This window comes from Ascaphus truei, chromosome 5, assembly GCF_040206685.1.
Source record: "Ascaphus truei isolate aAscTru1 chromosome 5, aAscTru1.hap1, whole genome shotgun sequence".
In the NCBI taxonomy this organism is placed as follows: Eukaryota; Metazoa; Chordata; class Amphibia; order Anura; family Ascaphidae; genus Ascaphus; species Ascaphus truei.
In genome coordinates, this window is record NC_134487.1 from 147,867,162 (window position 1) to 147,939,250 (window position 72,089).

Below are 72,089 nucleotides of genomic sequence, written 5' to 3' on the forward strand. Positions count from 1 at the left end.
TGAAGGGTGTAAGGAGAGAAAAATATGCTGGGGGAGAGGAGAGAGAAAGATATGCTGGGGGAGAGGAGAGAGAAAGATATGCTGGGGGAGAGGAGAGAGAAAGATACACTACCGACACACTTTATTGAAGTGTGGTCGGTACCGCAAGCCGGGAAATCTCCCGGCTTGCTAGTGGCCGCCCCTCGGCGTGCCGCGCGTCATAGACGCGCGGTCACGCGTCATCGGGAGCGTGCGCCCGCTGCACGCGTGTCCAGGGGCTCCCCGAGGGAGCCCTGGTGTCCCGCGATCGCGGGACAGCGGCAGGGGGTTCCGGGGGACCCGGCGGACCCGGCAGCGGTAGGGAGAGCGCCCCGATCGGAGGGCGCTCTTCCGCTGCTTCGGCGTGCGCCCGTCACACTCGGGCGCGCGCCAGGCTACTGCTGCGGCACAGAACGGGCAAATGCTCGAATAAACTGTGCCGCAGCAGTATGCTGGGGGAGAGGAGAGAGAAAGATATGCTGGGGGAGAGGAGAGAGAAAGACGTCAGGTTAAGTGACAACAGAGCTTTGTGGGGCTGGGCCTATGGGCATATGGTCATTCTCTCTTAGAACTCCCTACCTATGGAATTTCCTATCAAAAACAATTAACCATACACCAACATTTTCAATATTCAAACTTGGACTAAAACAATTGACGCCTTCACATAGTTCTTTCACCAACACTACTGCATCCCTCACATATGCTGCGCTGCATGTGCTGCACTTTCTATTGCCTGTTTCACTCTTACTTATGAACCCACTCTTTTCTTATTTACAGTTATATGTCTAGAGTCAGTAGTAGACAATAATAATAATTATCATTATTATTATTATTACTATGTTGGTCTAATAAAAAAGCATAACCACTTGCATATAAAATCCCTGCAGATTGCGATAGCTCAGCACCACAAAAGTCAACCCTAATTTTATTTGCGGTGTGGTCAATACATGCCTTGGCTGTTTTATTGCATTACATTCATGAAATAATAAGCTCTTGTATTGACAAAGTAATGTAATATGTGTGAGAGTGATTCAAGCCAATACTTTATGATGTAATGCATTTTTACACATTCTCATATGTTGTATTATTAAAGAAGAAAATAACTTAATACAATAAGAGGGCCAAAGGTGCGGCCATCATACCCCTTGAGGATGTGTATGCCATCTATTAGAGTCACAAGCCAAAGTTAGGTTTCAAAGTAAAATGTGAGCCTTATAATATTAGATTATAGAAACCTAAAAAAAAAAAAATACCAAAGAAATATATTAAGAGTAATGCAATAAGTATAACAAAAGTTTAAAGGGTTATATATTGATCCTTTGGAGGCTGCATGCAGGTCACCACATGCTTAATCACTACGTCCCTATAGGTTAATATATTATATCAAATATGCAGTTACACCAGTAATTAAAATAAAAGGTATTGGTCTCAATGATGAGTGCAACAGATTGCAGTGGCCAGTGTGTGTATCTCCAGGTTTTGTGCAGCAACATCATAAATTAAAAAAAATGATTTCCCAAAAAGTGAAAATTTGAAGGTTTTTTCCCCCCCACTGTCCTATGCAGCAAAAAATAAAAAAGATGGATGAAAATATGTATTTATAATTTCCAGATTTCAAGAGTAGCTTCCCCTACTGTGCTTATTTATTTATTTATTTTTAAAGGACAGCTACACTTCATAGTTTGTGGCTTTTCAAAAGAAGAATCAGCTTCTTACAATGCACAATAACATTTTTGGCCAACTGTTTTGTCAGCCAGCTTGGGTTTGGAAAATTGATACACTCGCCACCATTTTGAAGAAAGACAAACAGCATCTGTTGTGGCTTAGCACCCACTGGCTAGCAAAGGGGTGGGCAGCTCCAAACACCAAGGGTCACCTTGAGGTCAGGTTTTCAGGATATCCCTGCTTCAGCACAGGTGGCTCAATCAAAGACTGAGACATCTGTGCTGAAGCAGGGATCTCCTGAAAACCGAACCTGTTGGTGGCTCTTGAGGACTGGTTTAATAACAGACATATGGAATCATAGAGAAGAAAATGCAGTTGCTCAGGGGACATTTGTAATCCTTTTGAAGTAGCCGTGCTTTTAGGTTGAGGTGCAAGACTGATATTATCAGCAGCGAGTAGGAGGTAAAGGCCCCACTTCATAGGTCATTAGCACAACCTCACACATCTCAAGTGTTTTCGTTGTCCAAAACAGGGGAGCGCAATGTAGTAACCGGAAAGTACAAGAAAAAAACAGAATACTGTATAGTGCAATATGTTCTCAAAATGTTGGAATTCTGGGAGTATGGCGGGTTGGAGTGGTACTCACATATTTCCCAATTTCAAAGGCAAATCCAAAATACTGTGGCAAATCGTAATGCTTTTAGTCTGGTGACGGATGAACCCTCCAGGAAAAGCAAAGAAATAGACGACAGTGCAGACAATAGAACAATCTATTGGCACAATACAAATGGCACTCTGTAAAAATACACACTCACATGGTGTTAGTTCTTTAAAACATAATATAAAATCATGAAAGCTGCCGGTAGGATGGATAGCTCTGCTCCCACCGCCTCTCCGTCTCTCTCTCGAATGCCAGCATAGCTCGGCACATCCAGATCGGATACCCGGATGTTCGCTCACAGCTACAGACACGTCTCTCTCGGCTCCCTGGATACGGTTGGATGAAACCCCACGCGGTTCCCCGCTAAAACAGCTTCCTCAGGAGTATTCATCACAAAGCCCATACATTTAAATACCCCTACAACTCCTCTAATTGCTCGTAAGGTACTTTTATCCAAAAAGTATCTTTGCAAATATTCACAAATAGATGATAACATAATAACGTAACAAAAATCTCTATTCCAAACAGTCTAGGGAAGACAAAACAACTAAGAGTATGGAAATTAATAAAATAGTATCTAAAGTGGAATATTGGAAACATTAAGGGGCCTATGCACTAAAGGTTCATTAAAAAAATCGCCGGGCCATTTAAATCACCATTTTTATGAGCGTTGCTATCACGGTATTCAGAAAGCCTTGATTACCTGTCATAGCAAAATTAACAAAACGGGCGATTAGCCGGTGATCTGATGAACAACCCTCTGAAAAGGCCTTACCCGGCGAGTTGTATCTGCTGCAGAGAGAGCTGCTCTGAGAGAGCCATCTCTCCCTGTGCATATAGTGCCTGAAATGTTTGTGTATAAATTTTAATTTTGTTAATAGTTTAGCTGAACCGCATTGGTTTCAGCCTTGGGGACCCCCTACTTCCCGAGATGCAGGTCCGTTATGGGTGCCAGTATTTTCTATGCATTTTATTCCCATGGTCACGTGACGCAGACATTTAAATGCATAGGAGATACCAGCACCCCATAATGGGGCCTGTATTTCAGGAAGTAGGGGATCCCTGAGGCTATCCACTATGGTAATGAAGTTTACTGTAAATGCATTTTTATTGCATAGGATTCATGCCAGGGGTCTCTGGTGCTAATATTAATGGATATCAGTTCCAGAGATTCCCGGCATCAATCCTATGCAGGAAAATGCATTTTTTTTTCTTAGTCCCATCTTGCCGCTTCTCTGCAGTTTTCCAACACCTTCACGCCAACTTTTTCTGGCGTGAGGATTTTGTGATAAAATCCCCATTCTAGAGCGGCGATAGGCGTTCATAGCCTAATCACTGCTACTAGAATTGCGCGAGTTTATGAACATGCCGAAAAGCATCGATAAGTGGCTTATCACCACAGCCTCTGTGATTTTTTTATAAACAATTTTTGGGGGGCGATTCAGTCTTTTATCATCCACTTATCACCGCTTACTGAATAGCAGTAGGCATTTTGGGCGATAAGTGCTTGATAAATGGCTTATGAACGCTTACTGCATAGGCCCCTAAATGTGCAATATGTCTAAAGAACATATGTATTGTCACTGATGGAAATAGTGAAAGCTATAAGAACCTTATAATAACAGCATTATTCTATAACAACATGTATATGAACTTTTTACACAAAAGAAATCTCAAAAATAAAGATATAGAGATTATAAGTACAGTATCTGCAAATGGGAGATAATATATCATAAAATGTATACAGACAAGCTGAAGTAATATAATCACAAGATGTGGAAAGAAATGACTAACTTAATGGCTGTAATAAATGAACAGTCTATTTACACGCCATACAGAGTCACAGTTACTACAAGGACTGATTTTATCAGCAGAAAGGAGTAGGTAAATGCGAGCACTTCATAGATCATTGGCAAAACCTCACAAAAACTGTGTTCAATTATGAAGGCCACATGTCCTAAAGCAAATCAACAAAATAGAGCTCTACGGTTTAAATCAAATAACATCAGAAAAGACTAAATGATTTCAACATTTACACTGTGGAGGAAAGGAAGAATTACTGTGAAAAGGAGGAGGGATATTGGGTACATACTAAAGAGTTTTAAATACATGGAGAGTCCCAATAAGGTAGAAAAAAAGTCAATATCTCCAATTACTGTAACGTAAGTTTAAAGTGGGCTGTTAAAGCAATAAAGTTCACCTTTCCTGTCTTGCCTTCAAATAATTTCTGGGAGAGCTACCCACCTATCTGAACAAGCTCCTCACCCCTACCACATGCAGCACTTATCATCTGAGATCTGACTCCAAAAGACTGTTCATGATCCCAAGGCTCAACAAAGTATCCGGCCGCTCCTCCTTCTCTTACCGTGCACCCAAAACTGGAACAACCTACCGGAGACTCTCACATCCACCACCAGTTTAAGTTCTTTCAAAACTAAGGCTGTCTCACATTTTAATCTGGTCTGTAACTGTTACATAAGCCTATAATATACATCTTCTCTAACTGTGCATGCAATGTATTGTATATAATGTATACCCTGTTCATTTATGTAACTGTATTTGTAACGATGTATTATTTGTCATATTAACTATGTCCAGGACATACTTGAAAACGAGAGGTAACTCTCAATGTATTACTTCCTGGTAAAACATTTTTATAAATAAATAAAATAATCCCACAATGGCATTTTAATATTATGATTTATGATCATATACCTCATTGTGAAATGCTCGAGTACTTTGTTTCTGGAGAAATGTTCATGTTAGAACATTTTTGCAGGTAATCTAAAATTGTGATAAGTCTAAAAACTGCTTTTTGACTCAGCACTGATCACTTCAGTGGAATTGCTACTGCATTATTTCGTGGAGTATAAACCTCCAGCAAAAGCAATAGACCCTTTACATTCCATTATAATTCCTTGTTATTCTTTTCAATGTGACAACAATGGGCCTCAGAGAACTACTGTGCTAGAGAAGGTGATACTAGTCTGCATTTGTTTACTTACTGCAAGTTCAAAATATGTTAAGTGGGACTGAGGCTTTAACTCTCATTTTGACCTACAGTAGTACCTATCTTTAACAAAATGTGGTCAGGCTGAAAATATGTAATATGTTCAGAACACCAGTTTAAGCTCCTCTCCTCTTCACTAGCTTGTTAACATCACATGTAAAGCCAGGGACATATGTATTCTGCTATAAACTCGATTCATATGTGCAAGTAAAATTAATTAGCATCATATCAGAATATTGAATGCACAAGTCCTTTATTTGTCTTGCTTTAATTATTATATACTTTTGGTAGAAAAGTTTCCTTTATCCAAGAGAAGTAAAAAATGGTATATAAAAAACAGCAATTTCCAAAAACTGTGCATTTTTATTTATAAAGCACAACATCTGATTTAGGCAATGGTGATTTTTGCATCATCTGATTTACACAGGTGATGCAAACCACCCCCCCCTTCCCCACCTTGATCAACATCAGAAAGGTCAATAAAAAATAAACGGTAACTATCATATGCACAATTTGGAATCGCTCACCATGTGCGTCCATATGAACTTCATAAGAAATACCCCATGCATTGGTTTTTAATAATTGCCCTAATTTATCAGTTTTATATCCGTGCCCTTGTCCTGAGTAATTAATTAATTCTTCAGGTTAATCTACAAAGTTTTGAATAAATATAAATCAGTCCATTTGAAAGCAAAGGGCAAAAGGAATACCAGTACCTAGCACCAAAACTCAAATGTTTATTAGAGGCCACAGGGAAAATAATATCATGGATTTACCATGCACTGCCTCATGTGAGGAGAATTTCTATATTTGGACACTAGTTTTCCTTGACTTCTTTCTGCACAATTGCATGAATTAGTTCCCTTGTAGTATGTTGATAATCTGATACAAATCCTTTGCTCATCCTTGAATATGTTCTACTTGAATGTCCCATTCTTCCTAATAGACAGAAAAGCTGATGGGCTGAAACAATTTTATAGATTGCCTCGGAGTGCTGAACAACCAGCTGTTCTGATCTGGGTTTGTTTTTCCCCCCTACTGCCTTCTGTAGACTTGCAATATCTCACAGTGATGTTATTTCAATACGATGTGCTTTTGTCTGGAAACTAAATTATACTAAATATATGAATATGTCCTTTCTGGGAAGAAACCCACCCACCCTAGACTTGGCTTAGAAGTGCCTGGAGTCTTAAAGGAAATCGAATGTTAAGTCCATTAAAGATGAAAGTTAGCATATGATATCCACGTGAATAACAGCATAATAACCCACCATCCAACAACTTTTTAACATAAAGATATAGACACTTAGCTTCTAGTTTATTTTCATTGATCCTGTGTGAATAAAGTAAAGTGATGCTGCCACCTCTAGTAGCAAAGAGGTTAAATATAAATAATGCTGTCCTAATCATAAAATACATCTTCTTGACGAGAAATCAAAAAAATCCTATATATGGAAAAAGGTGACTGTGCAGAGGTCTCAGCAAACGAATTAGTAGTAGAATCACTTCCCCTCTTGCAGCTCTCATGTAACAGGGTGCTCCATGCTCACGAAAAACTCCTCGAAGGGGTAATCTCAAAAAGAAACCCACACAGACAAGGTGTAACAGCCTCCATGGATCGCTGGCGTCCCCAGACTGGAGCAAAAACCATGTGACCTCGATGCATTTCGTACTGAACATACTTCCTCAGGGGATGACAATGTCATGCCCAAAGGTTCAATATATACCCAGCATTATTAATCAATTAACAAAACACACCATACTGTATCTCATTGGGAACATGATTGTGACTGAAGAAAGTTAAGTGATAACGTGCATTAATTGCACTGAAGAAACAAAAGTGAAAAAACGAAAGTTTATATTGACTAATATATATTGAATGGTTATGTATAATACATAATATATATAATATAATTATGTATATATGAATAGAATATATAATATAGTGTAAAATAAATAATATATCAAGTGAATTCTGAATTAATGTTCCGAAATTAATACAACCACGATAAAATTCCCAAATGGTTTACAAATGAACAATAAAGTGCACAACTAACAGAAAAAATACATTATCTCGAAAAGGGAGTAATATTGATGGACTTTATAAATTTAATGGACATCGAATTTGTAATTTAAAAGTCCAAAATGTTTCTCTTTGTAATTAAAGAGCTCTATTGCCTGATCAAATAGTGGTGGAAACAAATTCAATAGACATAAATTTCATGAACTGTGGATCATTATTATGTCTCTCCAAGAAATGAGAGCATAAAGGGGTCAGAGGTTTCTTTATTTGAGCAATTAAGTTGGGGATATTTTTAATATTTCTATAATGCTCAAGTATCCTAATATTATATTTTCTGTTGTTTTTTTCTATATATTGCAATCCGCTGTTGCATTGCACTATATGAACTACATAACAAGTGTTACAATTGATACAATTATTCATTTTGTAATCCAATTTAGTGACATGAGACTTAAAATTTGGAGCATTCACCAAATGTTCACACATTTTACAATGGGAACATTTATCACCTTCAACACATTCCAATGTTTCATCAAGATCTTAAAAATCTCTCCATATATATATAAAATAAAATAAAAAATGAATAGACGATACCGTTCTGTGGCAACCAAAATAAATGCTTTTATTTGTGCGAACTTTCCAGATACACTGATCTCTTCTTCCGGCGATATTACAATGAATAAAGCAGGCAAGGGTTTAACTTAAAAACAGTGCATCTTGGAATGTGACTAGAGCTCATCCCTCCCCATGTGTAGTATGTGATTTATGACCAGAGGTGTTAAATAGTCCCTGAATGTGAGGAATGTAAGAGTGAGTGTGTGTGTGTGTGTGTGTGTGTGTGTGTGTGTGTGTGTGTGTATGTATGAAAATATAAATAAATAAAGAGCCCACAGTGTATACAGCGCTTTACAAAAGGTGTGTGTGGAGTGGGAGTGTATATCAATGATGTGGGTGTGTGTGGAAATGTGAGAGGGTGTTGCATTACTAAAAGTGTGTGTAGATACTATGTGGTCCCTATTGGTATATAGGGATGGAATTACACAGAGTATTTGTATGTGTAAAAGACAGCTGTGTGTGCATATATATAGCGCAGTATGTATAGACATGGTCTTTAGCACTCATGGTAAGAGAGTTCTCTTGTGTCAGTAGTAACCCCTTGCCTGCTTTATTCAATGTAACATCGCCTCTCGAAAAGTTCGCACAAATAAAAGCATTTAGTTTGCCACAGAACGGTATTGTCTATTCATTTTTGATTATTGAAGCTTGGCTAACATGGTACTGATACCTCTACATATCGCGCTCGCTCTCTCTCTCTCTCTCTCTCTCTCTCTCTCTCTCTCTCTCTCTCTCTCTCTCTCTCTCTCTCTCTCTCTCTGTATATATATATATATATATATATATATATTCATGGAGAGATTAAGATCTTGATGAAACATTGGAATGTGTTGAAGATGGATAAGTTACTAGGCACTACTATACTCAATAACCCTAAAGTGGTGTTTAGGAAAGCGAGGAACTTAAAGGGTATAGTGGACCCTACTTTTCTAAAACATAAGACTGGTTCTGATAGTGTGATACATGATGTTCTGAAATTGAAGGTGTGGACTGTTTGGTCAGGATGTTACCCAAGTTGTTTTTTGTTTGTTCAATATATATACATATGGAACACGAAAAGTAGCCTGCAACAGACCCTGAAATAACAAGTATCTAAATCAGAGAATTAAGTGTATATAGTGCAATACTGCTGACGGTGCTGTGGATAATGGATATGTGTAAACAAAAAAAGAAAGAAAAAGTATCCCACCTAGAGCACTCAGGTATACAAAAGTATCACATTTATTGGTAACATCACAAAAACCACTCATGAATTAAAACAATCCGCAGTATACCTAAATAAAAGCGAGTAAGGCTAACACCTAAATAATACACTGTAAATGACCCTCTAATAACATTCAGGTGAACAATAAAGCAGCAGCTGAGAGGTGTAGAGGCATCTAATAAGCCTCCGACCACTCTGACCGGCCGGTCTGATACAAGAACCTAGTGGAACAATGTAACTCCCTACGTAAAGCAGAGTATCAATACACAATAAATCCACATAGGAGACATGCACAAAATAAACAAACTGATGATGCATATATAACTGAGAGACTAATGAGTCCTGCAAGGAGAGTATACGGACTCCTATAGAATGCTGTGGTAACAAGATAGTAGCATAAGAATCACAAGTAAGATTGTGCCCGGCAGAGGCAAAATAAGAGTGGGAATCAAAGCAAATACTTAGCCACAGCCAAGCATGATAGTCAAGGACAGCCAGATCACACAGGTATAGCCGATGGGTGTGTGTGTGTGTGTGTGTACGTTTTATTTTACAATGTTCTCACATGTCTGCTAGACATTTTATACCGTTATACATGTATTAGAATACTTGTGGGCTAAATGCAGCTGCAATCTGAAATGTAAATACACAAGCTTAAAAAAACAAAGTTGGTTTAAAGTAGCACATAATAAAAGGGAGCAAATTATACATATTCACTTATGTTGGCATCTTAAAGGGTAGCACTGTCAAAACTATACATTATTTATAAGAAAAGTGATTAATTAATCCGTGGGCTGATTTACTGCTCATTTTACTTGCTAATATGAGGCGTCCAATGTGCTCTGACTGGAAACTGTCAATCAAGGGAGTTGTATGTATAGGTCTTGTGACTGGCTCTGAAATGCCTGTGTTGTGGCCAGTCCCTGCCCTGTTTTTGTTGTAGGAAGCTTACACTAGTCACATTTTACTCAGACCTGTCACACGCTCTTAGGAAACGGAGATGGAGAAGCAGCAAGCCAACTTCAGCACCATGAACAGCTCCATCCCGCAGCAGCCACTTTACGCAGGGGGCTTCCAGACCTTGGATGCCAAGGAATGGACTTTCCTTATACCCACTTTACTGGTTGTGATTTGCTTGACCGGGATTGCTGGCAACTTGTGTGTGATCGCAATTCTTCTCCACAGCGCAAGAAAAGCCAAGCCGTCCTTGATCCATTCCCTCATCCTGAACCTCAGTGTCTCGGATCTTCTTCTCTTGGTGTTCTCGGTGCCGTTCAGAGCTGCAGCATACTCCAGGTCCACATTAAGCTTCGGGTGGTTTGTGTGCAGAACGGCTGACTGGTTCACACATGCCTGTATGTCCGCCAAAAGCATCACGATCGCAGTGGTGGCCAAAGCTTGCTTTATGTATGCGAGCAACCCAGCAAAACAAGTCAACATCAAGCAATACACTGTATGTGCTGTTCTGCTGTCTATTTGGATGGTGGCCGCTATATTGCCTCTTCCCGAGTGGGTCTTCACGGCGACAAAACAAGTAGATGGCTCTGCTGTATGCATCATGGACATACCAGTCCAGGCACAGGAGCCGATGGCAATTTTCGTGAAGCTTTATCCTATCTTCGTCTACTGTATCCCTTTTACTCTGGCTTTCTTCTATTTTTGGAGAGCTTATGGCCAGTGTCAGCGTAGAGGGACTAAAACACAAAATTTAAGAAACCAGATAAGATCAAGAAGGCTCACTGTGATGTTATTAAGTGTCACAGTAACCTTTTCCATCATGTGGATTCCAGAGTGGGTATCATGGCTGTGGCTTTGGCACCAGCCGCAAAAAGGTCCATCCCCACCACCAGCTTTCACCACTTTGGCGCAAATTTTCATGTTCTCTCTCTCTTCAATAAATCCTCTGATCTTTTTGGTAATGTCTGAGGAGTTTAAAGAAGCCTTCAAGGGTCTCTGGAAACGATTGACAGCGAAAAAATCGCTATCTGTGCAGAGTAATCAAGAACAGACAGCAGTGAACTCTGACGTTCTCCCAGATGCTAATCCTTCTCCTGAGCAACATTCCACGAATGGGTGTGTAGAGCACTCCTGCTCCCAGCAAAATTTTGGAAGCCAAGAGAGTAAAGAAAACCCCGTCTTGCCGGATGTAGAGCAGTTTTGGCATGAAAGAGAAGCCCACTCCACGGATCAGGACAATGACCCTATTCCATGGGAACACCAGGAGCAGGAGACAGTAGGTTCCAATAAATCAGGCTCGAAAAACTAAAACTTTAAAATGAAAACACAAAGTGATGTAAGGTAGTCTTAATTCTGCCCCTCTTAAGATTACTGCTACTCTTCAGTTTCTGTTTTGACTACTCACAAGACTTGAACCAAATGCTGCTGTACATAAAAGAGATTCGTGTGCTTCTCAATAGTGTCATTTACTGACTTGTTTAAATATTTCAATTGTGCAATTGTGTAAGAGGTTTGACCCTGCAGTGATTAGTATTTTTATTTTTAAAAATTGTATTCAATAGGATGCTACTGCAGTGTTTTTTGTGTTCATACTTTCTACTTGTAAAGTAACTTGAGTAAACCCACAATATTTGTACTTCTTTGAAAATTGTAATTTCGGTACATACTGTAAAATCAATTGAAGCATCAAATAAGTAGTTCATGGTGTGTTTTAAATGTACAGTACACTTGCCCCATGTTAAGTACAAGTGGGAAACACTATAGTGTCATGAATGCATTATATTAAGGGGTTCTCACACTGGTCCCCTGGACCACCAATGGTTGGCTAAGGCTATTCTTCTAGTCCACATAAATCCTTTTAGTTTTCACCCTTTGCTTGAGATTTTATAGCACTGTCAGCAGATCAGTCCTGAAAGTTTGTTTGTGAACAGCTGCTTTTCAGCATTTGGCTTATTTAAGTACAGTAGAGTCCTGATTAACCGACCTTTCATTTTATCCGTCATTTCGCTTACCGGCAGCAGAGACTGCAGACCACAGGAGCGACACCGAGGGAAGACAGCTGGCGGTCTGAGAAAAGGACCATGTCAGCGGAGGAATGGAGTTACGACAGCGGGTGGCATCAGAAGACCATGTTCATAGGTTGAAAAAAGACATGCATCCATCATCTATGTAACTATACATGTAACTATCAAATCCTGTGTGCTGAGCAGGAGCAGAGCGGCATAGAACGGCTGGGGAGGAGCGCTCTGTAACACCGGAAGTTGACTGGTGCCTGACTTCTGGTGTTACAGCGTGCTCCTCCCCCAACTCTGCTCCTGCTCCGCACACAGTGTCTGATGGTCTTCTCCTGCCTGCTGCCGCCCACTGTCTTAACTCCATTCCTCCGCTGACATGGTCCTCTTCTCCGGCCGCCAGCTGTCTTCCTCTGGTGCCGCTCCTGTGGTCTGCAATCCTCCTCTTCTTCTGCCGCCAGTACGCTTGAAGTGGGGGGGATAATTCTTTCCGTATTATCCGACATTTACAGTTATCCACCACTGTCTCTGTCCCATTTAGGTCAGATAACTGAGACATTGATTATTTCCATTTATTAATATATTGATGAGCAGATCTAAGTATGCTGGTCACCCACAGTTATTAACATCCAAGCAGTCCATGATGAGGAAAAGTTTCAAAGCAACGTTTTTTTTTTTTCCTCACAATGTGACAATTCCTCTGAACAAGTTTGTTTCAAGATTTTAAAATTGCGCACAACTGATACAGTACTATTGCATGACATTTGATTTTAGGTATTATAGTTTCTCTTTCATGTCTGTACAGCTTAATTGGATATGTTTACTTTCAAATCAACTACTGATTTATAATCAATAAAGACATTTTAATCATGGATATCTCATTGTCACACTGATGTTCTAATAAAAGTACAGGATGGTGAGGGGAAAACCCCCGAAAGAGTGTGATTCCCTTACACATATGTTTATAATTAAGTATATTGTGTAGTATTTGAAAACGCATATGTTTGGACATAGTAAAACTAGTGTTGAGGCAGACATTCATTTGTCATATTCCATATGGGCTAAGGTTTAGAAGGTGCGTTTAACAAAGTTTCACTGGGTGGAATGAATACATTAAACCAAGCATTTACAATCCACATATATAAAAAGGGTTTATTGTAGTTCAAATACATAAACTGAACAAATCCAACGTTTCAAAATTAAACTTTAGAAAACAGAAGTTTAACATTCAAACTGGAGCATAGTTTTACAAGAATTACCCTCATGAGTAATTCACCCCTCTATTTCCAAAATGTATGAAGATCACTTCATGGCAAATAAAAAAACAAACAAAAAAACAAAAAACATGTATACAACTGAATTTACGACCAGATCTGTCTGGTAGCGATGGAACAAAGGCCTCATTCTAATATCTTCATTGACACATTTTCGGGAGCAAAGCAATCTGACATATCTAGTATTATTAAGCTACAGAAAGTAGGCTTATGAACAAACTAGATATGATCGATTGCTTGGGTTCCTGCAATACATTAAAGAGCAATGTCATACCCAACCCTCCAGCAGTGAAAAAATTCACCAAATACTTTCATATCCTACTAGAAACTTAAACAGGGATACATCCCATGATTAATTAAAATTGACAAACCACTTGTCTCATTGTGAAACCATAAAGCACTAGAATACTTTGTGATTGCAGTGCTAAGGACATGAAATTCCAGGACAAAATGTGAAGCCAGACTTTTGTTAAATGACAAGACATATTTGGTGGATCAAGCATTTATGACAGCTGTGATACACAAACACTAGGTTACAATTCAAGAGTGTTGGACAGATAACCATTTTCTGTTCATAAATGCCGCTACTGCTGTTGCTCTTCTTTGCTCCTCAGGTTTCTTTAATTGATTTTGTAGTTAGTTTCAGTAGAATTAACTGGTAAAAACCTGGCAGGGCGGCTCATGCAATTGGTATGAATTGACATATATCCTTCTGTTTTAGAGTATTCTGGTGTCACTTTGTGGATCTTCTCGCAGGTTCTGAGGCTGTGGGTGGTGGAGGTGGGCCACGTCTATCGAGATCATCTACATAGGACACAATAAGTTTGCGCCTCTCCTCTGGAACGCAGTCAAGTACTAGATACCGTTTGTCATTTTGCAGAATCTTCTCAACGTCTTTCAGGTGCTGGTCAGATTCTTGGACAAACTTTTTTGATCTGTAATGGAATAGCAGTTGGTTCAATTTCAAAGACAACATGGACAGATTACATTTTATATAGGACAAGACATTGGTTTTCTAAATCCTTTAGCACATTCCCTATTAAATAGGTACGGACATTATTTGTTTTGTTTAGCGACCTTCCTGCAGTACACAGAAAGTTAAGTATGTATACCAAAAATAGCAGTGAAAGCTCTATCTTGAATCACAGCTCATCAGAAAAACACATGTGTTGACATCCATAGCAAAAGCAGCACCGCTGAATCAGCAAGTGTCCCAAAACCTGTGTATTATAACTGGGCTAAACTCTTATGCCAACTACAAATGTCCAGATCAGCACTAGTTAATGCAGCTAACTTACTATAGCACAGCCATTGGTAATTTGAGAAATAGTTGTGATATCAGCAGGTAGTCTTTACAATGGTCCCAGAAAAAAAAAAAAAAACCATTGCAGGAGAGTGGAAATAGCACCACCCCCCGTAAATGTCTTCACACGCTGGGAAAACTATGTAGTACTAGAAAGGGCATATGCCTAACTTTCAGCGTGCTCTGTATTATTTAAATGCACAAGCCTAAAATCAGTACATTTTATTTATTTGTAAAAGGTTTTACCAGGGAATACTACATTGAGAGTTACCTCTTGTTTTGATGTATCTCCTGGGCATATGATGCCTGAGTTATGATGACAATACATGGTTACATTAAATGAACAGAGGTTATACATTCAATTTACAGACATTACATGGACCTTTACAGACATTACATGGACCGTTACAGATAACACGCAATTATGGGCGTATGAAACCGTTACAGACCAGATTAAAATGTGTGACCCAGGTTGAGGAGCTTGTTCAGATAGGCAGGTAGCTTGCCCAGAATGTATCTGAAGGCAAGACAGGAAAAATGTACTTTGCGTCTGGACTCAAGGGATAGCTAATCAAGGGGCCTATGCAGAGAGCAGCGGTAGAAATAATTGGAGAGTTTAAGAAAAAGTAGATTTAATGGAGAGTTTTTTTCTCCATATGCAGAAATGGGCGAAATTCGCAATTTCTGGCATGTATGCGTGTGGCGAGTTGAAAAGGGAGAGATGCGCGCTGCTGAAAGGGAAGAAAAAAAAAATCGCGCATTTTTTTTTCTTCCTATGGCCGGCGAGCTCCTGCTTCTTGCCAACTTTAGTTGGCGGAGCAAATTGTAGAAAATCGCGCCAACAGGCGCTAGATGGTGTTCGCGTCTTTCTGAATTTGGATATTTTTAAAGCTGGCGAGATGTAGGATCTCGCCAGCCGCGCGGCGAGATTTATAAATAGGAAAAAAAAATGGCGCGTTTTTCGTACCTCGCCATTTTCTGCTGTTTTTTGCGCGATTTTCTCCAAAAAATGGCGAAATTTAATATAGCGCTGCTCTCTGCATGAGGCCCCAAGTCCTTTGAGCATCTCCCAGTGGTGTTTGTTGTAGTTACATTGTAGGACAATGCGGCATATTGAGTTGTAGAGGGTGTCTAATTTGCTATGGTGAGCATGGGGTGCTGTAACATATACTATGTCCCCATAGTCTATAATTGGCATCTGTTGTGCGATGCGATTTCTGACCAGCAGGCTTAGGGAGGATTTGTTAATAAAAAGTACACCTAGTTTGGCATAGGTTTTAGATGTCAGAGTATCAATATGCAGCCTGAATGTTAAATGGGAGTCAAAACATATGCCCAGATATTTAAAACTAGTGACAGGGGCTAGAATGGTGTTAAGAGTTCGTTCTAATCTACAAAAGGTAGTTCCTCTACTAAATATGCATCCCACTTAGTGAAACATCACTGGTTATGCAGCACTGGAAAGCCTGCAATGTGTTGCCTTGTAATATTTCCAGGCTCTGCTGACATAAAAAAAACATAAAATGTCCCATTTATCCCAGCATTAGTTCAGAAGATTACTGGGCAAAGCCGTTAAAGCTCATCACTTTAGGATATACTTGTGTGAGCATTTCTAGATAATCTGCAAAATGTTGGTATTTCATAGATGGAAAAATATGGCAAATACATAACCACAACCACGATCTAGGACTGTGCAAGTTTTTCAGTGTAACCGTGCAGCTTGAGAAAAGAAACACACACAAGCTGTAAATCCCCACTATAAATAATTAACTAACCTGTATGTGATGAATTTTGTCTCCTTCAAAAGTGTCCTAAAATCAGCTTTAGCGGTGATGTATTTGTCTCTGATGTATTCTTCAAACTCCCTTTGTCTTTTCTGAGAAAAAAGAAAAATGCTGTTAGGTTTGAAGAATAACCTTAATTTTTGTGTGTGTGTGTGTGTGTGTGTGTGTGTGTGTGTGTGTGTGTGTGTGTGTGTGTGTGTGTGTGTGTGTGTGTGTGTGTGTGTGTGTGTGTGTGTGTGTGTGTGTGTGTGTGTGTGTGTGTGTGCGTGCGTGTGTGTGTCAAATGCCAATTAGCTTGATTTGTTTTATGCAAAGTGTAGAATATAATTAAATCTCTTTATTAAATGAGATACCATAGCATTAAACACATGATATTCTTAAATACACAGAGCTCTCTTACCCGGTCACTGGAAGAAAACTTAATGCACCGAGGATCTTCCTTAATTATCTTCTTTACCTCTTTCCAAGTCGATGTTAACGTGATCTAAAAACCAAGAAGTTAAAGTGAGCACAAATAGTGAATGACCGCTACACTAAGGAGTGGAGAAAAGTGTACATAGTGACAGAGCAGATTACACACTAACTAATGGATATTCTAGGCTCTAATGCAGGAGTGGCCAACACCAGTCCTCAAGGGCCACAAACAGGTCAGGTTTTAAGGATATCCCTGCTTCAGCACAGGTGGCTCAATCATTGGCTGAGCCAACGATTGAGCCACCTGTGCTGAAGCAGGGATATCCTTAAAAAAATCATGACCTGTTGGTGGCCCTTGAGGACTGGAGATGGCCACCCCTGCTCTAATGACTTACCGCATATGTTTCATCCAAGAGCTGCCTGAAGTGTTCACGCTTCTTTTTAGTAAGCGCATCAATGTGTTCATTGAAAAGTTTTTCCTTCTCTTCCCTTTCTAGCAGTGAGCCGGATTCCCACCGGTGATCTTTTCTCAGTGTTCTCCTTGTATCAGACCATGACACATCTGAAGATCGTACCTACAGGTAAAAGAAAAATCAAGGTGCATTAAAATGTACCTATAGAACTTTTTCAATGATGGAAAAATTTAGCATATTAAAACATGAAAGTTCAAATGAATAAGAATCAATGCCGATTTGGAAGGAGAAGGTTTCACTCAGTCCAACTTGAGTGCTTCGATTAGTGCTCATTTCAGAAGTTTTATTACACCGAATCAGACATGCAGACACTAATCCAATTACAATTCTGACTTCTGACAAAGTACATAAGTGGCTTATGGGGGAAACAAACATTGGTTCTTTAAATGGTTGGGAGTTTTGATTTGTTTTGCTTGGGAGGAAACATTAAGACTAGCATTGTATAACAAAAGGTTATGAATTTGCTGATTTTACTGGGTGCCTTTCATGTACTCTGAATAATGCATCTATGCTACATAAATAACCAGAAATCACTGCATACATTTGCATTCAAATTAGATTTGTTTCGGCAGCATTAACAACCCAAAGATAGAAATTTAATCATTACCATATCAGACAGAAGAGCTTTGAAACTCTGGATGGCTTCCTCTCGCTTATGTTGCTCTCTCTCCCGGTCAATCTCCTTGGTCTGCTCAGAACGTGCTTTCTGTACCTCCCGCTCCCTTTCACGTAAACTCGCCTCAATACGGGCTTGTCTTTCCAGCTCCTTCTCTTTTTCAGTATCTAGATTCTGGGATTAAAAATGTATATCAATTTAATGCTTTACAGTGATGAAGGGGATCACTACACATGGTTAAAGGAAACAATCACAAACGTTCAGCGTTCAACCTACTGTTCCAAAACATGTAGAAAATGTCTCCACATTGAATCCTGAGCATACACTTTGTTATAGGATCCTACACTTCTATTTTAGAGGGGGGTGGGGGGGAGATTAAATTCACACAGCTATTAGACAGATCTTCCATTTTGACAATTGTTAAAAGCAAAATTTTCTCTTGCTTAATTTTTTGTTATTTTGTTTTAATAAATGCAGTACTTTCTTGCCTTTACAGCAATGTAATTATCCAAACTGCAGATCGATTTGTTCTCCCCTGATCGATAAGTGAAGATCATGCTTCTCAGGGCATACAGTATGGCTGCCTATTTCAAGAGAAATAGTGGCTTTTTAAATAGCTGCTACAGCAAACCAACGAATCTTAATGCATCATTAAAAGGGGCATAGAGTGGGGGAAGGGGAATTAGTATTATCGAATACACACAACTGATTTATATTAAAAAAACAAAAACCCACAGGATTTTTAATTAAATACCCTTTTAGATAAAGTGTGTTGCATAAGAATGCTCAATGCAATTCCACAATGTTTCTACATCAATATGATGCCACCAGTTTGCAGCAACAAGGGACAGCACCTTTTTGTTACAAATGTTATTTATATTAGTTGTCCATCACGGTTACCTGCATCACAATATGTTCCAGAGACTTGTTTTGAGAAGGAAGAATGCACGAGTAAAGGCTTATGTGCACAGACAGGAGCCATGAGACAAGTAAGACCATGAAGTAAATGTTACAACTGGCCCATCATGTACCAGGCAGCACACTCGCGTATTGTGTTTATTGGTATATTAACCAAACGTTTATTCCTTAAAGGTTTGTCGCCATAACCAGCTTCAGAGTTAGGACACAAGATAAGGATAGAGCAAATTTAAAGGTAGTAACAATCACTTAATTGATACTCATAAAAGAGGAGGTATGGTTAAATTGTCTTCACTTATTGTGGGAGACTAAACACGATTAACAAATCAAAATTACAGTCCCTGTTGCAAATGAAAACAAAGGAAAATGTACAGACTTTTAAAAAGGATCGAAAACATTTCGCTATTAATGCAAACTGATCCTATATGGGATTGCCCCTTAGATAAACAAACTATTGTTTGCGCTACATAAATAATTATGCATAAATAATTATACATAAATAATTATACACAGACTATGATAAGGTACCTTTGCTAGTTTTTCAATATATTGTTTAAAAAGCTCTTCCCTCGTCGACGAGCTCTCCACTGCTTTGTAACGGGGGTCGCTTTCTATTTTGTCTTTTACTTTGCTCCAGCGAGACTGCCCTTCCAAATGGTGGCTGGACAACAGGTCAAAGAAGTCAATTCTGACCTGGATTTAAGACACGTTGAAGAAAAAGTACATTGGAGTGAAACATTTAAAGTGCTCTCTCAACAAAGCGAATGTTAACAATGCATTACAATCCCCCCCGCACCCATTTAATACATGATTGTTTTTCTTCAATTATTAATTGTAATGCTCAGATATCATGTTAACAAAAGTAATGTTCTTGCTCCTACAGTTAGAAACACACACACAACTACCTCCCCTCCCCCCCCCACCCCCCAGAGACTTCCTTTCTTTGCTGCCAGGGAACGCCGTGGGCCCTGTGCAGCAGCATTTCCCAGAAGCAGGGAGAAAAGCCCATAAGAAAACAGCTTTCACCTTCCCCAAAGCTGCTGCACCCCCCCCCCCCCCCCCCCGGAGGCTCCAGGGAAAGGGAGTGTGTGGAGCAGGATACAGGCACGCATAGGACTTTTCAAATCCAAGAGAGAATTTATTGAAACCGATATTTCAGTCCATCATGGGACCTTTATTAGCTCGTGGTGGACTTAAATGTCTTACAGTAAGGTCTCTCTTGCATTTGAAATCAAATAAGCCAGAATATCATTAATATTGGTAAATCCACATTTGAAACAAAGGAAAATATTTATTTATTTTATAAAATATTTTACCAGGCAGTAATACATTGAGAGTTACCCCTCAATTTCAAGTATGTCCTGGAGTATGTTAACTGAAATGCAGTTAAGAGTACAACATGCTCATTTTAGATTTATTAACATCATTCTTTTAAGTGTGACAAGCGATTCCCTCAGATTTCATAGTGACTGATGAGCCTATGGTAAGGCAACGTGTACTACTGTACAGAACCCACTGGAATAGGCTTACAACTTTATTTTCAGTGGTCTGCAGAGCAATGATTAGAAATAGATTATACATAATAAAATGTTACAATCATGATCTATTCCTGTTTTTTCTATTTTAAAATCACAATTTACATCTGTTATTGCCTTAGCAGCTTTTATGTTTTTTTCCAACTATATAAAAAGAATGGGGGGAATGCACTGACCAACAAAGACAATAAGGACTGAGAGATGCCATGTCTGCGTCTCTCGGTATTTTCATTCAAACTCGTTAAAGGTGAAATCAATTAAAATTGACAAGTGCAGAATCGAGGCTTACAGGCCAAAATTGTTACATGGTTAAAAGTCTATCACACTTTAAAACAGTAGCCTACTGGTGCATGCTATACAATACCTCATCCCCCAATTATGTTAGTCTCCCTTGAAGGGCAGAACAAGAGCATTATAGTTTTGTAGGTTTAACACTGATATGAATGTGGGGGAAGGTGAAATATGGCTGGCTGTATCCTGTGTGGCTTATGACTGACACATTTTAGTTGAGCAATCTCAATATGCAGAGTTTTTCATCTAGATGTATATACATATATTGGAGGTTATTTCTTAAGGTCCAGTACAGGTTAACACACAAACCGTTGTTCTCTCCCACTGAAATCAATGGCAGTTAATGCCCATAAGGGTGTGTTATCCTGCAACAGACTTTACTGAATCTGCCCAATAATAGTTACAAATATTATGTTTCAGTTACTCATCACTTTAATGAAAGGAAAACGAAAAATAAAGTGAAAGTCTGAGAATTGAAGTAGTCTAAAGGCATGACAAAGAATAATAATTTATTTCCACTCTAGGTACATGCAAGTGACTAACAGCTCTTAAACGTAACTGATTGTAAGGCAGCACAAAGCCGTAAAGTAGTTATTCCCAACAAGGGTTCGTCCAAAATAATATGTAATGGTGGATCCCATGCAGTTTAGTGGGTTCCTGAGGCAGTGAGTGAACTGCACAAGTAGTAAGGTCCCAAAGTGCACCGGATAGCATGGATGGAATAGCCATCAATTACAGCACGAGCTTCCGAAGTCGCTCCCCTGTATGTTTGGCATCCACAGTGGCGAGGCATTGTGGGGTGTGACTTTGGAAGCTCCAGCAATAACCAACAGTTTTACCACCCGTGCTGTCTGCACACACTGAGGTGCAGTTTGAGGCATTATTAAGCCTGTGTACTCCCCTGAGCTCAGTGTACTCAAATGATTTGAATAGGCGCCACAAATTCCATAAATATCTCAAATGATTTGAATAGGCGCCACAAATTCCATAAATATCTTGGGATGGGAAGGGAGCAATCAGGTCAGTAACACATCATGTGAATAAAAAACATAAAAACAATAATTGTGCAGTATGTTAGTGCAGTGAGTTGGGATGGGAAGGGAGCTCCCCTGAGCTCAGGACACAATGTGTCCTGGGATTGGTCAAACCGTGTCAGCAGTAGTCTGATGAGCAGGTAATAAGATTTTATCTAGGGGTTCCAAGAACAAATATTTTCTAGCAGGGGGTGCACAATGGAAAAAAAGGTTGGGAATTGCTGGCGTAAAGTATATCAATTTCTCGCAACACTGAAAATAGTTACAAAATCTTCACAAAAAAATATATTTGTTTCAAACACAGAAATCAAACATCTGCAATGTTTATTTCACTAATGTACAGCAGGTATTATGAAAGCATTAACTAGTTTTTGTACCAAAGCACACCAAGTGTCAGACTAATGATTGTATATACAGTAGCATATACATTATGGTAAAACAGTTTAAGGGAATTACATGTCATCTGGTGAAGCATAATCCTGTTTCAGAAAGTACTAAAATAGCCAAGTGGGAAAATTAAAGAGGCAACAGGTGAACTATTCAATGGTTAACTACGGTCTCGTGTAATTGTAATCTGTAAAGACTTCTGGTTTAATATTATGCTTTTGGTAAAACATAAAAGGTCTCCACAACTACTAAATGAGGCTATCGTATCGTTATCTTGACTACGAGGAATAAATATTTGTGATTCTCAAATGTCACAAATATTTAGGTTTGGGGAGGTAATTCCCTTCCCTTATAATTGCACATTTAGGGACCCGGTTAGTGGTTGCAATTTGACAGTAGCTTCTGTCTCCAGCCTCTCCAGTGAAGAACTGTGTGCTTCATTCAAGTGACATTTGGACTTCATTCATTTTTAATACCTGACCTTTCGTTCTGATGAGCAGTAATTTATACCAAATGATATGTTTACTAAAAGATCAGAAAAATGCCTAAAATGCTACCTACAAAATTTTATCGCATCTAGTCTACAAAAAGAATTTTTGAGCTTAATGCTGCAACTGACACAGCAGGTGCTCACCGTTACTGCATAATTTTTGGGCTCAGCACAGTGAGGTCAGAAGATAATGGCATAGTGCAAAAAAACATTACCACGGCTCGCTTATGTATTTCCAGATAAGTTAAGGTGTTCTATATCAAATTAAATTTCATTCACACTTGCATGTTTATCAATTTGATTGTTTACCTTGGCACAATTTCCTGTTATGTTATTTGAGTACAGCCTTATGATAGAAATCACAGGATACACTGTAAATAAGAGCAAAAGCAGTCACATTTTTCAATACATTATTGTGACTGGGATGGTAATGTGATTCTTACTCAATCTCCTAGTGGGGGGTAAAAAAAAGGTTGGAGAACTAAACATAATTGGCTTAGAATATCAACCTCCAGACAGACCCTCTGTGCAATGTGTCAGCTTCAGCCATGGAATTATGGTCAACTGCTTCTAATGGTATTGAGTTGATCGAAACCAGAGATTGCCCATTTTAGAAAATGTTTGGCCAATCAGGTGCATTATTTGATTCGTCTTTTTGCCACGGGTACCAACATTTCACATACCTTCTCTCCTTTTGACTTGGAGTCTTCTTTTTCTTTCTTCCTTGCTGCGATCATAAATTCAGAGAACAAGGATTCCCGATCTTTCATTTTTTCAATGGCTTTGAACCGTGCATCTTTGGCATGTTTAGCTGCAAATTCACTAAAAGTAGCTCTGTAATAAATTAAAGCAGATAGGTAGCCCTATTACGATCCCAGAAGAGCACAAAAGAATGCTTTGATCTCCTGTTATACTGATACATGTGCTCTCATAACCATGTTAGAGCAGCAAGGTCAACCCCCACTTTTTTTTTTTTTTTTTTTGCATGGGGACTTGGGGGACCCTTAAGAGCGGAAACGTGATAATTTCAGCTCCACGTCCTCCCCAGTTCCTGGTATACTTACCAATGAACTGGTATTACGTCATTGTTATTTTAAAGTGTTTAAATGACCATCCAATAGGTGACATCAACTAATGACCGTGGCTTCCTATTGGTCTGCAGTACCCGTGAGATTTGGTGGCCTCCGGAGATGGAAAAGAAGCAGTAGGATATTTCAAAGTCAGCATTAACACAGACATACTGCTGTCTGTACTCACGTAAGCAGTAATACACATCAGTTCTAAAATTGATAGCCAAAATGGCACAAGAGGTCTGTACTGATTTTGCACCAAAGGAGCTAATTTCAGAAGTCATGAAACCGGATTTACAGGAGTGGAATTTTAAAAGAATTCATGACTATTTTCCAGCTTTAAGTACAATTGCAGACAAAATAGTGCTTGAGAACATTTGGGGAAACAGTGATCATAACATGGTTTCATTTGAAATAAATGAGCAAAAACCATATTACATGGGTTCAAATAAAGACTTTAATAAACTGAGGAATAATATACAAGGAATAAATTGGGGTGATGTTTTTGCAGGGAAAAATGTGGAAGATAAATGGGCAGGTCTTTAAAACATTGTTAGAAAAGCACACTGCAGTGTATACCCTTGGGTAATAATTATAAAAGAAACAAGTCTAAATCAAATGTGGCAAAATAAACAGGTAGGGGGGGAAATGAAAAAGAAGAGGCAAGCATTTAGATTCTCAAAATTTACCAGGGAAGAATCAATTGCACTAATAGTGCCACAGGAGGAAGCCACAACCTCTATATAAACGAATTGGTTAACTGAGGAAGAAATTCATAGGCGGCTTGATAAAATTAAAGTAAATAAGGCACCTGGCCCCGATGGTATAAATCCATGACTTCCTAAGGAGCCAAGTTCAGTAATAGCCAAACCATTACATTTCATATTCAAGGACTTTATTTCCACAGCCTCGGTAGCACAAGATTGGTGTAAAGTAGACATGGTGTATATATTTAAAAAGGGAGCTAGATCACAACCGGGGAATTACAGACCTGTAAGCCTAATATCAATAGTGGTTAAGGTACTTGAAGGTTTAGTACAGGATAATATTCAGGAATACCTGATGAAAAACAAAATGAGTAATAGTCAGCATGGATTTATGAAGGATAGGTCGTGCCAAACTAACTATATTAGTTTATTTGAGGTGGTAAGTAGGAATTTAGACTAGGTTAATACAATTGATGTGGTCTACTTAGATTTTTCAAAGGCTTTTGGTACGGTTCCACACATGAGGCTAGTGTACAAAATAAAGTAAATTGGACACAGTAAAAAAAAATATTTGCACATGGATTGAAAACTGGTTGAAGAGTAGACAAGAGAGTTGGCATAAAATTAACTGTTTCACTTTGGGCTAAAGTTGTGAGTGGAGTACCTCAAGGATTGGTAGTGGGACCCCTGCTTTTTAACTTGTTTATTAATGACCTTGAGATTGGCATACAGCGGAAAGTCTCCATCTTTGTTGATGATACTAAAATGTGTAACGTAGTAGAATCAGAGCAGGATTTAAGTTCTCTCCAGAAGGACTTGGATAGTCTGGAAACTTGGGCAGGTAAATGGTAGATGAGGTTTAATACAGATACATGTAAAGTTATGCATTTGGGAAATAAGAATAAGCAGGCAACTAAAATTAAATGGGGATAAATTAGGGGAATCCTTGATGGAGAAGGATTTAGGAGTGCTTATAGACAGCAGGCTTGGCAATAATGCCCAATGTCATTCAGTAGCTGCAAATGCAGACAAGATCTTCTCTTGCAATAAACAAGCAATGAATGGAAGGGGAGTAAACATAATTATGCCCCTCTATAAAACATTATTAAGATCACACCTTGAATTGGGCACCACGCTATATATATATATATATATATATATATATATATATATATATATATATATATATATATATATATATAGCTCTTCTATGCACTTTTTCTAGTTCCATAGTGTGTGTTTATATATATATATATATATATGTATATTATATATATATATATATATATATATATATATATATAAACACACACTATGGAACTAGAAAAAGTGCATAGAAGAGCCACCACATTAATTAAGGGAATGGATTATCCGATTTATGACGAGAGGCTAGCTACATTAGATTTGTTTACATTAGAAAAAAGGTGTCTAAGGGATATGGTAACTATATACAAATATATCCAGGGACAATATAAGGAGCTTTCAAAAGAACTATTCCATAAGTCATCCCTTAAGGTTGGAGCAAAGGAGATATCACCAGCAACAAAGAACAAAGGTTATTTACAGCAAGGGCAGTTAAAATATGAAATTCATTACCCATGGAGACCGATGGCAGATACAATAGATATCGTCAAAAAAAGGTTGGAGATCTTTTTAGTAAGGAAAGGTATACAGGATATACCAAGTAAACAAACATGGGAACGATGTTGATCCAGGGAGTAATCCGATGGCTAATATTTGGAGTCAGGAAGGAATTTATTTTCCCCCTTATGGAGATCACTGGATGATAGTTCACTGGGGTTTTCCTTTTGCCTTCCTCTGGATCAATATGCCGTAAACACAAATATATATAAGTATCTGTCGTCTAAATTTAGCATACGTTGAACTTTATGGACGCATGACTTTTTTCAACTTATCTACTATGTAACTTTAAAGAAAAAGATCAACCAATTCTGAAATGATGCAACGGAAATCACTAAAAAGAGTGGACCAACCTTGAGTTAATCTTTGCTTCTTCCATCATTTTTTTGAACTCCTCCTTTGCCTGCATAATCTTGTTTTTCTTTTCCCTGCGCTCCTCTTCTGCCCTCGTTTTCACATACTGGTCAAATACCTACAGAGATATCAAACGGTTTTATTTTGAAATGATTTAATAGCAGGAAAAGTAGAGCAACCTTAAAGAACATCAATTACTGTAAAAGCTTGCAAACAGGAAAAGTAATTACTTTTTATTTGTATGGTGCTGCAAAACCTAAGATCAGTAATTACTTCATGTAATCGTTTACAAGAAAACAATCTACTTCGGTATCTTAAGTCTGAGATTTAACCAAGAAAAAGTTCATGAAACCTGACAAATTAAATAAAGAATTTTGACCAATAAAAAAGTACAGTTCACAGAACATAGGTTAAAAGAGGTTATTAAAGGTCTGAAACCTTCAAAAGCCCCAGGCCCGGACAGTTTTTCAAATCTATATTATAACAAATATTGGGGCATTTTAGCACCATATCTCTTCAACAGGTTTTTTTTAATTTTATCGAGTTTCCAGATTCCCTCACAAATTTCAAAAGCAAATTTAGTAGTAATACCCAAGGAAGGAAAAGATCCAATGAGTTGCGCAAGTTACAGGCCAATTTCACTTCTTAATACAGATTTTAAAATATATAGTAACATTTTTGCTAATAGATTAGACCCAATCCTGTCCCGACTAATTCATAACGATTAGGTAGATCATCAACATAATAGATTATGTACAGTTTTCTAAACCGAAAGCGATGTTATTGAGTTTAGATGCCGAAAAAGCATTCAACAGAATTAAAATGGAGGAGTTTGTTTTTTTTGGTCCATTTTTAAAGGGGGTCCAAGCCCTACATGATGCCTTTGAAAATGCATATTGAAAAGGGGGGTGGGGGGGGAGAGAGACTTCAACCAAACTAAAATTAGTAATGGTACCAGGCAGGGTTGCCCATTTCCTCCCCTGGCTTTTTACGTTAACAATTGAGCCAGATATTGAGGTAAAACTAATCAAATTACATTTCAATTACCACTGGAATAATGTAAGATTGAAATATTTAGGAATCTTTCTCACAAAAAAAACTCTCTCTTTATAAATATAATTAACCAGAGCTTTTCACTAGAATTAAACGGGATCTTTTACTTTGGAGGGGTCACCAAATCTCCTGGTTGGGCCGTATTATTTCATTCAAGATGAATGTCCTCCCGAAACTGCTTTACTGTTTTCGGACACTGCCTGTCGCTATCCCGATAAAATATTTAAGGGATTTCAGAATAAAAATGCAGTTTATATGGGGTAACAAAAGACCAAGAGTACCGAGATAAGTCATGCTGCACCTAGAGAAAGAGGGCATCTGGCAGCCCCTGATATTAGGAAATATTATTTAGCCTCCCATTTGAAACAGATAATTTTTGGGCATTCTCAGGAAAACCAATATCGGCGGGCAGATTTAGGAAATATATTTAATAGCTCCGCGGCACTCCCGGCCCTTCTGTGGAATAATAAGCCAACAAAATGTTCTAGAATAGATTTTTTCGATTCGGCAGTAATAAAATTCTCTTAAAATTTGACATAGGGTCAAAATCTATTATCAACTATTTTCAGCTCTCTCGACATGTACCCCTATTTTTTGACAACCCTGACTTTGGTCCGGATTGGGTTATTGGTACTTTTGATTTATGGAAGGCTAAAAATAGAGATGTGGGGGATATGCTTTTGAATGGTAAATTGTTAAATTTCTGCGATTTCTGCCAGAGTTACTCCTTCACGGGCGCAGGTGTGTTCAGATTTCTGCAAGTTTCTCATTATCTTAGGCAGCTATCCCCCCAGGTGGGTCTTTCCCAGAGTGTTCTGTATTCAAAGAACGATTTAGAAAAAGAAACTATCAGTGGGGTCTTATCTCAACATTGTACAATGTTCTTATTGCTCAGGAATTTAAGGCTCCCTGCACACACCGTTATATGGATCAATGGGCCCATGATTTTCAAGTAGAGATTTCTTAGGAAGATTGGCAAGAAATTTGGGTCAATGCAACGAATACATCACTTTGCACAATATCTAAAGAGAATATTTATAAAGTTATGTTCAGATGGTATCGGACACCTCAGAGGTTGAGGCAGATTTATCCAGAGGCCACGAATCTTTGCTGGAGGGGTTGCGATGGTGTCGGTGATATGGCTCATATCTGGTGGTTCTGCAGAATTTGTTGCGAGAAACTATTGGGATAAGAATCCCTTAGACCCGCTAATAATGGTCCTGGGTAAGCCGCTAGATCATAGACGAAAATATATCTAAATTATTTTTACAAATTCTGACCGCGGCGAGACGTGCAATCTCAGGTGCCTGGAAAAAGCCCCAACCCCCCTCCAGGAGAGAGATTATCTCGAGGGTAAATGAGGTGTGATCTATGGAAAGAGTTACAGCTTATGTGAGACATAACAAGAACATTTCATAAAGTTTGGGAGCCCTGGTACTCTAGGGGGAAATATGTGAATTTTTCAGTTACTGTGGACCGAGGGCTGTAGTTTCTCTCAGAGTTGGTTACTCTGTGTAATGTTTGGAGTTGTGGTGGTCTGGCGTTATTTTTAATTATTTTGTTTGATAAAATTTGTGGTACCTATCGCCCCTCCCCCTTTTTCTCTTTCTGTATCCCTTTCCCGATGTGTTTCTAAAAATGTAAATAAAAAATACGTTACCAAAAAAAATAACAAATTATGCAACACGATTTCCACGGCTATAGCCAATATCAAAAAAAGTTAGCCCACCAAAAGGAAAACAAATGGCACTCCAAAGATCAGGATTGGCTAACTTTTTTTAAATTGGAGATTCATAAAGAACACCTTTAATTTCAAAGCCTTTTTCTCCTACTAAAACAATTAGCAATAACTCTACAAAGCAGAGTTCTAGAAGTGGTGCGTGGAAAGGAAACCAACCTGAAATGATGGCCATACAAGGCAGAATGCTACAGCTAATTGTAGAGATAAAACTACAAGGAGTTGCCTTAATTTAGAGAGAAAAAATCTGAATTAGGCACTAACTGTGAATGATAAAATATATATTCCAACAGTGAAGAGGGAAGCAATGTGGTGCTAGAACTGGATGGAAGTCTGGGATAAAGGAACAGCCAAAGTCAGTTAATTGTCACAGTCAGTGAGGACACCATCAGCTTACAACAAACTCGAATGATGCTTTGCAGTTTTCAATCTTCCTTGTTACAGGATATGGTCTTAACATTAGAAGTATGGGATCTGCTGCGTTTGCGACCTTCAACATGTCAGTTTCAGTGTAAGCTCTTATGTTTAATAACAAATCACATTGTAAGGCAGTTAAACATGTTGCTTATTTGCTTAGTATCACAGAGAAAAGGAAACCTAGTATACAAGCACTCAATCACAGCTGAATGTATTGTGAATGTGTTAAAATACTTTATTTGTACCAATAAATAAAAAAGGGGGGTTAAAATAAAACATATGTCAAACAGTACGTGACTGTACTTGGTAACTTAACTCAGGTGTGTTAAGTTGATGAAACGTATGGAGATCCCTAATAGATGTTCGGGATCTATTGCTATGGATATAGCTACCTATAAATATAGGAATGGGGCCGTCAAGGGGCCACTGTTTAGATACCGTCCGGTCCCCTTAGGGACTGGGTCAGAACATATGTATGTAGCTTGCAATAATGCGTTAGTGATCTGTGGCAAAAATGCGGTGGTAGTGACAATCACTGTGACCACCCAGTGTTAGTACATAGTTAGTTTATACCCATACTCCTTGGTAGTTGATAGGTATATACTGATAGCGCTGTGGGCAGACCCGTGTAAGGGTTAATCCCACATCCCCCTCTTAGCCTGTAAGGTATTATAATGTGTGCTTAGAGATAGATAAGTCTCCCTCTCACAGTATTCCGTAGTAAGGCTCAGATGGTGGATAAAACTGTGAAGACATATATCTCCTATATGCTGGATGTTGCTTATTTGCTTACCATAGCCGTTTACGTCAGCAATGAAAAGATATCATACAAATAAATAAAAGTATGGCAATTGTCAAAGGGGTTTATTTACCATGACAAGCACATTTGCTTTATTCATTCTTCCGTTAACCCAAACGGATATATATCTGGTCTCCACCATGGACGACGGAAACTGGGGAAGGGGAAATAGAAAGTGGCAGAAGTTGTTTTTACCTGTTTCCTTTCTTTAGGATTTAGAAGTAAATAACGAGGGTCAAACACAATCTTGTGGAGCTCCTTTTCCCAAGTTGAAAAAGCCGAAACCTTTAGAAAAACAAAACAAAAAAACAGGAGAAAAAGTCCATAGAATAAGGATTGATTTCTATGGTAATTAAACGGTGTTGAACTAAGGACTGCAATTTGGTTTCAAATCTACGGGACATCTGCTAAAAGGATGACATAACAGAAACCTCTGCTGAAGTTCTCATCATTAATAAATGACGAGCAGTGGGAGGTTAGGATGGCACATTTTCCACACTAATTGGCTCTGAAGAATTCCCCATAATTACACAGAAGTAACATACAACTAATAACTCATTAAAAGAGCCACTACTGAGCGACATTTAGAAACCACATCAGAGGAAATCCTTGAAGTTTAAATAATGCGCCTGTAGTGAGTCAACAGATATATAACCCATTCGCTGCCCGAGAATCTCGCACTGCAAATTTATTCTTTGCAAGTGTGACTGCATAGCAGCTAAAAGGTATCTTTGTATTACATATACTGTATACGCCACAATGTACTTTCACAAAGTTCTTCCCAGCCTAACAAATTCATCTTTCCTTTCCTTTAAATATCTGCACATTCTAATCTTATCCTATTAAAATATTAATTACTGTGAAATATAAAATAATCAATCGCATAGAAAGGACATTAAGTCATAATATAAAAAGACAAAGCATACATTTGATAATGAACTTATAAATAGGTGACTAACGCAGTTAGGATTCTACAACAAAGATTATAATTCCTCTTTGCACAGATACCGGTTCCTCCGAAAATCATACTGAGTCGCTAAGCGACCTGTTACCTTGGAAGCAAAAACCTGTTGTGATGGAGCAGTGCGTGATTTAGTGACTCGTGTGTGCAAAAATCAGAAAAGATTTATATACATCTCAAAAGATCGTTTTCTAACCCCTCTCTCCAGCAACATGTCTTTAAACTGTTTCATTCGAGCGTCCAGGGGAACAATAGCACGTTCACGGGCAGCTTTAATTTCGGCCTCCATGGCAGTCTCCTTATCAGAATCCAGGTCGTCTTTCCTGTTGTACAAGAGAGTCAAGAGAATAAACAAAAAGTAACAAAGTGTGTACGTTCCAAAATGCTTACCCCATCGATCTAAATATGTTTATTCAAAGTAAAATTCAATGTTTTAGAGACGCTAGATGACAAAGGGAAGCTGAACTGTTACTAAAAAGGTGGGATACCACATACCTGGATTGTCACAAACTCTACACGTTTATTATTAAAGTCTTTGTGAATGTTTTGCAAGAGATGTGGCAAAAATTCAGGCTCTCAATAAGCCAAATACAAAATAAGCAAAGGTGTCTACATTTTTAGTATACACAAAATTGCGCCCCTCTTTTTCTTTAGGTTTGCTTTGGAGGCTTGATTATCCTAACACTGGGGCAGCAACCAAAGGAAACCAATTGGACTGGACTATTTCTAGAACTGTGCTATACTGCAATACTATAAATTTGAACTGTTAGAGCTATTCCCATCACTGAGGGACTGGCCGATATCACCTGTTAGCACCAGGGAGGTTCAGCATGATATAACATACCATATTTTGACACAGGTGACACCCTACATCACACTTAACATCTGTGTGGTTCATGTAATTATTTACACACTTTGTACAGCAGGTCTGTCACCCACACACTTGCTGTTTACACTATCATAGTGGTTTATATCGCACATAAGATTTAACACTTTAAGTTACCCACATCCCACTCCTCCATTCACTCCCCCCTTAGCCATTCCTCCCCCCCTAACCCTCTGGTCACACACCAACAGTTAGGCACCCTGTCATACACCCCGCCACCTGCTCATCCACTTCTACACAAGAGAATAGTGGCCGAGCGCACAACATTTCTTTGCGCTTGCAACACAGTAAGCCACAATATCATGACTCACAGCTTTTTATTTGTTAAGACAACTTACTTCCTCTTTTTTGCTTTTATGGGTTCATCGTCATTAGCATCTTCTGCAGAATCATGGTCTTCTTTGACTAATGATAAAAAAATATGTATATATAAAAAATAAAAACAATGTTGGTGCAAGACAAGGTAAGACCACTACTAAGAATGTGTGCTGTGGGAGTAAAAATAAGTTAAAAAGAAACATAGTATTCACACTAAAGCTATTTAGTTAAATTGTATATTCCCAATTCAAGCTAGAGAGGCCATTGTGGTGATACGGTTATGTTATGGTAGTAAAAGACTGCAGAGCAGTACAGTGAATACTACTTATTATATCAGACTTAAACAGCTACTGTAGTTCTTGAACAGTCTCAACAACAATTTACAGGTTGAACTCGATGGACATGTCTTTTTTGAACCTCATGTACTATGTAACAACCCATAAAATGCAACAAATTCTCCTTCGTACCGGTTTCTACATTCACTTTTCATACTGCATGGATAATTCATAAAAAGTTAGCAACCTTATCCTCCCTGTGTTTGTCACCTTAGTATTGTAAATATCCATATTAGTTAGTTTAGCACTGGTTAGTGCTCTGAATGACTTGCACATTCAAGAGAAGTGTTCTTGTTTACACAACGATATCTTTAAAATGACTCACAATATTTCTTGCCGTCCTCCATTCCTCTTTTATGTGGGGGCTCCTGAATGATTTTGTCGACATCAGCTCTTCCAATGAGGTCTTCTGGTCGGTCCCACATGGAGAGACGTGTAGTGGGATTGTAGAAAAACACACGCTCATCACCAGTCCACACAACACACCTAGGAGTAAAAGAATCACCTTTAAAAGCTATAGTAAGAAAAGGCTTGTGTCGATTTGGCAGAAAAAGTATGGACACATCAATACATTGACTAACCTTACCGGCTAAAATACCCATTATCAGGAAGAATCTGTGTGTGCCCTTTCTAAATGATAACACCTACATTAAGTGTCAAAATATGTGGAACGCGCATCTAACTTTTGATGAATCCAATATTTACAGCATCTCACGAGTAAAAACAATCCGTACTCAAAATATCACTATTCACGCAATACAAGACATGGCAGATTCCACATATGCATGTATATTTGAGAACACGTAACCGGTAAAACGCCTTACCCAACAAAAGCAAAGTAATTAATAAAGTTAAAGCTCTTGCCTGTAATAAGATGCAAAATCCAGGACTAACACAAAAGTTTCTGCAAACATTGGCAAGAAAACAGTCTTTGGGATCATAAGTACCATGGAGTGCCAGGAATGGGAGTCGTAGCCACTGGCCTGGCTTTTTGGGCAGCTTTTTCTTCCTCAGTCATCTCCTCTTCTTTTGGCTCCTGCAAAACAGAACACTTGCAGTTAGCACACAACTATTTCAACCAGTACTAAATAAACCATGATATTGACCAGTGACTAGCAATAACATGCTACCCAAACTGGTTGTGCACAAGACACAGGCCAAACATTAAATTAGACTGAATTATGTCCAAGAAGAAATGCAGTGTATGTATTGATGCCCCTTTCTATTCATGCTGGGAATGAAATAGCTCATAACAAGTTCATGTAAAAAAAAAAAAAAAAAAAAAAAAAAAAAAGGTTTATTGTAGTCAAACCATTGGCTGTGTAGATCGAATAAGAATATGATCGCAATAAAAAAAATGTACATCCACTACAAAAAAAGTGTTATAACAGAGCTAAAAGAATTCTTATTTTATTTCTAATGAATTGAAAAGTAAAAAAAAAAGTATTTAATGACCCATCACTACAATTACTTTGAGTGACTGTTGTGTTATCAAATACATATTAGATTGGCGTTGTCTGTTCCGGTCCATTGAGCATCTTAGAAACCAGCATTATAAGACAACTTTACAGTAAACTCCATATTCGTAATCAATGTAAACGACTACACTTAAGTTTCCTGTAATAATGTATTTTGGCTCGTCGATCAGTGGTTCTCAACATTGACAGAAAACTGCAGAAAATGTAGTTTGAGGGATCAGTATTTCATCAACACTAAATTATGTGTATTGACATAACTGCACTATGAAGAACCGCATCCCACAGAAAAGGACAGGTTCCCCGCATGTTTATTTTTCTTTAAAAATGTTTCTTCATTATACTATAAAAGTCTCTTTTCACCTTGTTTTTCCCCTGCTCAATGAGTATTATATTCTGCTATTTAGATTGTTAAAAATTTGCCTAAAGCAAACCAAAAAGTTAACATGAGTGCCAAGCCTTTTCCACATCGCTTTACTATATGGGATTTCAGAAAGCAGCATCTGAAAAGCTAAGGCAGTGTAAGGAGAATAAAATGTGTCCTGTTTCTGATGGCATAATGAGTCAACTTTTTTGTCTCTTACTAAAAGGTCTACGATGGCTGAAATTATGTCTAGAATAACGTCAAGTTACACAAAAGTTGTGTTAGTTTCGTAAGGTACCAGTGGTCCCCCAGTTCCTGAGCCCTTATTCCTGATTTCAAACTGTATACGTTTGCTCTGGGTGAAAGATTAGTCAGACCCTCGCCCGTGGCATGATATCAGATTGGTGGCTTTGCGTGTGATACCAATGTGATCACAGGAAGATACAACTACCAGAAAGTGGCTTCCCTGGCTGTCTACATATAGTATTGTGCTTGCAGTAAGATCCTGACGTTTATCCGAAGCCAAGTAACCAATAAGTTGTATTTGACCAACAACTGGTGTTGGTGTGTTCATATGTGCTCGTGAGTGAACAACAATCCGTTCTGTATAAGTATTTTCTAGGTCAGTGAAATCAGTATTTCCTATCAGCACAATACCCTGATCTCAGTGCCAATTGTGCCGACAGGAAATACTGATGTCACCGACATAGAAAATACTTATACGGAACGGATTGTTGATCTCACTCACGAGCACATATGAACACACCAGTTGTTAGTCAAATACAATTTATTGGTTACTTGGCTTCGGATAAACATCAGGATCTTACTGCAAGCACGATACCATATGTAGACAGCCAGGGAATCCACTTTCTGGTAGTTGTATCTTCCTGTGATCACATTGGTATCGCACGCAAAGCCACCAATCTGATATCATGCCACGGGCGAGGGTCTGACTAATCTTTCACCCAGAGCAAACGTATACAGTTCAATTCAGGAAACAAGGTTCAGGAACAGGGGGGCCACTGGTGCCTTTCGAAACTAACACCACTAATTTTGTGTAACTTGACATGTCATTCCAGGCAATTTCAGCCAACGTAGATATTTTAGTAAGAGACAAAAAAAAGTTAACTCATTATGCGCCTTATGCACCTAGGTCTTCAGAAACAGGACATGTTTTATTCTCCTTACATGCAACCTGTTGGTTCTGAGGCCTAGGCTTAACTAAAACAGTTAATAAACAAAAGACTGACTAAATATTTGCAAGCATGAACTATCAGAGAGAAACAGACGTCATTCCTGTTACAGGCAGTCTCTCAGATGAGCTTCTTTTTGATGTCTGCATGGAACAAAACTGCCGGGGGTAGCAAGTGAGAACAGCAGGCCGTGGGACTTTTAAAATAATAAAAAAATAATTAGAAACAGATAAGGGGAAAAAAAATAAAATAGTAATCAACTTTAAAGTGCATCACCTCATATTAAGCTAACTTTCAAGATCGACAATTTATTGGGGGGAACTGGACCTTAATCCTTACTTAGAACTGCAGAATAACCTCAAGAACAAATCTTAAAATTTTGTATGATTTTCGTCTGTGTAAATCAAAGTAAAGTTTTCATCATCTATTCAAATAAATGTGCCAACGATTATGGAGAGCTTTCGAATGGTCGAATGTATTAGGCTTAATTAAGTTGCAGACTTGGGCCCATAAGCCGTGCTACTCCTTCCAGTCCTAAAAGACACCTTCTGTATCTCACAGCACCGTAAAGGGTCTTATTGCTTAGCACTGCTTAGAAAATATGGGCTTAATGTATAAAAGTGAATCTCACCGTTACTTGCGGCTCATGGTTTTTTTAAACTTTAAGTGTAGGTTGTCATTTTACAAAATAAATAAAATGAACACAAACTGCATTTTTCTAATGTTTTTTTTTATAAAACCGTATGCAATGGCCAGCTTAATTTTTTTTAAATGGACAAATACAAAGATGTTCATTCCTTTCTTTCATACAAAAAAAGGTCAGACGCTTGCTTTTACGAGGCATCAGACACCATGATTTTGTTTATTTATTGAAATAAGAGAAAAACGGAGACATGGTCATTTTATTGGAATACTAACAATATGCAAACAAGAAATACAAAAATTGGTCACACGATCTTATTTTCTCTCATTCAAAAAAACAAAAAAAAAAACAAAGTCATTTCGCATCAACCAGCAGCTGACTTCAACATTGTAAAAGTGAACGGTAAATACTGCTGGCAGGTGAAATATTGCAGCTGAAACAGGACCCTTCGGCAGCTAAAGATTTGTAGGTTATGAGATGGAGAAAACTTAAACTAATGAACATAGATAGGAGAGAGAAAATGTGTGGTGTGCTATTAAAATATGTTTAAACTAATGATGTACCGGGAACCGGGAAATTACCCGGCGCTTTTTCAGCCACCCGGAAACTACCTGGTGGCGGTGGCAGCAGAAGACGTCCTTGTTGAGCCAGTGGGAGCAGCGGGGAGGAGCTGGCTGTCCAAAAGGAATGGTAGAAATAGGATGCGAGAAACGCTGCAACTCTGGTCACATGGTTCCCCGGCTCCCACCGGCATCAGCTGTGCCGTGTTCCGCTTCTCCCACCCGCTCAACAAGGATGTCTTCTGCTGCTACCATCACCAGGATGTTTGCTGCTTCCACGATGTCACCACGGTCCTCCTCACCCTCCGCCGCCGGCTGCAGGCAAGTCTATGGTACCCGGCCGGGTACCCGGTATAATTTACTACTCGGTACAACACTAGTTTAAACGCTTTACTCATTACTTTAGCACTCAAACTAAACGGTTCAATCCCAAATGCATTGGAATTGCAATTAGTTGAACGTTTTCCGACATGGAAAGCTTTCCTAAATGTTTTGATTTTTGTTTCATAATTGAGAATCGGTTATGCACGTTTAGGTATGAAAATCTAAACGCAAGTAGTACTTTATAATAGGTAATGCGAAACTCAATACTTATGGACAATAACTGCAAAGTTCTAGTGAACATAGCTGGGATTTACTACTAATGGTTTAAAGTCAATCCATCTTCAAAACAGAAGCTTCTTGACAAATTTCACGAGGTAAGTGAATATTAAGCTTTGGTACAGTAGATTTATTTTAAGAAAAGGTTAGGCATTTTTTTTTGGAAGGGAATAGTACACAAAGACATGACTAATAAATCAAATATAGGAAGGTTGTTGATTTGGGAAGAAAGTTGCAATTACTGAAATCAGAAAGCCCATCCATTTTCCAAGATACTTATGGGGGGGTGGAGGGGAGGGGCAGGGTCAACAGAGCTCAAAATAATGCTGTTCAACTCCATATTCCCTCGCTGGTACCATGCATTCCAAAAATAGGCAAAATGTATATTTTTGTTTTAAAATCTAATCTATGTAACTTTTTAAATGTACGAAATATTTTCTATTAGACATGATATATTCTGTATTATTTACAGAATTTAAATGATCTGAAATGTTGCTCCCATTTATTTGCAAGAGATGTTCCAATACAGTTGAGCTTATCTTTCAACCCAAGTGGTTAAAAATCAATTCCCAGCCTCATGCGACACCTGAAAACTCACAGTAGACAAGAACTTTCTACAATGTGCAACTTTTACAGTTCAGCTACATCTATGGCTCTATGCAAAACCGTGTGAACAGATTTGTAAGCTTGATCACTGATCATGGGCAAGTCCCTTTATTGGAGCAACAAAACGCAACAAATTTGTATTCCAGGCGGCTGCATTAATGTATCTGAAGTAAAGCAGATTACGTTGAAAAATAAAATATGGATTATTCCTATATTCAGTACAGTAGAAACTCACGCACACGCCCTCCCTATCCCCCCGCCAAAAAGTAATTAAAAAGGACAATACCAAGTGATTTGGTTGCAGGCTTTTACCTCCTTTATTTCCTTGGGAGGTTCTTCCTTTGGCACCTCTTCTGTCACCATAGGCTGAGGTTCCTCCACAACTGGAGCTGGTTTAATAGGTTCTTTCACCTTCTCAACTTCTTTGTCTACAAAAGTTTAATATACAGGACTAAAAAAAATATTCCCCCAACTAGATTACATTTCTATGGTCATCAGTGATCACGAATCAGAACAGTGCCTTAAGGTCAAAATCACATCAAACTGGGACTGGAAAATGGTAGTGAAAAGGATTTATTTAATATATTGGTCTTCAGATGAAACGTGCAACCGTGCCCAATTTAAATTCTGAGCAAAAACGCAGATTACAAGAATTCTGTTAACTACCCTCTCACCGCTCCTCCCCCCCAAAAAGGTATACTCTACTTTAGTTTTAGGAATGCCACTCTACATCAATGCCATGTAAGGCTAAGCTATGAGTTATAGCTAAAGTTCAATTATTTACAAAGCAAAATACAACACTAAAAACGCATTGGTTGGATAGAAAGACAAATTTACAAGGCCAAGAAATGTGTAATATTAAATGGCACATTTTTGGGCTAATAAATAAATTGTGCCAATTGGTTTTCTGCACTCTGAACTAAAAAAAAAAACAACTCAATTTTCTGAAAGGGTTGTTTTACCATAGGAGTTTGCAAATAACGTGGCATACAGAGTTTATGGTGAGCTCACCCAACTATCTTTTGAACTTCATATTGACAAAACGCATGTAGCCAATTATAAAACTGCATGAAAAGACTTATTGAATATATTAAAGTGGTATTGTGTGACAAGTGCACAATTTCGCTGAAATCAAGAGAAGTGCTGCAGGGTTTGACTAGAACAAACAGGATACCACAGAGCACATCCACTCAGTTCTCCATCGCATCTCACAATTCACATTTCATTTTACATAAATTCCACAGACGCAACACTTATAATAATCAATTATTAATGTCAAATAATTTTTGTCCATCCTTTGACAGTAATGCTGTTTAAAATGAGTACCTTTTTCTTTCAGCTCCTGAGGCCTCTCCCACGTCGATTCCAAAGTCCTATTATTGTAATAGTACATTTTCCCATCGGCCGTTTTATACTCTGACCATTCCGATACTATTGTTGCTCCTGATAGGGTTGCAGGAGAAGCAGCAAGAGTCATTTGGGGATGAAGCAGTGGTACAATTGGAGGGGCCATTCCAGACAGCACACCTACAAACATTTTAACAAGGTTAACAAGATTGTCCCATAAAGCAACCACAAATCATTACATTAATCCAGTAACATCTTTTTAGAACCATCCCATGTCCTGAAATGCATCTTATTTTGCTTTCACTTAATGTCTTATATTATAATTGATATGCACATATACATATATTATTTACATATAAATATATTTCTTGATTAGTCGTTTCATTCTGGAGGGCTAAAACTATGCTTGTATATAATACATATATATTATACATATATACATAAATACAAATATTTGTAACTATGCTCCATAAAACAAAAAAAAAACAATTATCTGAGTTTTTTATCCATCGTATGAGCAAACACTTATTTAATACTGTATTAATTAGCTAGGATCATATCCAGTCCATAAATATAAGAATATTTAGTCACGGTTGGCAGTAATTTATATTGATGTACAAGGTTTCCTTTCTTCCGTGTACAATGAATATATATTGATCAGGAAATATGTTTCTGACTGCATTTCATTGTTAATCTTAATCATTTATCAACGTTGACCCCACATAATGTCAGATGCCTCTGGACAAGGCAAAGCAGTTAATTGAACATGGCTGATATCCACAAAACACACATATACACAAGCATGCACGAAAAAGCCATGTCAGCTTGTGTGAAATGGTGTAAAAAAAAAAAAAAAGAAACATTTAAAAAACAAAGAGCGGAAATAAAATAAGAATTGTTGCAATCACATCAAATAAAAGTTGATATCTAGAGTGCTTTAGTCGGGAAAACCTTTTAGATCAAGTATGTGCACTTAACGTTTAGTGTCAATGGGTACAAAAAGAAATACAACAGCATTCACTACCATGCCAACTATCAAACAAAAACAGGCTAAAATGTTTTTTAAAAGTTACCGGTTTTGGTGGTAGCGACTGTCTTTACATACGGGCAGCTGACTATTTGCATCATTGCTACACCTGCAAAATGGATACGCAAACATGTTGGAAAGCTGCCATCAAGTGTCTGCTACCACTGGGGCTCTGGACACTACAGGAGGTCTTGGTTATTGTAGCCACGCTTAAGTCAATTGAATTTCTATGGCGGGTATGGACGTTTCTTTAGCATTAAAGCAGCAGTGCCACCTACTCGAACACGTCATGCATTTCTATTGTACATAACAGAAGAGCTAGAATTCCGACCCTAGATATTAAAATAAAGATCAACAAAATATTAATGAAAAACTAGTGACCCCTGCATCCAGAGATCTTGCGATTGGGAGTGGGGACATGCAAGGGGAGATGTTTTATTTTATATATGTGGTAGAGTAGGTGGATAGGAAGTAGGTCACCCAAGTGTGAATAGGGGGGGGAGGGGAGGAGAAAGAGAAATATCACACCTAAACAGGGTTTCCAACAAGAGAGAATAAGCCCTTTTGGAACCACAGGGACATGGGTAATATATATGAATTAAAAAAACTAATTGTGCGTCAACATTTTCTCCCTATCACAATGGCTATGAACACTGCCACCTGCAGGATACAGCAAAAACATCCAGGTCTCGCAATACGAGGTAGATTAAATGGTTCTAAATATGGTACCATTGTATTTTTCATTCGTAACATAGTATTTTTTACTTGCTCCTGGCTAGATCCAAATGCTTAAGAGGAAAAATTTATTTTGCTTCCAAAATCTCACATTTCTTTTATCCTTTTAGTGTGAAAATGTCTTCTCACAGCAACATGGAAGTGATCAGCAAAAATATGACTTACAGCAGGGATGCGCGAACCCGGGGGAGGGTGCGGTGCTTACAGATGCCCCGTGCTCTTCCCCAGAGAATTTAAATTAAATGCCTGGGGAGCATGCAAGGCCTCTGTATGCCTCACTTATCTAGTCTTCGGCGGCTTCTGGCAACGCATCGGCATGGCAACGTGTGTGGTCACATGACGCTGCGTTGTTATATGACGTTAGATGACGCCGGACAAAAAGGTAAGAGGAGCAGGAAGGGGGGCACGAGCAGTGGGAGAGAGCAGACTAAAACGTTTGCACACCCCTGACCTACAGCAAGCCTCAAGGGCTAACAGTGATGCTCATTGAACATTAAAAGGGCACCAAGTTACCAAGGATAGAAGCAAAATTATTTTGGTTTTGTAACTGTAAATATTAAGGATCATTGGTTGGCAACTCAAAGTGCTACCAAGGTACCACATCTTTTGTTAATTTAACATCAAACAATAAATACCAGTACCAAATACTGCCAAGAAATGGGTATGTGTTGATAACCAGGAGTTTCTTTCCTTTGGTATTGATACAATTACAGATTATGACACTAGAACACTGTTATTACTCAAAGATGTAACAGTTACTTTATTGGTGGTGCTTTTTACTTGATCTTTTACTCAAGTATAGGGACGGAGAAGCCCTCCTCTGCTCAGGGTATACTAATAGTATACAGCTCAAAGTAACCAAGGAATTGCTTCGACCTACAGGAATGCCAAATAAAAATTCAATGGGAATATATTTACAATCAATCACTTAATGGAACCTTTCAGAATCCATTCAAAAGGTCAAATGGTTATACAGTAAGTCTTTATTTTGTACTATAGAACTGCAGATCAGACTAAAGGACTCCCATTTCCTACTATAACAAATGAACACTGAAAAAGATGAATAGTGTTTAACCTACTAGCTCTACACACAAAAACACCCCACCATATTGAAACCAGGTTAAGAAAGCACACATGGCTGTATTGTCTTACGTTGGACACAACCCTGGACTTTTAAAATCATTTTGCAGTTGTATACAAAATTCTGTATTTGATTTTGACTAAATATTAATATTACCAAAAAATAACCTGACTAAACACTATTCTGCTGGGTTGCTTGCAACGTCCTTTCAATAGAGAAGAGATCCTTCATAGCATAATTATTATTATTATTTTTTTTGTAGGCTCGGCCATCTGTCTATACTAGTAAATGAAATTTGAAATGGAGAATACAAAGCAGAATAAAACAGACGAGCCAAGAATCATTGAAGACAACTCGGTGTTACAGCTAAAGTTTGATACATTACCTGGTAATGGTATGGGCATGCCAGGAAGAGGGACACGAAATGGGGGTACCATGACTGAGGGGAACGCCGAGATCGTTGCGGTCGGCTGGGGTATTGCATGAGCAACTGTAGACTGCAACGTCTGGGAGAGCTGCTGGGCCACCGTTTGCACTGAAGAGACTGTGGGCGCAGATGTGACAATACTGACAGAAGACGTCGGTACTGAAACAGAAGCGCTTTGCGTTTGCTCTTGAGAAGACGAACCTATTCAAAAGCAGGAAGGTCAGTGTAACAAAGGACTAGCTTGTAATTCCTATGCATGCATTTAATATATACAGTATATTAAAAAAAATAAAGATATTTTAGTCTTTAGATCTTTTATCTTTGGTCCAACGTGAACAGTAGTACATAAAAAAATTAAGTGCACCAACAACAGTTTTGTATGTACAGCTCAACCCCGTTATACCGCGATCCGTTACAACGCAATGCAAGAATGGTTCCCAATGTTCATATTTATGAATACTTTACAACACGATTATTGGTATCTTAAATACTTTATTGTACAATGCATATAATTGTACATTAGTTCTAACGCGATCCTCTTATAAAGCGATGTGATTCTTTGGACCCCAAGAACAGCGTTATAAGGGGGTTGAGCTGTATTTGCATACTGTGTTCAAGATAACATTCACTGAGCAGACCAAATAGCTGTGCGTTTCCATTTTCAGATCTAAAGTCTGAACCAAAGTCACAAACACACAACAATTCAAAATATATAAGTAGCACCCATTTATATTTTTGAGTTTGCTCTGAGATTAAAAAAAGTCCAGTAACGATTACATGTAATTAATAGTCAAGACACACGTTTTGTGTGATGTCCTTCTTGGACAAAATATACAATCTTGCACTGGGGAAAACCACACACCATTACTTTGATTTAGTTCTGGTTGGAAAGCATTTCACAACATAAATACACAAGCATAATTGATATACAACAGTGAGATGAACATTAAAATCAGAGGGTGGAAATGTGACGCAGCTAGCACAATACTTACTGGAAATTGCTTGCGAAATAGAGTTTGACGTAGTCGTATGTGTTGAAGAGGACTGACTGGTTGAGGATGCCGATGTAGATACCAATAATGCAGGGCTACTAGTCGTAGGAGAGGCACCTGTGACTGCTTGCACATGAGCTGCTTGTGCCTGGGCCTGAGCCGCTTGTGCCTGGGCCTGAGCCTGAGCCGCCTGGGCTTGGGCCTGGGCCTGAGCCGCCTGGGCTTGGGCCTGAGCCTGGGCCTGAACCGCCTGGGCCTGAGCCGCCATCAATGGAGTTAACTCTGACTGCTGGATGACCTTTACTCCATCTGGTTTGGACCATGCAGACTCACGGGTCCGTGCATTGTAAAAATATACCTAGTTAAAAAAAAAAAATAATAATTATGTATGACAGCGTGCATATTAAATAAATATATATCTATCTATCTGAACACACACACACCAAGGTTTTTTGTTATGGGGAACTAAAACCCAACATCAAAAGGCTATACATTTGCAAAAGATGATGCTATTAGTAAAAACAAAAACCACTAGGAAAGTAGCCATGTTACAAGCAAAGTTTGTCATTGTCCCGCCTGTAAAGTAAATACCATAAAATAATCGGTTCCTTGTCTGAATTAAGGCATATGTGCTGTCCCGTGTTACACAAACTACAGATGCATCATAGTGCGAATTCACCAAATATATAACAAGCACAGGAGCTGAACAGTAAAGTTTTTTTGAGCTGAAGTCTACTTCAATTTGGTTTCGGAGGTTGTTACAATCTTGGCAAAAACAGGCCATGTTGTAAACTGTCATTATAAGAAAAATGATGGAATGCAAGCAAGAGAATCCTTCACACGGATCTCCAATATATGTGGACACACTTGTAAAACTAAACACATCTCAATAACTTTTGTTGACCATGCTCCTTTTAATTCTAGTTATATGTACAGCGTGTAAACTTCATATCATAGCTTTTGAGAGTCCTATTGATTTACACGGAGCAGGCATGCCACAGCCGATTGCCCCTTAGGACTTGGTCACCATTTTGAGTGTAAAACTAGCTCATTGAGCCTATATTATAAATTAAGATGAACTGCTAAATGCACTGTAGACATTCATCCACTTCTCCCAAACAGTTGGGACTGCTACGGCTGACAAAACATTTGTAAAGTGGTAATTTGCGTCTTATTTTAAAGAAACCATCCAAATTAATTCATTTTACTTAAAATTGTAGTAATTTAAATATTTCGTGCAAAGTTCTTGTGTTTCAGTACATGGGCCTTTTACCCACCTTTCCATCTGGAGTCTTGTTCTCCACCCAGATCTCTTCATTTGGTGGCATTGTTGGGGCCTGCGTTGGAGCCGGATTTTGGTTGGTATTTGGAGCGGTCCCAGGTGAGGACACTGGTGGCATCCCAGGCGGGAACATCATTCCAGGAGGTGGCATGCTTCCCATATGTGGGGGCATGAACGGAGGTCTCTGAATGACAAATTAGGTACAAAACACACTCACTCAAAAGGCAAGACAAGCTCGTCTGTACAGTTGCATTTCTGAAACTAGAATTTAAGATACCACTGTGAAGTAACACCTATGTACTGGTTGGGTTTTCAGGGCATTTCCAAAAGTGACTAGAAATGGCACAAGGAAGAAAACAAATCTCTGAGCTTTCATGCAAATATGCTTCGAGATTAGTGTTGACAGAGATAGATTTTTAGAAGTGGACTTTGAAGCATAAAAGGCACCTAGCCCAGAATAAAAATGAAATTAATTACAAGAGAATACAACATTGACCTCTTTTTTCCTGCAGACTGCCTAGCAAACCCTCTTTTTGGCACACTCCTTTACCTTTTCATGTGGTACTCACTAGAGTGTAGTAACTGCTCTCATAATGTGACACTCACAATGATCACAAAACGTGAATTTATTAGAGGTTGCCAAAGTAAATTTGACTTGAGGCTATGAGTTGACGTTACTGTACATGAGCTAATGGGAATATTGCTTATAAAAGTGAGAACAAGCCTTAAATATGGCAATCCTGTATCAAACCAGCACGTCTGAGAAACTGTCAATGACTGTAGCTGTCAGCATAGCTTCTGAAACGCACACAGATGTTACATCATGGCTACTCATAAATCACCTTGAGCCACGCGCTGCTTGGCAATGATGGGCAACTCTGGTTTTGAATTAATAAATGGGACATAGCTTTAAGAACTGAACATTGCAATGCATAGTGTTTAACAATGTATAGAACAAGAAATGTAATGATAAATATAGATAGAGATAGATATTTATAGCAATATATTACCCAAACCAAGGTTCTCTCGTTTGTTCCATTTTCTCACCACCTACTCTCTCCTAGACCCTCTACAATCTGGTTTATGCACTGCCCACTCCACTGAAATGGCTCTCACCAAAATAACTAATGACCTCCATGCTGCAAAAGACAAAGGTTATTACACTTTGCTCATATTACTCGACACCTCTGCAGCCTTTGATACTGTGGACCACCCTCTTCTCCTTCACATTCTCCATGCGGAGCTCCTCATACTTCTTCCCAAGCCTGGCCCTACTGCTCAAGGATGTCTTCTGTCTACCCCTTTTGTATCTAAAGCCCTCTCCCACCAAAAAAACTCTCACTCACTGCCCCACACCTCTGGAATGTCCTTCCCCTAAATATGCGACTGGCACCATCTAAAATCCCACCTCTTTAATGAAGCTTGTGGGTAGCTCTGCTGGCTGATACTACACGTCTCGGATGCACTGACTTTGACCCCTTGCAGACGCACTTAGCACAACATCATCCTACTGTCTCTGTAAGTTCTCCCTAATTAATACATAGATTGTAGGCTCTTTGGGGCAGGGACTACTTTTCCTATTGTTACTTTTATGTCTGAAGCGCTTATTCCCATTATGTGTTATATTATGTCACATGAATTACTGATGTGAAGCGCTATGTACCTGGATGGCGCTATATAAATTAAGATATACATACACAAAAAAACATCCCATTGCACTTTATTTACACCAGACCTCTGTTTGTGTAATGTATTGCTATATATTCTTATTATGAAGCGTGCACTTTCCGATAAATGATAGTATAGTTTATTGGTGTGCCTACATCTCTCCCGGACAGATAGCTTAGCACCGAGACAAACTTTACCAAGAATATATGCAGTGCTGTACATAAAATGTTTAAGACACAATGAGTACCTGCCCCAAAGAGCTTACAATCTATTTTTGGGGCCTGAGACACAGGGACATAGCATAAAATGACTTGTCCAATTTCATAAGGAAAGTTGAAACTTGGATTTGAACCATGTTTACAGACAGTGACAAGGACTTTACCACTGAGCAACTCCTTCAGCCCTTGTACTTGTATTGGACCTGGAGAAGTATAGGTAGGTTCCAGGTTAGGGTTGGGCAATATATTGATATAATTGTAATTCTGTGGTAATAATGGCCAGTATCTCGATACTTACCAGTGTTTATTACCACAGTATTTCTATCTGCCAGTTGCTCGGGTGACAGAGGTGCTCTCATGATGAAGCTTTCAAACTCTCCCACTCACCCATCCCTTCAGTATGGAAGCTGGCAGAGGAGGAGGCGGTGCTAGAAGCTCTGTGACAGACCCCCGACAACTTCAAGGAATCCTCCTGGTAACCTTCTCCCCCATGTCTCTTTGCCCTCCTCCCCCCGCCCCATATAAGTATCTTGGTCCCCCTTCTTGCACTTCCCCAAGACTCTGACCCCCTTTTCTCTCCACCTCCCCAGCCTCTTAACGCCCTTCTCCCCCGTGCCCCTTTAAATGTGGACAGGAGAGGGGGACTAATGCAGTCCACGTGAAAAAAAAAAAGGGGGGGCCTTAGTGGGGCTTCAGTTCATTTATTGCAAAATTCTTTTAAAAGTATGTTTCATTCATAAAATTTAAATATACTAAAATATATTTGCTTTTTACATTATGAAATACATTTTTATAATACATATATTTAAGTAATAATCCCCGAAGAACAGGGCATTACTGGCCAATAATGCCCTGGCTGGAAGAGTTGAAGGCCCGAGGCGAAGCCGAGGGACTTTAACCCAGCAAGGGCATTATTTGCCAGTAATGCCCTGTTCTTCAGGGATTATTACTATTATAGGCTAAATGTAGACTTTTTCATAAATAATAGACATTTTTGTATAGTTATATAGATTTTTTTAATTAAAATAAAATGGTAAATATATGAAACCACCTCTATATACGCTTACACTGCAGATATCTATATCCACACACTGCCGCCCCCTGTGTACGTACGTACACACGCACGCACGCACACACACCTCCACACACCTCCACACACACACAGCACCTCCACACACACACAGCACCTCCACACACACACAGCACCTCCACACACACACAGCACCTCCACACACACACAGCACCTCCACACACACACAGCACCTCCACACACACACAGCACCTCCACACACACACAGCACCTCCACACACACACAGCACCTCCACACACACACAGCACCTCCACACACACACAGCACCTCCACACACACACAGCACCTCCACACACACACACACACGCGCTACACCCATAAACACGACGGAGGAGTCAACCCGTGGCTGATACTTCCTGACCAATCCCCTGCCCTGTCTCAGAGCTGTTACTTCATTCTGACCAATCCCTTGTCCTGTCTCAGCTGTTCTGAAAGCTGATTGGCTGGAAATAAACACATTGAAAATTACACATTGCAAGCTGCTAAAATTCCAGGCATTACTGATTGGATAATGCCCCGAATTTTAACCAGAGAGCAGGGTTTTCAATAATGCCCGGAATTTTACTGCTTTAACCTAGAATTCACAATAAATGACGTGGAACAGTTTAAATTAAATTCTCTCTCTATTATGTATTTATCGCGATAAATGACTTAATATTGCTATCATGGGAAATGGTTTTTTTTGTCGCCACACCGTAACTTCAGGTCGTAATGCACTTGAATCTAGTAACCTGGCAGATTTCCTATCGTAGTGCACTTACTACCTCTGCAGAAAAGATGGAGATAAGATGCAACAGGGAAATTAATTAATGATTAATGGTCTAGATCGCAGAGTGGTGAACAGAAAATTAAATTAATCAATCAAATCAGAAGTAATAACTGTAAAAGGTGAATTAGTAAAAACGGTAAGAACTAGTGTGTGGAAAGAATGTGAGTCGTCATATTTTCAATGTCATTCCACAAAATATTTTTCATGCCAGAAGGTTTATATGGCCTTAATTTTCATGTTGCCCATTCCTGAGTTTTAAAAAATCCTGTTCGATAAACGTGGTTTCCTTTCTATAACGTTGCTGCTACATCTAAAGAATATACTTAGGCTGCAAGCATGGTCTGGGAGATGGCACGATCACAATGCCTTAAGGCAACGATCGCAGCCAAAGACCGCGCACGTGCGACAGCGCAAGGAATAAGTTCAATTTGATTCCATGGCTCGACGGCCAGGTCACACGAGCGGTTCGCCCAATGAGGGCGAACCAGCTCCGTGACATCACGGCCACGCCCCCCGACACACCTCCCTGTCGCATCTACTCTGGCGCTAAAAAGCGTGACGTCATTTGCACGGACGCGAGTGCACGGTCACCATGGCCGCAGCCTTATAAAAGGTATCAAAGCTCAAAGTTATATTATTGTTGAGGTAAATATTCCTATCTGCTGCCTCACAAGAAAAAATAAGAACAATATACAGCTCAACCCCATTATAGCGCAATCCGCTACAACGCGGATCCGCATATAGTGCAGCCTGAGCGTGGGTCCTGTTTTCAAGAGAATTCCTGGCAAATCAGGAGCAGTATTTCTAAATCCAACCCGTGCTCTTGTTTCCAGTTCTAGTTCGAGCACATTAAAGCTACCGAGTTTCCGCTTACTCCGCTTACTCCGCTTTTTCGTTGTCGCCAGCGCACGACAGTGTATGGGTTGCAGAGACACACAGACAGGGACACACAGACAGACAGGGACACACAGACAGACAGAGACACACAGACAGACAGAGACACACAGACAGACAGAGACACACAGACAGACAGAGACACACAGACAGACAGAGACACACAGACAGACAGAGACACACAGACAGACAGAGACACACAGACAGACAGAGACACACAGACAGACAGAGACACACAGACAGACAGAGACACACAGACAGACAGAGACACACAGACAGACAGAGACACACAGACAGACAGAGACACACAGACAGACAGAGACACACAGACAGACAGAGACACACAGACAGACAGACAGAGACACACAGACAGACAGACAGAGACACACAGACAGACAGACAGAGACACACAGACAGACAGACAGAGACACACAGACAGACAGAGACACACAGACAGACAGAGACACAGACAGAGACACAGACAGAGACAGACAGAGACACAGACAGACAGAGACACACAGACAGACAGAGACAGACAGACAGAGACACACAGACAGACAGAGACACACAGACAGACAGAGACACACAGACAGACAGAGACACACAGACAGACAGAGACACACAGACAGACAGAGACAGACAGAGACACACAGACAGACAGAGACAGACAGAGACACACAGACACACAGAGACACACAGACAGACAGAGACACAGACAGAGACAGACAGAGAGAGACAGACACACACACACAGACAGACAGACACACACACACAGAGACAGACAGAGACACACACACAGAGACAGAGACACACACACACACAGAGACACACACACACACAGAGACAGAGACACACACACACACAGACACACACACAGACAGAGAGAGACACACACACACACAGACAGACACACACACACACACACACACACACAGACAGACAGACAGACAGACAGAGACACGACCCTCTGCGATGGCTGACCCAGACCCCATGTCCGTGGTGTCGGATTCCCAGCACCCTGCGAAGCTGCTCTGGGTAAGTTCTGCGTGGGGGTGCCGCTGCGCCACCGGGTCTGGGACAGTTGGGATAGTTATCCCAGCTCAGCCCCTCCGGCAGACACCGAACACCTGATCGTGAAAATCCCCCCACCGCGATCCGCTTATAGTGCGATCGCATTATGTGGACCACAAGGACCGCATTATAACGGGGTTCAGCTGTAGTAAAGAAAACATTTTATCACACATGGATACAATATATAACGACTGGTGATGAGCCAGTAACATTACAACCTACAATAAATCCTGAAAGGAAAATGAGTAAACATGACAAGACATCAAATAAGCAAGTAGCACATTGCACCAGCAGCAATAACTACTTAGAAATAAGTGTTCTTTCATTTGAATAACTAACAGATGGGCCAGATGTCATAAGTTTGTTTATTCAGCGGTGCTATATACAGTATTTGCTATATGCAAACCATAAATAATATCTTATAAACCCTATACAATGCCAGTCAGGCTCAAACTCCTGAAGTGTTTTTTTCAGCAACAAAAAACCCCAACCGTTTTTAACAAGTTTAGAAAAAATGCACACCACTTGCACCCCTAATTTGTCTGATTTGCATTACAAAATGGGTCATCACCCAAGGTTCAGCAGAACAAACACTAGGAGACGTTGGCCATGCACTTTCGAAGAAGTCTCAAATTTTGCTTTGTTCTCCGACCAGGCCAGGCTCGCCAATTCAATATTTCCAAACCCACCGCACGAGATGATGGAATTAAGTAATCAGTGATTGCTAACCTGGAGCCAGCAGGTTCGCAAGTATCTTAATGTGCAACTGCAGGTATGCCAATAAAGCGGTTTAAATACAGCTCCTTCTGCATGCTTATTTCTTACTTTAAAGATTTAATTGCCATACTATGAAATAGGAGTATTTTCTACCTATAGTTTTTTTTTACCCGCTCACTGATTTAGAAACTGTATTTTATTCCTAAAAAAAAAAGAGATAAAAACCTCAATTAAAATGGCTGCCAAACCGCTCTCACTTCACATTAAGAAACATTTCTGAGAAAGCAGCTTTTCTGATGAAGTGTTGTGGTTTTCACAGAACATCTCTACTGGAGTGTAGCATGTGAGAATAAACAGCAGTTGTCATGTGAACACTACTGCAGGTTTGGGGCCTTTTTAAATGAAAATGAATCAAATCAAAAACAGCTGGAAAAACATAGTTCAGGTGATGTGCATTAAATGGCACCACACCGAGCTCCTTTTCAAAATAAGTCATTTATGGGGGGACACTGCACCTGTAAAACATGGACTGCCTTGGCATACTGGCACTGATGCATCTTGTCTATGCTTGTGTCCCCGACAGCAGGGCGAATATTTACAAGTATGCTTAGTGCACTTTCAAATGTACTGTATTATAATTACCAGCGCTCTTATCCTTTCGTATGGCACTACAGGGTTGACGCGATAAGCTACAATGTTGTAATATGTGTACATACCAGTATGAAACTAAATTTAAAAAACAAAAAACAGACGCTATGTAGCCTCTCAGCATATTACATAAAAAGGTAAAGCAACTACATACAAATAAAGTCAATTAGTATGGCATTTTTACACATACATGATATCTTAAAAGCTCCTAACTAGTTTCCCATGAAATTATGAAGCTGAACTAGAAAGCATAATGCTAGTTCCAAAATGCCAATATCTACTAAGGATAATAAACCTTCATGTCTGCTTTGCCCTCCCAAATGTGAGAGGAAGCGCTCTCTTAAGAGTTATAATGGACGTGTCTAAAAGACTGTACATTAAAAAAAATTGAAGCGTGCATGTCTCAAATCAACATATATTTGTACAAGTGGCACTAAACCTGAAATAAGTAACCTACATAAAAGGTGCATAAACATATAGTGTTTAAAAGTACAAGATAAGCTGTTTAAACACATGCAAACTGAAGTAGATGGAGTTGTACACTTCAAACTTGTAGTCTTTACCTGGAGGTGAGGAGGGCCTATGGGAGGAGGTATCCCGCTTGGTGGTGGTATAGGTGGCATATTGGGGTCGAAAGGAGGCCGACCAAAAGGAGGGCGTGGAGGAGGAGGTGGCCCTCGCATCATACCAAATGGCGGCGGCGGACGCATGAGAGGTGGCGGGCCTCTCATGACAGCGCTGGGTGGAGGTGTTGGTCCACGAAACCGCAGTACTTGCTGCTGCGCCATTCTACAAAAAGAGACATTAAATAAAGGTTTTCCGCAGAAGTTTTTGTGTTTGTTTCTGAGCACACAATTGACATGACATAAGGACTTAAGCGCGCACGCGCACGCGCACGCACACACACACACACACACAATGACAATCACTTGTGTTAATCAGGATCAGAATGATGTCTAAATACAACTGTCTACTTTGGAACTTGTGTAGTAATGGCCCCTTGTGGCCAAGTATGTAAAGTTGTTTCAGGGGAAAAAATTGAATTTACTAGAGGACTCTGAATACTTCTGCCTACAAGAGCCAAGCTGTTTGTTTTGAAAACACTTTAATTTTTTTCAGTGTGTAGAATGCTTTTCATTGCTTAAATCTGATGAGTCTTCGAACTTGTTTAATGCTATATTTATTTATAAAATGTTTTAACAGGAAGTAATACATTGAGAGTTACCTCTCGTTTTCAAGTATGGACCTCCAAATGTACTGCTTACTCCCTAAGCACTCACAACAGTCACTCCACGTCGTGCAAGAGATCCCGATAGAAAAGGTGCAGAAATTGAAAACTAGAAGCACAGACAAGGATAGACCTTATAGTTTAGTATTTTATATTGAGGAACATAATACAGAGTATAAAATGCACTCACAATGATGGTCTCATTCAGCTTATTGCAAGGTAGGTGTTCTCCTCCGGTGAGTATCACTGCTGTAGACGCAGGACGCTGTGTAGTGGATCCAGCTGCCGAAGCATTTGGGATTGCTGCCCAGGCCTTTTCCTGCATTTGTGCCACTTTCCACATTCTCCCCTGCGCTGCCAGTCCTGTCTGTCCCCAGTTGGTTCCCCATTTCATAGCTTCAAACAGATTTCGTATTCTGTCAGCATTTTATCAGGGATGCTTTCTGATCAACAAAGCATTCCTGTCAAAGTGCTGATAGAAACACAAAACAGGGACCAACTGCAAGGGACGTAGACAGGACTGGCCGCACAGAAGAAAAAGAAGACAGCAGCACAAGTGGCAACAGGCCTGGGCAGCAGTTCCACACACGACTGATACCGCGTCCTGGGTATACAGCAGCGATACTCGATGGAGAACGCTAACCTTGCAAGGAGCCGATTTAAACCATATCTGTAGGAGTGCATTAACACCATTTTACATTCTTCAATATAAAATACTAGACTATTCGGTCGAGTATTGTCTGTGCTTCTAGTTTTCAGTTTCTATTCGAGCAAAATGCTTATGTGGGATGGTGTTATGGTGAAGCTGCACGAGTGACTTGCAATAACTACCTTCTAGATCCATTTCATTCAATGGAGAAACGTGTGTGGTTATTAGATCTGTTTTCGTTATATATTTAATTTACCTTTTATTACTCCATTTCTTAGATTTTATTTTTTTAATATATGGGTATTTCTATATATTTGTTACATATTTTACTCCCTTAAATTGTAAATGTATAAGTTTTATTTTTTTTTTGATCGTCACAAATTTACCCTGACGGCTGCTACATATTGATATGTAGTTTAAAATGTATATTTTATTTGAAAGGATCATTGAATAAGTTAGAGCATGGGCACGCAAACTGAGGGGGGGGCCCTTGAGATTTTCTGGAGGGCGGGGGGGGGGGAGGAGGGGGGTGGTGTCACGGAATTTAGAGGACCCGCGCTCTTCCCCAAAGCATTTAAATTAAATGCCAAGGGGAGGCACGTGGCCTCTGTGAGGCTGCGTCCTCGCTAGCGCTGAGCGGGCGGCGCTTACTTACATATATAGATATATGCAAGACACGTGCTCTTGGCGCTCAGATAAACAAAAAATGTATACTTTCCCGTGCCCTCAACTACCCGCAATTACTCTCCAAGCATGAGCGCGCTCAGCGCCAGCGGGGACTCAGCCTAAGTCTCTCTTACCTGGTCTAGACGTGTCTCCATGACAACGCAACGGCAAATGGCAATACATTGCCATCGCAACGCGACATTACATAATATGGCGCCGCCATGCCACAGAGCCGCTAGGAAGAGGGTCAAGCAGAAACATTTGTGCACCCTTGAGTTAGAGTCCCTTTTTCACTTTGAGCGCACCCAACTTACCATCTCTAAGGTTCTGAAAAAGTTACAATATGTTGTAAAATGTACAAACTCGTTCAATCTTCCCTTTTAATACAAAGAAACCTTTGTGGGCTGCTGCAGCTTTTCGTTGACTAACCCAATGTCATAAAAACGATGTGGCAACCGTAAGGTGCCTAAACCAAAGACAGACCTATTTATGTTTTACTGACTATGCGGTTCAATCCTACTAAATCTTCTTGAGGATCCTGAGAAAGATTAATCTGTATATAAAGGGTCAGTGAGTACTTCAGTATTAGATGATACTTTTTTTTTATTTGGACTAACAATTGATATTATAAGACAAGCTTTCTATCTCTTCCACAGAGCCCTCAAAAGTTGTCTTATAATATCAATTGTTAGTCCAAAAAAATAAATAAAAATGTATCACCTAATACCGAAGGGGAGCCCGATTCCAATCACTGTATCAGCGCCTTGTGACCTTGGGCAAGTCAATATCTCCCTGTGCCTTAAGCACCAAAATCAGACTGTAAGCTCATTCAGGCAGGGACAATTTCCTGTGTGCTGCATACTTTAATTGTGAAGCACTGAGTCCAATTGGGAGAAAAGCTTTATATGAAAGTTATTACTCATTTACTGTGCACTATCGGCAACTGAACTAGCATGGCAATTTCTACTTAATTTCAGCAAATTAGACAATATAAAATCGGACACCCTGGTTTAAATGTGTGCTGTGTTTTATTGTGTCACCATAAAGTGATACTTTAAGTTTTCCATCTGTCTGAATGGCGGCTAAATCTTGTTTTGAAAATACATCTCCACATCATACATTTTTAACACTTTCAGTGCTTGAAAACCTTGCAACAAAACATAATTAGACGAATATATATATATATATATATATATATATATATATATATACACACACACACACACACACACACACACACACACACATACATACACACAGTAAAAAAAATTAAGCTAAAAATCTGTAAACACAAACTACACACGTGTAAAAGACTATGAACATGTAAAGAACAAAACCAAGCACACTGCGCTGTGTATATACCCCCCCCCCCCCCCCATTATATCTCCATATAAATGCCATACGCAAACCCCATGTATTCTGTGCGTGTGTGTATATATATATAACATACACACGCCAGGCACTTAACCTATCGGGTCTCCCTGTCTACACATGCACACATTGCAGGATGCAGGCCGGCCGCCCGCCTCCTCCTCCGGTCATTCACCTGATCTCGCTGTTGTATCTTTCAACCTCGGCGTCCCCACGTTCCGCCATTACAGGAACCACCAACGCCACAGTTACAGCCCGCCCACACACGCACCATCTGACGCGCACCGCGTTTACACCATTGGCTGCCGGGGACGTCAATCAACACGAGTTCCGGGTACTGGAGGTTACGGCTTCCGGCGCAGGGAACCGAACACGGGCGCGTCAGGTTTGCGGAATGAGACGCAGGGAGGATGCTGATTGGTTGACAAGATGCGCATGCGTAGAACTGGGCTCGGCGTCCTGACTGCGCATGCGCAGTGTTAGTTCAGGCTTCATGCAATAAAGATACATTCATTCACCACGTTGTCCTATGGAAGCCACTGACAGGCTTGAGACAAAAAACAGTGCATAATAATAATAGTGGTGGAGGTGTGGTATGAAGTACCACTACTGTGTCATTTTACACCAAAGTGTAAACAGTTTGTTTTAAACATGTCTGAGACGTGAGTGTGCTCACAAGTGATATTTTTATTTGCTATTTTAAAAAAGTACAATTCAACTGCATAAATATTGTAGTTATGTATATGTTTATATAGAGCCATTCATGTACATACCGCTTCACAGCAGTGACACGTGACATAATAATATAACACATAATGGGAACCAGTGCTTTGAGACATAAAAGTAACAGGAAAAGGAGTCCCTGCCCGAAAGAGCTTACAATCTAAGTGGGGAGACCTTACAGAGACAGTGTTATGGTAAATGCGGTTGCAAGGGGCCAAGGTCAGTATATATGAGATGTATAGTAATAGGCAAATGGAATTACCTATATGCTTAAAGAGGTATGTTTTAAGATACGTCTCAGAGGTGGAGAGAGGGCGCTAGTTGGATATTGAGGGGAAGGGCATTCCAGAGGTGTGGACAGTGGTGAAAGTAGGGTTGGGAGAGGGGGGGCAGGTGGGGGGTTGGGAGAGGGAGGGCAGGTGGGGTGTTGGGAGAGGGAGGGCAGGTGGGGTGTGGAAGAGGGGGATAGGATGAGTGAGGGGAGGAGGGCAGGATTGTGAGGAGAGAGGGCAGGGGAGAGAAGGGGAAAGAAAGAGTGAGTGAAGAAGAGAGGGGGAAATATATGGGGAGAGGGGTGAGCGAGGAGGTGTCAAAAAGGGGCGGGGTTCACAAGGCCACCAACATGAAGGGGGCCCCGGTGGAAACTCCAGTCATGGACCCCGGGAAAGCTGTCGATCGACAGAACTGATGAGACACTCTAGTCCCCACCTGTTTTAAATGCCTGGACGAGTACCTGGAAGAATACAAATCTACTTTCAGCACTGGGTGTGGGGCAGTTAGCGAGAAAGGGATTAGACGGGAGAGGGCTTAAGATACAAAAGGGGGAGACTGTCCTGGAACAAGTATTCCCATTTCTGTTCTCTCTGTTCACCCCCCCCCCCTCCTTTGCAGCTTCTGCCTGACAGTTCCTCATTTTCAGCTGCATGTATTTGCTCTGAACACACACTCTGTGCCTATGTGATTATACAATGTTGCCATTCCTGACTGCATGAAGTCTGTGAGTTGCTATAGCAATCTCTGAGATCCTTCTCAGAATGGGCTATTCTACCACCCCCCCCCCCCCCCATCCCTGCTGGCAGTTGGTTTAGCCTGACCCCTATCCCTGTGTCACAAGCAGTACACGCATTCTTTTACTTCCTGACTCTGGCTGAGTGAGTGCATTTCATGTTACACTCCTCTGGCAAGGCCCAATCCTTTTTTACCTGCCCTTAACTACAAAGCATCCACAGAGAAACACTCTCCCAACACAACATCTCATCCACAAATGCCTGTATTTACTGCTGCTTTCCTAATAAAGTGAAGAAAATATAACAGGACTTGGTGTGCTTTGGAAAGAGGGCTGAGTTAATCAGTTAATGAGTAATGAGGTAAACTGGAGCTATTCATACATCGCACGTGACCCTGGTTCCAGTATAGTAGACAGAAGACATCTTTAAGCAGAGCGCAAGAGTCGGGAAGAAATTAGGGCTGAGATGTAAGGAGCGGCAGATGAGTGTATAGCCTTAAAAGTGAGGAGGAGAATTTAGTGTGTGATACGGGATTTGATAGGAAGCCAGAAGAGGGATTTCAACAAGAGGGACCACAAGACAGATTTAGGAGAGGAATACAGTGATTCTAGCAGCAGCGTTTAGGATAGACAAAGGCCCCCAGGCTGAAACGCGTCAGAGGATCCGCCAGACTCTTTTATCCTGATGTGTAAATAAACGTTTTTTCTACACCACCACGACCTGCTGCTGGTTTTCATTCGACTGTGCGCCATTCCTGCCTCCTACGGGGGGAGTGTTCCTTAGGCCGAGTCCACGGTCCCTGCTGGCGTGCTGAGGCGCGCTGAGGCGCAGGGAAAGCGGGTGCTTTCCCTGGCCTTGCGGTTGCTTACCGCAAGCGCTCTCAGCAGCCGTCAGGGGGCGGGCGCGTCACTGGCCGGGGGCGGGCCAGTGACGTCACGGAGCTGGTTCGCCCTCATTGGGCGAACCGCTCACGTGACCGGCCTGTCTCGCCGGCAAGCGGGGGAATTTTAAATTCCCCCAAGACCTGCGCTTCCGCAAGCGCGCGTAAGCGCAGGTGAGCCCCTACTAAAGCCGCTCTAATTGCGGCTGTAGGGGCTCAGTGCTGTGCGGGAGCGCGCCTCAGCGCGCTTCCGCCAGCAAGCAAGTAACATGGCCGAGGCCTTAGAATGTAGGGTAGACAGGTCAGAGGCATGAAGGCCGAACAGTAGAAGGTTACAGTAGTTGAGACAGGAGAGAACGGGGGCCTGTGTTAAAGTTTTAGCAGTATAGTGACAGAGGAAACTGGTGTATCTTTGCAATGTTACGTAAGAAAAAATAGCTTTACCTTGATGTTTATTAAATATAGATCTTTTTTTTTTTTTTTTTTTTTTTTTTTTAAACACAAAGAGCACAACAACTTTTAAGCCACTTTCAGGACAGATCAATGTTAGTGTAGTAGCTCTAATGTTTTTTTTTATTATATAGTGCTGACAGTGTACGCAGCACTATAAATTGAATTTTGCAGGCACCTAAGGAGCCTACAATCTAATCTTGGTGCTTGGAGCACAAGGAGATAGTGATTTGCCCAAGATCACAAGTAACTGACACAGGGATTCCAACCAGATTCTCCCGCTTCAAAGGCAGTGACAGTACCACTGTGCAACTCATTCAGACGGACCTTATGGGTTCTTTTAACCAGTTATGTGAGTAATCAACATTTCATATGTCAGGAACTAGGAGGGCTCCCAGTGTCTTATATCCACATTATACTTACTGTATATATCAGCCTTGCATATAAGTACACAAAATGTACTATAACACTGATCTGTCTGATGGCACTGGTACACGTGGTTAAGTTAACCCTTTAGCTGTTCAGTTATTTCATTATTACTATTACCCGTATGTCCAGTTAATTTTGAAAGGTGTGGGAACTTTATCAAATGTTAAAGAATTATTTGAATCATTATTCCAAATGGCTATATCAGAGTGACAAAGATATAAGAAAGAAAGGGTGACACATGGGGTTCTTGGGGAGAGAGGGTGACACATGGGGTGCTTGGGGAGAGAGGGTGACACGGGGTGCTTGGGGAGAGAGGGTGACACATGAGGTACTTGGGGAGAGGATGACATGGGATGGGGAAGAAGGGGTGAAATATGAGGGGAGAGTGGGGGTGACACATTGGGTGGAGGAGAGGGGGGGATTATGGGAATTAATACTATTTACTTAAAACACTTAAAAATGGATAACTGCAATATGCTTTCCTCAGTAAGGTTTCTTTTTAAAAAATCACGGTTTTGTTACTGCTGCAACACCCCACAATACATTGGGGTAGATTCATTAAGCGCTGGTACTGGTTATCACACCCGATCTGGCGTTAACTCCCAGTGATGTCAAAGTAAGAGTTAGCGTTGGATTGGGTACACTAACCAGTACCAGTGCTTAAAGAATCTGCCCTATTGTTTGGTGGATATAAAGCTAGCAAACAGTGCCATGTCGGTAGCACAAGCTCCGTGGCTGATACTATACTGTACACCTCCTTCATCAACCGTGGCCCCTTACAGACACACTTACCAGAACACCCCCCTACTGTCTCTGTACGTTCTTCTTACTTACCACTTAGACTGTAAGCTCTTTGGGGCAGGGACTCCCTTCCTATTGTTACTTTTATGTCTGAAGCGCTTATTTCCATTATGTTATTCTATATTATGTCACATGTTGCTGCTGTGAAATGCTATATAAATAGGTGGTGCTATATAAATAAAGATATACATACATATATACGTAGGTCAGTAATAATGCAACATAATAAGGTGTTTATTTAAATCACCAAAAGTAGGATCTCTTTTCAAGAAAGTAGCACATATCACATTTTTAGAGCAGCCATCTATCTATCTTTAATATATTGCTGACGTTAACCTGTCCCGGTTGGGTATTCCAAAAACGTATTAGATTTCGATTAATATGTACAGTTTATTTAAAACTGAAATCCCTAGTCGCTGCACAATATGCATACTTTTGTAAAGAATTGTCTTCCTTTAATACATTTAACCAGGCTTAAAGTAAAGATTTGTCTGCTTTTGGTGGGCCGCGGAATGCGGAAGCGTTTGTCAGTCATCTCTTTTTGCTATCTTACTCTACCCGGACCATCTCAGAGAGCCAATAGAGACAAGGGAGGGGGAGGGGGGGCTTATCTTTAGCTGTTCAGTTATTTAACTATTACCCCTGTGTCTCTCCCACCCTCTCCCTACCTACATTGCCCTCTCTTGGCTCCAGTATATTATGCCGCTCAGTACAATTGAACTAAAACAACTTACACAAAAGATTGTAGCTTTAATAATTACTAATACATTACAGTAGGTAAATAGGCCCTAGATCTTACATTGTAAAACCTGCCACATGTTGGGAAGTCTTCATGATAACAACACCCAGCTTTCCCCCAGAAGGCCAATGGATAAGACACATCTTTGTATTCCCCATATGTAAGCTCAGCTCACTGAGCAGTGTCAAGTTTTGTTAAGGTGAATAAAACAAAGGGGAACCCAGCCAGAGCATACGTAGAGTGTGCCAGGAAATGCATTTACAATCGCTCACTGTGACATTTGGGGACAGCGACCAGGAAAAGTGTCAGGCATGGATGATTTCATTGTGCCTGAAGCCATCCTGCTTGTCGCAGGATGCTGCTATGCTCAATGCCAGCTAAAGAGAGCTTCTACGTATAAACTTGGGACATGTGTCTCATATGCAGGATGTGTTTCAGGTTAGTCTTTGTTTTCAGATACACAGGGTAATACATATTGGTAATTTCATCTTTTTACCATTAGGGGGTGCAGTTGTAGTGCAAATACTGATCAGCTGGCAGTTTCTTAATATCTTTGGGTGCAATGTACACACTGGATTTAACTTTAAAAAGCAGACAACGTTTTAACCACTGAAAAAGAAACATTGTTTAAAAAAAAATACATAAATAGCAATTCTATTTCATGCATGCTCCACAATCCACAATATGCAGTTTGTAATTTAAAATGAAATAAATAAGGAGCTGCTTAAATTTGCAATTGGTGGTTCTTTATTTAAAGTAGCTGCTCCTCCGTAGTAGTGAATTCCCAGTGAATAGGGAACTAAAAATGGCCACAATCAATGAGGTGAAAGTCACTATAATGAGTGGTGTTATCCTCAATGATTGATGACTCTTTTTAATTTCCCCGGTGAATGTCTTTAGAAGCAGTAGGACATTTCTGATCTTCTCCATTGGTTTAGATAACGTAATATACACACATACACACAATACCGCTGCTTAAAAAATAATAATATTTTGTTAAGAAGATATTTTTGCACTCGCTTCACACATACCTTCTTTTTTTATGCTTTAAGCACTCCATATATATCTTCTTGTACTTTTTAGTTTTATTCTGGGGCGAGAAATTGGTTACTTAAAAATGAGGGAGAAATGTTTATGCATGGGATATGATTTGTAAGGGAAAAAAAAAACTCAACACAACTGATTATTTCTCAAAGTGCTATAATCTCTTATGGTTTTATGAAAAACTTGTTGTAGTGTAATTTTTCACTGATAATGTTATATTTAGTACAAGCTCACATGCATTTATCCCCGTCCGAGTTACGGCTGTGTATATTGCTTTGTACTGTCCAGGAGACAGACCCGCTAGTCACAGGTAGAGAGTAGTAACCGACCCGTGCCTGGGATTTAAATCCTGAATCAGTAGAATAGTGAGGTCCGGTTCTGGGGTTAAGGCAGGTTAGAGGCAGGATGGTCGTGGTCACAGTTCTGTGGTCAGGGCTGGAGAGAGGCAAAATGGTAGAGGTAAGGTTGTCCGGTGGCAGGCAGGGTTCTGAGGCAGCAAAACAAGACTTCCATCAGGAGACAAGGTAGGTAGTACCTTGCACAGGCAAGGAGAGAGGGGAATGGAAGCCTTAAAAAAGGCAAGAAGCCTTGACCAAGGTAGGTAGTACCATGCACAGGCAAGGAGAGATGGGAATGGAAGCCTTAAAAAAGGCAAGAAGCCTTGACCAAGGCAGGAGCGTGTACACATAGGAGCGTGTACGTATACCTTGACCCAACTCCTCCCTTGCAGTCGATCAGGTACTGGAGGGACCCTCTAGAGATACGGGAGTCGATGATCTTCTGGATGACATACTTTGGTTGACCGGTTCAGAATGGCTGGTTTCAGCAAGGAGACATGAAAAGGTGAATCTTGAATGATGGGGGAAGTTCAAGCTAGAAAGCCACTTCGTTCACCTTCTGAGAAATCCTGTAAGGGCCAATAAAGCATGGCCCCAATTTTATGGAGGGTTGACATAGACGGATATTACGGGTCGAGAGCCACACCTCATCGCCGACTTGATATTTACGTGAAGGCCTTTGTTTTTATCCATGCTTCTCTTCTGTGTCTCTGCCACCATGCGGAGAGTCGCCTGTATTCCTTCACAGAGATACTGCAGGTTGTCGGCCCTAGAAATATTTGCATGGACATCTACTGCCGAGGAGTCGCAGGTGAAGGGTAGTCGGGTTATGCTCTAGTGCTGCGAAGAAGGCAGAGCACTTCAGGGACTTTTGGGACAGGGAGTTCATGGCGAATTCTGCCAGAGACAGGAGGTCCACCTAATCGTCCTGCTGCTGGGAGACATAGCACTGGATGAACTACTCCAAAATTTGATTGGTCCTCTCCGTCTGCCTGTTGGACTGCGAGTGGTAGGCAAAGGAAAAATGAAAGTCAGTTTCCAAACGACGACAAAAAGCCTTCCAGAATCTCGCAATGAATTTAGAGCCCCTGTCAGAGACAATCTGTGTTGGTAAACCATGCAGATGGAATACCTTCTTGATGCAAATGTCTGTAAGCTCTGGAGCAGAAGGAAACTTTTTCTGAGGGTCGAAATGTGCCTGTTTGGAGAATTGGTCAGCCATGACCAGGATTAACGTCATACCCCATAAGTGGGGAAGCTCCACAATGAAATCCATGGACTGGTGTGTCCATGGACAGGATGGATGTAGTAGAGTGCATGGCACCTTAGTTCATGCACATACCATGCAGGCCGAGACAAAGTTCTTGATGTTGTTCCTGATCTCCGCCCACCAGATGGTCTGCTCGAGAAACACAGTGGTTTTCTTAATACCTGGGTGACCCACAAACCTGGAGTTATTACCCCATTGGAGGACTTGTAGATGAAAAGGGGAGGGGACAAATAGCCAACAAGGAGATACAGAGAGACCAGCGAGGAACTCAGACTGGGCTTTGCGAATGTGGTCCATGACAGTGGGAGTTATTATGGCCACAATCCTGGAAGGAGGGATAGTGGGACCCTTGTCAGTTTCCTGCGAATCTTGCGAGGCAAACTGGCAGTGAAGAGCATGTTTTAACATTCTTAGATCCTGGTCTAAAATAAAGAATGTAGTTAAAGCAGGGGAAAAAGAGAGTCCACCATGCTCGGTTGGTGTTCAACCTATGGGCTGCCCCGAGGTACTCCAGGTTAAGGTGGTCTGTTAGTATGGTCACAGGTACTGAAGTTCCCTCAAGGAGATGTCTCCATTCTTTCAGTGCCATCTTCACCACCAAGAGCTCACGATTCCGAACATCGTAATTTTTTTCAGCTGCATCGAACTTCTTAGAGAAGAAACAACAAGGATTGCAGACGCGACTGGAAATCTGTGCTCTGCAAAAATACTGCACCTGTACAAATATCGGAAGCATCGACCTCGAGTAGGAACTGACGGAGAGGGCCTGAGTGAACAAGAATTGACGCTGTGGAGAAGAGTCTCTTTCATTTGAGAAAGTCAGCTTGTTCTTTCGGAGACCAAGAAACCTGCTCTGCCCCCTTTTTAGTCATACCCATTATACTGTAGGTGCGACTAGTTTTGAGAAATCCGGATAAAATGTAGTAATTTGCGAATCCAAGGAACCTTTAAATGGGCCTAGATCCCTTGGGTAGTGGCCAATCTTGGATGGCAGAGACCTTGGCAGGAACCATCTGTAAGCCCTGAGTGGATATCCAAGGAAAGCAAGACTAGATTTCTTGAATTCACATTTTTTTCAAGCTTAGCAAAAAATGATTCTCACGAAGGCGATGAAGCACCGCCTCTACCTTCTGACGATGTTGATCCAAGGTCTTTAAAAAAAATAAAGGCTAGGGAGACACGTTCTTCTTGCAGCACTCTCTCTGCATTCTGCAGTGCTGTCTGCACATCTAACTTTTCCTGGGCCAACTGTTTCTTCTCCTCTCCTAATTTATGGAGTTTCTTATCTCCTTCACTGACTTGGACATAGAGATTCTTGCACTCTTGGGTTACAGTTTCAAAACTGATATTTAACCCTTTGAAGATTTCTCTCAATGAACATAGTTCTGTGTTGAAGTGGCAACTCTTCTCCTTAGAGGCTTCCAGCTCTGTAGTAAGCCTGTGAACCGCTTTCTGAGATGCTTCCAGTGCTGCGTCAACTTGAGCCATGAAAGTCTGGTACTGGGCAGAATCAGCGTAGGCCTTCTCCAGCTTACTTGACAAGATCAACCTGTCATTCTCCAACTGATATTTTTCTTTTTCCCTGTCACTCTCTGCTTTTTCCAGCGCTAATTGCATCCTTGACTTTTCTTCTATCAATAGTCTCTTCTCCTCTTCTGATTCATGGAGTCTTTTATCTCCTTCACTGGCTTGGACAGAGAAGTTCTTACTCATTTGGTTTATAATTTCAAACCTACTATTTAACTCTTCGGAGGCGTCTCTCATAGAACGTATCTCTGTTTTCAAGTAGCATCTCTCCTCCCGAACGACTTCCATCTCTTTTTTGAAGTAGCAAACCTCCTCCTGGGAGACTTTAAGCTCTGTATTAAGCCTGTCAATTTCCTTCATAGAGATTTCCAGGAATTCGTTACTTTTAGAAGCGAGGCGCCGATTCTCAGCAGCATCAGTATATGCCTTCTCCAGCTCAACTGAAATGCCAACTGCTCTTTTTCTTTCTCCTGGAGAACACACTTAGCAATTGCTGAGGATAGACAGTTTTGTAGTGCAGAATTAGCTTCTTGCTCCTTATCTAAACGTCCATAAAGACAATCAATCGCTTTCTGTGCAGCTTGAAGCGTCTGAGGAGGGGCATCTTTCTTCTCTTCCACTATTCTTGGGATACGTCTGTGAGTTGCCTTAAGCTGCAGCATATCTCTTTCATCAAATGCAGACTCTGAGGTTAAATTTTCATTCTTAATTCCTTCTGCAACTTCCACAGTAATGCCTCCCTTCTTTTTCTTCTTCTTCCTTGTTTTGAGAAGTTCTGAAGAATCAGTGGTACCGTGTTCACATTTACTGCTCAAGACTGTTTGAGTGGGAGCCATAATTTCAGACATGGGGAAACCACACTTCCCAAGAAACCAGTAAAGAGGAAATGTGTTTTTAAAACAGAAGCATTAGAATGAACAACAGGAATATTAGACACAGAGAGACACAAGATAGGAGAGCTGACCTTTTGAGACTTTAGCATCAGTCACAGAGATTTATAAATGCAAGGAAAAAACATAGACAGAGAAACCTGTAGTTATATCTGAAACTTTAGAAATCAGGCGTAGGGATATCATACAGACAGAGAACCTGCAGTTACATCTGAATCTTTAGGCATCAGGCATAGGGATATCATATAGACAAAGAAAACCTGCAGTTGAATCTGAAACTTTAGATATCAGGCATAGAAATATCATAGACAGCAGGAAACTAATACAGAGAAAACTTGTAGTTAGATCTGAAACTTTTGACATCGGACATAGGAATATCAGACAGAGAACCCTGCAGTCAAATCTGAAACCTTTGATATCAGGCGTAGGGATATCATATGTTGCAGAGAAACAAACTTTAGGGGAACTTGCAGGTAAACCTGAAACCTTAGAACCAATCATATGAAAAACTATAGATGCAAGAAAATCAAAGCATGCAGCAACAAAATAATGGGAGCACTTTTGTCTTTTGAAATGGGGACCCTGTGAACAGCAGTGGTCCAACCAGGGAAAGCAGTAAATCAAGGTAACCGTCTTAAATAGAAATGTGAGTCTGAAAATCTGCAGTGGCCCACCCACAATGCAGAGACAATTCTTGTCCAGGTAATGATAGTCTGAAAATGGCAAAAACAGGTACTGCAGGGAGGGTTTTGTTTTTTTTTGTAAAAGGGAATTCTTCTCAGGGAGAAAGTGGCACAAAAAACCCTGCAGAAACCTTTGCAGCAACAAAACCTTCAGGATCCCAACTGGGATTTAAAAAAAAAAAAAAAAAAAGTACTTATCTTCCTCCAAGCGGATGGGGTCTGCTGAAGCAGGAAGGCAGAGAATCTGTTCCAGCGAGATCCAGAAGTGGCCTTTGCTTTCTGTCACGGGAGACTCCTGTGGAGGGTAGGATCTCGGTGGGCGGAACAGCACGAGCGTAGTAGGGGTCACAAGGAGGGGTCCGAGGCAGGCGGCAGGTAGCGAAGTCAGGTACAAGCAGAGGTCCGAGGCAGGCGGCAGGTAGCGAAGTCAGGTAACAAGCAGAGGTCGGCAACGAGGAGACTGGAACAGGGCAGGGGAGCAAGCACAGGTCTGGGGGCAGGGACTGGGAACAGGAACAAACAGGGACAAGCCAAATTACCAGCAAGGTCTTTTACTGTGAACAGACTTCTATAATACAGCTACAGGTACAGAAACAGATCAGGAATCAGAAGCATATGCATTAGGAGTCTGACTTCAAGCAAAGGCAAAAGCAACAGACAGGAAGCAAGCTATAAAGGACAGAGACAGGAGCAACAAGAAGACAGACAGACAGAGGAACCCAGAGCCAACAGAAGGCAGCAGCACACCCAGTGGACAAGGAAGCTATGGCTAGGCAGGAGGTCTAGACGACCCTGACAAGGACATTTCTGATCTTCTCCGTTGGTTTAGATAACGTAATATACACACATGCACACAATACCGCTGCTTAAAAAAAAAAAAAATTTTGTTAAGAAGATATGTTTGCACTCGCTTCACACATACCTTCTTTTTTTATGCTTTAAGCACTCCATATATATCTTCTTGAACGTTTTAGTTTTATTCTGGGGTGAAAAATTGGTTACTTAAAAATGAGGGAGAAATGTGTATGCATGGGATATGATTTGTAAGGGAAAAAAAAAACTCAACACAACTGATTATTTCTCAAAGTGCTATAATCTCTTATGGTTTTATGAAAAACTTGTTGTAGTGTAATTTTTCACTGATAATGTTATATTTAGTACAAGCTCACATGCATTTATTCCCGTCCGAGTTACGGCTGTGTATATTGCTTTGTACTGTCCAGGAGACAGACCCGCTAGTCACAGGTAGAGAGTAGTAACCGACCCGTGCTTGGGATCTAAATCCTGAATCAGTAGAATAGTGAGGTCCGGTTCTGGGGTTAAGGCAGGTTAGAGGCAGGATGCTTGTGGTCACAGTTCTGTGGTCAGGGCTGGAGAGAGGCAAAATGGTAGAGGTAAGGTTGTCCGGTGGCAGGCAGGGTTCGGAGGCAGCAAAACAAGACTTCCATCAGGAGACAAGGTAGGTAGTACCTTGCACAGGCAAGGAGAGAGGGGAATGGAAGTCTTAAAAAAGGCAAGAAGCCTTGACCAAGGTAGGTAGTACCATGCACAGGCAAGGAGAGATGGGAATGGAAGCCTTAAAAAAGGCAAGAAGCCTTGACCAAGGCAGGAGCGTGTACATCGGATGCCTTGACCCAACTCCTCCCTTGCAGTCGATCAGGTACTGGAGGGACCCTCTAGAGATACGGGAGTCGATGATCTTCTGGATGACATACTTTGGTTGACCGGTTCAGAATGGCTGGTTTCAGCAAGGAGACATGAAAAGATGAATCTTGAATGATGGGGGAAGTTCAAGCTAGAAAGCCACTTCGTTCACCTTCTGAGAAATCCTGTAAGGGCCAATAAAGCATGGCCCCAATTTTATGGAGGGTTGACATAGACGGATATTACAGGTCAAGAGCCACACCTCATCGCCGACTTGATATTTACGTGAAGGCCTTTGTTTTTATCCATGCTTCTCTTCTGTGTCTCTGCCACCATGCGGAGAGTCGCCTGTTTTCCTTCACAGAGATACTGCAGGTTGTCGGCCCTAGAAATATTTGCATGGACACCTACTGCCGAGGAGTCGCAGGGGAAGGGTAGTCGGTTTATGCTCTAGTGCTGCGAAGAAGGCAGAGCACTTCAGGTACTGTTGGAACAGGGAGTTCATGGCGAATTCTGCCAGAGACAGGAGGTCCACCTAATCGTCCTGCTGCTGGGAGACATAGCACTGGATGAACTACTCCAAAATTTGATTGGTCCTCTCCGTCTGCCTGTTGGACTGCGAGTGGTAGGCGGAGGAAAAATGAAAGTCAGTTTCCAAACGACGACAAAAAGCCTTCCAGAATCTCGCAATGAATTTAGAGCCCCTGTCAGAGACAATCTGTGTTGGTAAACCATGCAGACGGAATACCTTCCTGATGCAAATGTCTGTAAGCTCTGGAGCAGAAGGAAACTTTTTCTGAGGGTCGAAATGTGCCTGTTTGGAGAATTGGTCAGCCATGACCAGGATTAACGTCATACCCCATAAGGGGGGAAGCTCCACAATGAAATCCATGGACTGGTGTGTCCATGGACAGGATGGGTGGAGTAGAGTGCATGGCACTTTAGTTCATGCACATACCATGCAGGTCGAGACAAAGTTCTTGATGTTGTTCCTGATCTCCGCCCACCAGATGGTCTGCTCGAGAAACACAGTGGTTTTCTTAATACCTGGGTGACCCACAAACCTGGAGTTATTACCCCATTGGAGGACTTGTAGATGAAAAGGGGAGGGGACAAATAGCCAACAAGGAGGTACAGAGAGACCAGCGAGGAACTCAGATTGGGCTTTGCGAATGTGGTCCATGACAGTGGGAGTTATTATGGCCACAATCCTGGAAGGAGGGATAGTGGGACCCTTGTCAGTTTCCTGCGAATCTTGCGAGGCAAACTGGCAGTGAAGAGCATGTTTTAACATTCTTAGATCCTGGTCTAAAATAAAGAATGTAGTTAAAGCAGGTGAAAAACAGAGTCCACCTTGCTTGGCTGGTGTTCAGCCTATGGGCTGCCCCGAGGTACACAAGGTTAAGGTGGTCTGTTAGTATGGTCACAGGTACTGAAGTTCCCTCAAGGAGATGTCTCCATTCTTTCAGTGCCATCTTCACCACCAAGAGCTCACGATTCCGAACATCGTAATTTTTTTCAGCTGCATCGAACTTCTTAGAGAAGAAACAACAAGGATTGCAGACGCGACTGGAAATCTGTGCTCTGCAAAAATACTGCACCTGTACCAATATCGGAAGCATCGACCTCGAGTAGGAACTGACGGAGAGGGCCTGAGTGAACAAGAATTGACGCTGTGGAGAAGAGTCTCTTTCATTTGAGAAAGTCAGCTTGTTCTTTCGGAGACCAAGAAACCTGCTCTGCCCCCTTTTTAGTCATACCCATTATACTGTAGGTGCGACTATTTTTGAGAAATCCGGATAAAATGTAGTAATTTGCGAATCCAAGGAACCTTTAAATGGGCCTAGGTCCCTTGGGCAGTAGCCAATCTTGGATGGCAGAGACCTTGGCAGGAACCATCTGTAAGCCCTGAGTGGATATCCAAGGAAAGCAAGACTAAATTTCTTGAATTCGCATTTTTTTCAAGCTTAGCAAAAAAATGATTCTCACGAAGGCGATGAAGCACCGCCTCTACCTTCTGACGATGTTGATCCAAGGTCTTTAAAAAAAATAAAGGCTATCGTAGAAATGATGATACAAGAACCCAGCATGTCTCTGAAGATATTATTAAGAACATTTTTGAAAACTGCAGTGTTACATAGCCCGAAGGGCATGACGAGGTACTCATAGTGACCATCTCTGATGTTGCAAGCAGTCTTCCACTCATCCCCTTGCCTGATTCGAACCAAATTATAGGCTCTTCTTAGATCAAGTTTGGAGAAGATGGTTGTGCTTCAAATCAGAGGGAGCGAGCAGTGATTTTTTATCATAATGTTATTAAGACCTCTAAGTCTATACAGGGTCTGAAGGACCCATCTGTTTTCTGGACAAAGAATAAGCCCGCACCCATGGGGAGCTGTGAGCCATATTTTTGTTTTCAATATAAGCCTTCATGGCTACAGTCTCTGGTTCAGACAATGGGTAAGTCTGCCCACGAGGAGGAAGCGTCCCTGGGAGCAGATCGATTGGACAGTCGAAAGAACAAAGAGGAAGTAGCTCTTCCTCCTAGCTTTAACTGAAGACATCCTAAAAAGCCTGGTAGGTGGATGGAAGATCCAATAATACCCCTGGATTTGAGCAATGAAAGTTTCCCAATTCATGTGGGATGACATGACACTTGGAACTACAGGAGGAGGCCCATGCTGTCACCTGGCCCAATACCCAGTCAATCTATGGGTTGTGAGGTCACAGCCATGGGAGTCCCAGAATAATATCAGTGGCTGGGGAGTAAATTACATCCAGCTGTATAGACGCGTGATGAATGACCCCGATGGTAGCTGTGAGCAGAGGAGTCTCCGGAGAGATAATACCGGACTCCAGCGGTTTGCCATCCAGGGTCACAATGCTCACTGGCAAAGATTTCCTTTTGAGCGGAATGCCGATATGAAATGTGAAAGCCTAGTCCATGAAGGAGACTGCAGCCCCTGAATCCACGCATTCTTGGCTTGACACGGAGCTCCCCTGCCAGAAGAGACAGATGGGTAACATCAGACGGCAGGGTGAAGGAGGAGAGAAATTAGATGTGCCCAGAGAAAGTCCTCCATCCTTCTTTAGACCTTGGCATTTCCCAACTTTGTTGGACAGGATCGAGCTATATGCCCCTTCTCAGTGCAGTAGACACACACCCCGGTCGTACATTGGAGTCGCTTAATTTCTTCCGAAATCCGCATACCCCACAACTGTATGGGATCCTCCGTAACAATAGTTGAGATAGGAAGGAGGTTCAGAGGAAGATGTTCCGGAAGAACTGTTAGAATTTGCTGATCCCACCTCCTCTCTTTTTGCCTCTCCAGGATGCGGGTGTCCAAGAAGATGCAGAGTGCGATCAGTCCCTCTAGGTG

At 40.6% G+C, this 72,089-nt stretch overlaps 2 protein-coding genes across 3 annotated transcripts; one reads left to right on the forward strand and one right to left on the reverse strand.

The window, feature by feature from the left end:
* Positions 1–10,128: 10,128 nt before the first annotated feature.
* GPR151 (G protein-coupled receptor 151) lies at positions 10,129–13,018 on the forward strand. Its single transcript, XM_075601030.1, has one exon. It carries the CDS (start codon positions 10,196–10,198, stop codon positions 11,459–11,461), a length of 1,266 nt encoding a protein of 421 aa, XP_075457145.1. The 5' UTR covers positions 10,129–10,195; the 3' UTR covers positions 11,462–13,018.
* A 278-nt stretch (positions 13,019–13,296) lies between these two features.
* TCERG1 (transcription elongation regulator 1) lies at positions 13,297–56,597 on the reverse strand. Of its 2 annotated transcripts, XM_075601028.1 has the most exons (21): positions 56,460–56,597; positions 52,934–53,159; positions 45,290–45,478; positions 44,013–44,370; positions 42,979–43,221; positions 40,824–40,886; positions 39,730–39,930; positions 38,716–38,831; positions 33,910–33,998; positions 33,288–33,448; positions 32,648–32,714; positions 31,620–31,746; positions 30,658–30,747; positions 26,455–26,573; positions 23,367–23,517; positions 19,475–19,639; positions 18,020–18,202; positions 17,335–17,514; positions 16,926–17,009; positions 16,517–16,617; positions 13,297–14,373 (listed from the first exon to the last, which is right to left on the reverse strand). In XM_075601028.1, exons 1-21 carry the CDS (start codon positions 56,507–56,509, stop codon positions 14,172–14,174), a joined length of 3,165 nt encoding a protein of 1,054 aa, XP_075457143.1. In that variant the 5' UTR covers positions 56,510–56,597; the 3' UTR covers positions 13,297–14,171. The 2 variants fall into 2 exon arrangements, with proteins under 2 accessions (XP_075457143.1, XP_075457144.1); XM_075601029.1 differs by lacking the exon at positions 40,824–40,886.
* Between the last annotated feature and the right edge of the window lie 15,492 nt (positions 56,598–72,089).

Excerpts from the sequence above, each read along its gene's own strand:
- GPR151 (XM_075601030.1), top strand. The coding sequence starts at position 10,196 with ATGGAGAAGCAGCAAGCCAACTTCAGCACCATGAACAGCTCCATCCCG.
- TCERG1 (XM_075601028.1), bottom strand. The coding sequence starts at position 56,509 with ATGGCGGAACGTGGGGACGCCGAGGTTGAAAGATACAACAGCGAGATC. Across the intron at positions 31,747-32,647 it reads ATAAAAGCAAAAAAGAGGAA|GAAAGACGACCTGGATTCTG; the intron begins GTAAGTTGTCTT and ends CTTGTACAACAG. Across the intron at positions 30,748-31,619 it reads ACATGTTGCTGGAGAGAGGG|GTTTCGGCTTTTTCAACTTG; the intron begins GTTAGAAAACGA and ends GTTTTTCTAAAG.